Source organism: Brachyhypopomus gauderio, chromosome 12 (genome assembly GCF_052324685.1).
Source record: "Brachyhypopomus gauderio isolate BG-103 chromosome 12, BGAUD_0.2, whole genome shotgun sequence".
NCBI lineage: Eukaryota > Metazoa > Chordata > Actinopteri > Gymnotiformes > Hypopomidae > Brachyhypopomus > Brachyhypopomus gauderio.
The window spans coordinates 20954003-21025720 of record NC_135222.1 but is presented as its reverse complement, the minus strand read 5'-3'; the positions used below and the strand labels follow the sequence as shown (position 1 = coordinate 21025720).

Genomic DNA, 71718 nt, shown 5'->3' with positions numbered 1-71718 from the left:
CCAGCATGGAGCCTTGTATACCTCGTAATTGAATGTTCTTAAGGCCCAGCATGGAGCCGTGTAGACCTCGTAGTTGAACGTCCTCAAGGCCCAGAATGGAGCCGTGTAGATCTCGTAGTTGAACGTCCTCAATGCCCAGCATGGAGCCGTGTAGATCTCGTAGTTGAACGTCCTCAAGGCCCAGCATGGAGCTGTGTAGACCTCATAGTTGAATGTTCTCAAGGCCCAGCATGGAGCCTTGTAGACCTCGTAGTTGAATGTTCTCAAGGCCCAGCATGGAGCCATGTAGACCTCGTAGTTGAACGTCCTCAATGCCCAGCATGGAGCCATGTAGATCTTGTAGTTGAACGTCCTCAAGGCCCAGCATGGAGCCGTGTAGACCTCGTAGTCTAAGCCACTCTGGTGTGTGTTTCTTCAGATACAACTGCCCAGCCAACTGTGTCCACAACAGAGCGAAGGTGTGGGGCACTCTCTTCTATGATGTGGTACGTATCCCACTTTCTGCTTGTCCGTGGTCTGTCACAATACGATTTATTTTTTTTCCCAAAAAAAAAAAATTTTAATCAAATTTTTATTTCTGTCCTTACAGCAATCGAGTATCTGTCGTGCAGCAATCCACTATGGGGTCATTGACAATAATGGTGGCCTGGTGGACATTACAAGAAAAGACAACTTCCCCTTCTTTGTTAAGGCGGTGAAGAATGGTGTGGAGTCTCTCAGGTGTGCTGTGTGTTCAGGCTTTGACTTTGCCTTTGACATAATTGACACGATGTACACCAGGACTGTCTTTGACTCCTCTCTGTCTCTGTGTCTCTGTCTAAACTCTGTAATTTCTCTTCACAGCAAATATAAACCCGCTAATGCATTTACAATGGCAAAAGTTCAGAGTGAGTAAATGTTCTCATGCAGTAGACGCGTTGTGTGGACATGTCTGTGTCGTAAAGGTGTGAGGATAACCTCAGAATGTTCTTCTCTTTCCCAGTAACATCAGTAGACTGTTATACTACCGTTGCCGAGATCTGTCCTTTCAGCAACCCCCCTTCTCACTGCCCCAGGTACTGCCTAATGTTCACACACACACACACACACACACACACACACACACACACACACACACACACACACACACACACACACACACACACACACACACACATTCTCAATGCCATGTTCATTACAAAAGCATTTTCTCAGTAAATGTTTTTTTAAGTTCCTGTGTTCCTTTCTTCTCTCTGCTCAGGGTCATCTGTCCAGCCAACTGCAAGAACGAACCCCCATATTGGGCTCCTGTGATTGGCAGCAACATCTATGCCGATGTGAGTGGTGATTTCTGTCCACCGTCTGCTCCTATTGGCTGGTAGGGGTTTGTGAGCTTGCCGCAGTGGTTGGTGAGGTCAATCCCACCACAGAGCGGTGGCTGGTGAGGTCATGCTGACCAAGTAATGTTCATGAGCAATGTGCAGATGGCTGAGACTCAGGCATACACTATATACTGAAGCTCCACCCACACCCAGGATTGGGGCCCACTCTGTACTGAAGCTCCACCCACACCCAGGATTGGGGCCCACGCTATACTGAAGCTCCACCCACACCCAGGATTGGGGCCCACTCTACACTGAAGCTCCACCCACACCCAGGATTGGGGCCCACTCTATACTGAAGCTCCACCCACACTCAGGATTGGGGCCCACTCTATACTGAAGCTCCACCCACACCCAGGATTGGGGCCCACTCTATACAAGCTCCACCCACACCCAGGATTGGGGCCCACGCTACACTGAAACTCCACCCACACCCAGGATTGGGGCCCACTCTATACTGAAGCTCCACCCACACTCAGGATTGGGGCCCACTTTATACTGAAGCTCCACCCACACCCAGGATTGGGGCCCACTCTACACTGATGCTCCACCCACACCCAGGATTGGGGCCCACTCTATACTGAAGCTCCACCCACACCCAGGATTGGGGCCCACTCTGTACTGAAGCTCCACCCACACCCAGGATTGGGGCCCATTCTGTACTGAAGCTCCACCCACACAAAGGCTTTGCCCTGCTCTCAATTGAAGCTCCACTCTCTTTTGCATGAACATATTGCACGGAAGATCCACACCGATTGCTTCTGTTTTCTTGCTGTTTCTGTCATCAGTGAGTCACTTAAAGATGTATAAACAATGGCCATTGAACGAATTCAGTTTCTGAAATTAATTAAGTCTGAAATCACCATGGCTACTTTGTCTTTTCCGTGGTCTTCCAGCACCTCACTGGCTGACTGTCACGTTTCACATCGCGTGGGTGTGGAGGCTCTCGACGGCCCTCTCTCGGCCACTGCCCACCCGTGAGCAGACTCGGATGAACTCCGTGCCTTTTGGCCTGGCCTTCACATTCCACTGTAAAAGCCCTGCGTCTTCCAGCTGGCCCCAGATCAGAGCTCTCTCCAGGAGCTCCTGCAAAAACTCATTAACTCCCATTGCTGTGCGGGCTGAGCCCAGCACTTGATGAAGGTGACCATTATGAAAGAGCCCTGGCTTTAATGCCTCAGCACTAAGACGATCATATTGATACGGCATCCGTGCTCAGATCTGGGGGGATGTGACACCCTGTAAGTACTTCCATGGGAGGAGTTTGCCCAGCAACCCAGCAACCCTACTCTGTGAGTGGGGAATTCAAGAGGGTTCTTGTCCTGGTGGGAGCAGAGAGAAATGACGCGTCAGACTGGTGAAGAAAGGCTGGTGGGTGCGTGAGGCTCTGGTGCAGAAGCTCCAGGGTCTGGTGAATGACTCTGAGCTGGTTCTCTACGTCATGGCACTGTATGAACCAGGGCAGTGATGTAAACTGTCTGAGTTCTACTGGGCTGGGATCAAGTGCCTCTGGGATCATTGAGTTGGTACTGAGAGTCAGACACACAGTCAATCTTTAGGGTGGTTTTGTTTGCCTGTTTAATTCATGGGTTTTCCCTTTTGCAGATATGTGTTTATAAGTTCCTAACTTTATGGTCTTGCCATAAATTTGTGTCACCCGTAGCATGAGATGCGTAGGCAAGCAGAATGAAATTCCTGGCCAGGACGTTGGTGTTCTGAGCCTTCGCTGCACTCTTTTGAGTGTGTATATAAAACCCCTGGCACATCAGCTGGTGTATTGTAACTGCTGATGACAGGGACTCGGTGGAGCTGCAGGAGAAAACACGGTGACCGGAGCCCCCTTTTGTGTGTCTGTGTACAGAGCTCCAGTGTCTGCCGGGCAGCAATCCATGCTGGGGTGATCAAAGCTACTGGAGGCTCTGTGGACATTTTGGCTCTGGATAAGAGGAAGAGCTACACAGGCAGTTTGAAGAATGGCATTCAGTCTGAGAGGTATGTACCACTCCTCTTCTGTCCTCTCTTCTCTCCTCTCTTCTCCTCTCCTCCCCTCCTGTAATACAGTCCTGTTCGTCAGATGTCTGGGTTAGGCTGCTCCCGAGAGCCAAGGGAAAAGCACGTTAGTGGTCTCTGAGTAACAGCGTGGCGTTCTTGGGGTGAATGGACCACACATAGACTCTTTGCTTACTCTAGTCCAGCACTTCAATGGAGTGTGCAAAGTGCTGTGTGGGCAGGTTCGGCTCCTGCCCAGTGAAACCCAATGCTGGACCCCAACATCCTCTCAGTCCAGAGCCAGATCTGTCTGCCACTCAACAACGGACCATCAGCTCCACACGGGGGCTGAGCTCTGTTCCACCCGCGTCAGGCTGTCAGCAAGACGCAGTGATCGGGGAATGGGGGGCGTCTGCTCATGTGAACCAAACCTTATTAACAAAAAATACCCATAAGCCTTCCTGTAAGCGGCCAGTAGAAACTCTCTGGAAGCCGAGTCGGTCCTTCACTGCTGCTGATGGTGATGTTTATCTGAAGCCTGGGGCCTCTGTTCTCACCCACAGTTCTTCGCCACGGCCTGCAGGCCCCTCCACTAATGAATAATGAGCAAAGCCACCAGGCCAAACATAACAGTCAGTAGTAGCTGTTGGAAGTAGGTCCATTATTCTGAATGAGCCCACCACACCAACAACAATAAACCAGTGTCTCAGTTTCCACAGCGCCCTTTGAGTTCCCTGTGATCAGTTCATGAAAGGGAGCAAATGATCTTGATTACATGGCTCTGACTTTACCCAGTTAGCATATACTTTACAGAGTTAGCATATACTTTACAGAGTTAGCATATACTTTTCCCAGTTAGCCTTGTCTTTATCCAGTTAGGATATTCTTTACCCAGTTAGCATATACTTTTCCTAGTTAGGATATTCTTTACCCAGTTAGCATATACTTTTCCTAGTTAGGATATTCTTTACCCAGTTAGCATATACTTTTCCCAGTTAGCATATGAGGTCAACAGAAGTGATGTGAAGACCATACCTGTCAAGTTTTTGATTAAAAAATAAGGGAAAATTTCCGCTGGTTGCTGCGAGCATTCCCACCAGCCCAACCAACCTTATATTTTACAAAAAAAAAGTCTTCACTTTTTTGGTAGGAACGCCTTCTCTTGTTACATTCGTCCATCTCTGATTTGTTTTACGGGTTTGTTGTTCCCGCTGTCAGCACTAACCTCGCGAGAACTGACACTTGGGCTAATGCAGGTTGCCATTCTCGCGAGGCTAGCGACATAATTCATTTTGGAGAGGCACTTCAATGCTTTTTACAGTAAAAATTATTACATTATAATACGGGAAATTTACAGGAAAATATTAATATGGGAGGATGACCGGAAAGAGGGGTAAAATACGGTAGTTTCCCGGCGAAAACGGGAGAATTGACAGGTATGGTGAAGACACAGGAAGATCAGCATCTTGTGGTGTGTCTGTTCATTATAAATGTGAAACTAATGTCAGGTTGTTTGTGACTCTTTGTCTTTGCCCTCTACAGTAAAACCCATTCAGAAGGAAGCTCCTTCCGTGTCTTCACTGTTCGAGAGTGAAATGTCTGCATGCACAGGGCCTCCTGCTCACTGCTCCAGGGGCTGTAAGGTCCCCATGCACTCTGGATGGACAGAACACATCAGCCCATTCAAAGCCTTGGCAACCTCATCTGTTTATTTCAGGCTGAGAGGGAAAGTAACTCTCTGCCACTGAAGACTTTTCATCACCAGCTGGTTAAACCAGAGAGGTGCCCGAATTCTAATTCTGTGTCGATTCCTTATTTTTTCTTTCTAAACACCAAACGCAGCATATAGAGAAAATGAGAATGGCAAGAGGACAGTTTTCCAAGAGTGCTGCTTTTACACATAGTCGTTTCTAATCCAATTAAACTATTTTCTTGATATCTTTTTCAAGTTTTTTAAGTATTTGATCTCATACACAGGAATGTATATTGATCACACTGTATGTAATCATGTTGTACAGATCTTCTGGAGGTGATTTTTCCCCCCTTGCCCATTCCAGATTCTGGTGTATTCCAGCTTGTGCTGGTGTATTCCAGCTCACCTCTGCTTTGCATCTGTGTGTATGAACGTACTACGTTTATAATGGAGGCGAGCAGTACTGCACAGTGACCATCACTACACACACTTTGCCTTCCAATGTCAGTAACATGCAGATGTTTCGGTGAAGGTCCACAAACAGCAAAGCAATGCTGAGTGCCAAGAACTGCTTGAGGCATAGGGCAGTGCTAATAGTGCTAGCAGTGCTAATAGAGCTAGCAGTGCTAATAGTGCTAGCAGTGCTAATAGTGCTAGCAGTGCTAATAGAGCTAGCAGTGCTAATAGTGCTAGCAGTGCTAATAGTGCTAGCAGTGCTAATAGAGCTAGCAGTGCTAATAGTGCTAGCAGTGCTAATAGTGCTAGCAGTGCTAATAGAGCTAGCAGTGCTAATAGTGCTAGCAGTGCTAACAATGAGCTCGAAAAAATCATCACCTTGCTGCTTCCTTATTTATTAGAAGTCTTTGTTTAACCAGCCCACATTATTTGGAACAGGACCGACTATTTATGAATGCGATATGTGAGGTGTCCATCTAAGACGTTCAAATGTCCACTGCATTCTAACCTGATCCCATTCATGTCCTAGAGGACAACCTTAGCTGTTAGGCACAGATTCGGAATGATGTGGAAAGTGCAGGTCTAATGCCAAACATGGAGGTGTATAAACCACTCTTCCACAGCACTGTAATGAAAACACCCTTAACTCAGAGCAGAGAAAGAGACGCTGGCTGTCTCAAGACTTCAAATCTGACATGATGTGTTTTTTTTTAGATGGACTATGTCACAATCCAAACCCAACATGTGGGGATCTGGTGGGTGTGTAAACGCAGCCCACGAGTTTCTCGTTAGGACCACACAACAGTGTAGTTTAACTACCCCTTATAAAGCTCTCTATCTCGCTACTGCATATATTTCTCTCTCTCTCATTCTCTCTCATTCTTTCACTCAAACTTTCGCAGTCTCTCCTTTTTTCTGACACACACACACTCTCTTTTCAAAGGCTACCTCAGTCTTGCTGTAATATTAAGTTTACCTATAAGGGGGGTTTAGAGAAATAGAGTTTTTTGTACAGCTTTTGAAATTGTTTTGTGTAAATATATTTGATTTATATATGTTTTTGTTTTGAAATAGCTGTGGATGTAAAAGTATGTTTTTATGTGTTGTGTCTTTTTTATTCTACATTTCTTTCATTAAAATGTAATTTTATCACATCGGAAAAGCTGCAATTTAAATTTCTTTGCAAATAAAAACCTTAAGAAGATCCAGCAGTACTTTTGACCTCAATCATTTATCCGCTGGAAAAATTTTGCACACAAAACTATAAATAAATAAATAAATAATGGAGCTGCCATTACCTTGGCTGCTTATCTGACACTTTATCTTACGATTCATGGAGAGTTTTTTTAACAACAGGATTACTGAGTAAAACCTGAAGTGGCTGTAAAATTAAATGAACTGAAGTCTGTGGTTTAGATTTGGGAGCGATTATAGGTTTATGCAGCCTGCTTGTGTGGTTAATTCACAAATCTTGCTTTGTGAAATATCCCATGATCATTGTAAAATCACAACAACTCACAAACAACACTCCAATGAAGTTTGAGCGTGACATGTTATGAGCCTTAGAAGCCATTTTTAAATCCAGAAAAAAATTCCAGACCTTCAACGCAAAGTTGCCAGAGTCCAAGTTAATGAGACATCAAGAGAGCTTCCTCTAGATTTGGATGTAGGGTAGAATGGAATATTGCTTATAATTTATTGTAGAATACATTATTGACATTGGCCTGGGTTCACTGGTCTCTCAATCTTGCTGTCTTGCCATGGCGCAAATGAACTCATTTTATTTAAAGGGTCAAATGTAAGGATTTTGGTGTAAATATGGTCTTGGAATTTTATATAAACAAAGATTTAAAAGAGGTAAAGTATTCCAATGACATCAGCTTTGGTGAGATAATGGTGAGATAACAACGAGACAACTGTGAGATAACGGTGAGACAACTCCATTTTATTCAGTCTTGAAAGTGAGGTTTTTAAATGTGAACAGATGAGAAAGAAATAATTTCTTTTGGATGCCCAGAGGGCCGAGTGATCTCAGTAAAGCAGCAGCACATGTCAGCAGGTGCTGGTGAAGTGTGTAAAGCAAAGCACTGTGTAAATCAGGTTTAAAACCTCGAGAACGTTACTGGTGGATTTATGTGTACAGTTTGGCCTCAGAGGACTTTTATTCTTCAGCATACTGAAGGGGAGCACGTGCAGAGTGACAGTCTGGTTATCTAACGGACAAAACCACGGGGAGCCTTAAGGCCTTGGAGACTCAGCCTTGGTTCATGTCTGTGTTTATGAAACCATCACTGACCAGAGAGCCCATAGACGTTTCTAAAGATCTCAATGGAGATGAGACCCTTGCCAGACACCAGGACTATGAGCAGTTATAGGAGGATTCCTGGTGTAAAGACAAATTTGTCTCTGATTGAACCTGTGGAAAGGCAGGGCATCCTGATGGCCACTGGTGGGACATGCTTTCAGTCAGGTCCTCTGACACATAGCTGAATGCTCTATCTATTTAACCTGGATACCTTCAAAGGTTTCCTGTCATCACCACCCTAATAACAGAAGCAGAAACAATAACTGGCATTCAACCCAAGCTCCTTTATCTTACACTAATAGCTAATGAAAATGCATTTGGTTATATTAATGGTAGCCAACAGTATCACAGGTTTTGGATAGAGTTTGTAAAATGCTAAGCTGTCTGATGTGAGCCTCTCTGTCGCCTGAATGGCAGTAATGCTAGACTTTGTAGTCTAGCATTACTTACCTCTGGGGCCCATATGTGTAGTGATACATACCACTCAGTTTGACTTGAAGGGTCTTCCGGCTGTAGAAGGGTACCATGTGATTCTCAGATTACACAAGCCATGCTGCCAAGTTTTTTTTTTGTTTTTTTGAATGATCTGCTAGATTTTTCTAGAGTGCCCCACCTACTGGTTCAGCCCAAATTTCAGGAGGGTGTGTTTACATAGTGGAAGATTGAGGAAGACCAGATGCTCGTTAAGACCTGGGCAAAATGATTGTTCTTCTTGGACCATGTCCATAACATCTGAATCTTTTGGATGCAGCTCTGAGGTGACTCACATGCTTCTCTTATTAACACCGTCGCTCTCTTTCTTGGTTTGACGATCCCCTGCATTATGCACTGAAAACTATTTTTCTTTCTCTTGTAATTTTTTTTTGTCTTTGTTTCAGAACCCAGAGCTCCCAAAGATGAAGAACAGGACTGACTGGGGCACGAGGCTACTCATGGACTCAGTGATGAATAACCATCAGGACATACACCTTACATAAGGGAAACGTATATCCCGAACCCCTGGGGGAGACGGGAGACAAGTGTAGCGTGAGGAGAGGGAGTACGCAGAGTTATTGCTGGATCTGCGTCTGTTTTCAGGCCATGTAGGAGAGAGCAACGTGAAGTTAGCAATGCAAACGCCTCCCCTTCGTGTGCTGGAACAAGGGGCCACGGCCCTGATACTAAAACAAAGTCCAGACTGCTGATTTCAAATAAAGTGATAAATTAACACATCAGGTTATGTAAGTTTTGAATTTGTATGTTTTTCCAGTTTCGGCAATGACTGCATGACTCGTGCATGACTCGTCAGGGCAGTCCAAGTGTTGCAGAGGGGCGCTGCGATATTTCTGATGATGGTGGAAGATGACAGTGCTGGATGAGGTTGGAGAAGAGGCCCAACAGGACCACGGAGGCCCAGACGAGGACGCGGATGGAGGACTGTGAGGGTTAATGGAAGTCCAGGGCCTTTTCTTGTACTCTGAGTCACCGTCTCTGGCAAGTCTGCATCACAGGCAGAGCACAACACCGTCACAATGCAGAAAACACACAGGCTCTCATTATGAGCGGTGTGTTATACAACAAGCAGCTATTATGATGTGTATATGCTACAAAAGGTGTGAAAGTGTCAGCATTATGTGTTTGTGTGTGAAACAGTGTCCGTGTGATCTGTAGGGTTCTTGTGAGAGAACCCAGTGATCTATGTCTGGTTATGTGGCCACGGTGTCTGTCATCAATCAGAGTTCCAAGGGAAACGATTTACCTCCAGAGCAGTTAATCCAGAGAGTTAATCCAGTTAATTTAGGGTAGTCCAGGCCGTTGGTCCAAGCAGAAGATTTCATAGGTACAGCATATGAACTAATACAAATAATGTAAAAATACAATAGCTTGCATTAAGATTTAGTAACGTGCAATAAGTATAAAAGTATACCTCTGAAATTATAGTAGTGTATAAATACATCAAATATCATAATTAAAGAACATTAATCTTTGTGTCTGTCGAGCTTCTCTGTTGCCAGACTGCAGTAAAGGATTGGTGCCACAGGGCCTGCGGGGTGTCCAATAACAAAAGAAGCGGAAACGGTAGTAATAAATCCGCTGTGGTCTGGGAGTGCTATCAGGCCAGCAGTGTGCACCACACACGCTCAGACATGCAGGTCAGCTCACCAAGTCTCCACGCTGCTGTCTAAAGCAGTTAACATGTAGCAATATGATAAGTCGTCTTCTGAACAATATACGATGCTGCTTTTTTTGGGGAAGATGGATTGTGTAATTCATTTCAGTTGCCTGATATAAGCCAAATGCCAAAATGCTCAAAACATGTTTACTCTCACACAGATCGGGACACAGCTAATGTTTGTCTGAGGGTTCCTCAAAGGACTCCTCATCTAGATTTATGACTGCTGGAGATAACTCGACATGCAAACACTCTGCACATGGTTACACACTGTTCTGTGGCAAGTGGCCGAATCATTAGCACAGCCACAGAATAATATCCTAAAACATAAAAGGTGTTCATCTATTGTGTGTTCTTTGTCATCTCATGAGAGAAAACTTGTTTCTTAAATGCCGGTTCTCCGAGGAACTTGCCATGGTGTGAAGACAGCGATGATAAATGCAGAAATAGCTAAATACTGCAGAGAAAATGAAAGCGACCTCAGTCGAGTCTAAGCTGGCGTTGAGCTGGTGTAGCTCACTGTGGTTTTGGTTACAGTTGTAGATAAAGTTTATTTCATCTTGGATGAGACAGGAGGAGACGACACTGAAGAGACACTGTTAAGCTCTCAGACACATCAGTGTTCTGGAGACTCGTAATTGTTTGCTTTGAATGAACTGATCTCAACAGCCCACCGAACTGCACTGTAAAGAGTGATGGCTCTGTTGGTAGCCAAGAAGCACAGACCAGCGAATATGTAGACAGACCAGCGAATATGTAGACAGACCAGCTAATGTGTAGACAGCTTCTCCATCGGACAGGTAACACCTGGAGTCTGGTACGGCATCTCCAGCATACATGTGAATAGGCGTTAAGGTCGATGCTAGTTCAGAGTACAGTAAACATCATCAGTCATCATCATCATTATCATCATCATCATCGTTGACTTCACATTTTCTATTCATTAGAATATTTTATAAAGTACATTTTAAAATGACTCTTTTTTTATTGCACAACTTTCCTAAACAGATAAAGAGGCTTAGTGAGATCTCGGATTCAGAGTAGCTCGGTAGATAAACAGAATGGGAAACTCCGTCATGGTAAACTTTACAGATGTATACGGACACGTGACAATTTGACATTTTGTTTGGAGGTTGTATGTGATGGATGGTGAGTCTTTTATTGCTGCCATATGTTCTAAAGCTCTGCGGTCAAGCCCTGCGATGAGAGGACTCCGCACACTCGGCTACTGTGAAGGATTTCTTTAGGGACCTGACGTGTGCTGCTATCTGGACCCATATATTTGTAAAGCTGCTTTTGTGACGTGTATTATAAAAAGCACTATATAAATAAATTTGACTTTTGTATGTTTAGAAAAGGGGTTGCTCGCTAAGGTAACTGCACGCTATCTAACATGTGATGTGTTTAAACAAGGCATCAGCATAATGACCGTCCTTACTGAGGTTCGGATGACCCATAAACACGGGGAGAATCTTTGCCCACCTTTATGAGAATGTGTACGTCATGGATTCTCTCGCCGGTGCTGTTTTTCCGGCTCCCTGGAGCAGGACGCCGGGGAGCTTGAGAGTGTGTAGGCAGCGCTAGGCAACAGCGCTAGGCAACAGGGTCGCCTGTTTGGATAGGATTTTCCAGAGAGCGCTAGGGCTGGACTCATGCCAGCGTTTGTAAGCAGATGTCTGGGATGGAACTGTGGTCCTGGTCTTGAGTTGATCCGCCTTTTCCTGGGTGAGGAGGTGTAACACCTCTTCTGGCACAGCGTCCTGCACTGGTGGGACAGTTACACACAAAGGTGAGATATCTGGATTCTGGACCTGACCTGGGTTCTGGGTTTTGGGGTCCAGGGTTCGGGGTCTGTGGTCTGGGGTCTTGGGTCCAGAGTCCAGGGTCTGGGGTCAAGGGTCCGGGGTCCAGGGTCCAGAGTCCGGGGTCTGGGGTCTTGGGTCTGGGGTCTGGGATCTGGTGTCCGGGGTCTGTGAGCCAGTGGGATTCAGCAGAGTTGGTGAGTTTCAGGCAGCATGTGAGCTTAGGGTGGACAGATTGATGACTTTCCTGATTGAAATGGTCTGTACTGGATGAAAACGCTGACCTTTTGACCTCTCCACATAGCTGCACAGATCCAGGTGCTGTTATTATCTCTGCAAGATTTGGTCTGGCAATGATTACCCTTTAATCGCGGAATATTGCCAATGAAAATGTTTGAATTGAAAAAAATCGAACTACCTATTTTTTTTTACATCTCTAGTCAAGCAAGACGATTCCATCCACTCACACAATGCACTCTCATGCCATCGCACTTTACTGGCCCCAGGTCCTGTATGAAACCTTGTGACCATGCTCAGGAGTCAAGATGGTGGACCATGTGACCATGTTCAGGAGTCAAGATGGTGTGAGTATCCTGGTCTGGGAGAATACTACATCAGCGTCCACTGCCAATATTTAACAGCTGATCAAATGAATAATATTGTTATCTATAATGTACAGGTGCTTTGCTTAGGTTTCTCAGTAGAGGCAGGATCGTCAGCCAGTACAAGCAAATACTCAGCCAATCTGCATCCTCCCTCATCCTCCCTGTCAGCCAATACTAACACAGACCATGGGTCACATGGTTCACAGGGCTGGAAGGCCCCTCACATGCTTACAGGGGCCAGCAACACAGTTTTGCTTGTGGCCAGGAGGATAGGAGTGGCTCTGATTGTGAACATGGGAGATTTGGTTTTCATGGTTTCATCTTTTAATTCATGTTATATAAAAACTATAGTAATATGTATTTTGCTTTTTTTAGAGTCACAACAGCAAATGGCAAATGAATATGAAAAATGTTTTGTCTGGTTAAAGCATTTGTATATCAGGGCGTGCCATTTCACATTTGAAGTGTAGCCTACTAAAACTTGAAACAGCTTTGGCAATCTTGTGTAAGCTTTGACTGGCAATGATTTGCTACAACTGGCAACTTTCACATCCAGTCCCTAGCTGTTCCAGTGTAGCAGGGCAAGACATTGTGTTCCCCCACAATATAGAACAATTAAAGTTGTGGAAAAGACACAAAATTCCTTTAAAGTTATTCAAAGAAAAACTAATCATTTTTCACACCACAAGAAGGCATCTTCCACGCTATAAAAATTCATTAAAAGTAATTTCCACCATAAGTGAATGAGTTCATCTCAGTATTGCTGCTGTTTTTACTGAAGGGATTATAGAGTTAGGATGTAATCATGCAGGAGAACACACCCCCTCTCTGTATGAGAACACACCCCCTCTCTGCAGGAGACCACACCCCCTCTCACACTCTCTAGTCCTGCTGTAAATCCCGTTTGCGTTTGAGTGACAGGGAAGCAGAGTCCCCCTCATAATTCACAGCTTCACTGTTATGTTCCTCAGAGATTCCAGACAGAAATATTCTCCCCATCTGAAATGCTGGTTGTGTTCCCATCATGCTTTCAGGAAGTGATGTCACAGGGACGTGACGGGGACGCGACGGGGACGTGACGGGGACGCGATGGGGACATGGCCTGGGACGATGTGCTACTTCATACTCACTGCTTTATCGGCGTGATGACTCATGAGAAAACCTCAGATTTTATCTCCCCAGTTTCGGGCCAATTACAATCATCGTCAGAAGGACATCGCTCCTCGTCACTTTCCCAGACTTTTGTATCGTTGCCTTTGTGATGTCGTCACTGGCATATTTGCCAATACAAATGTCACTCAGCCAGCGTGGTATTTTTGACCAGGCGTGTACGGGTGGGTCATGCACCGCCCTCAAACTCATGGCTCTCCAGGCTCCGCGTCTCAGAGCTCTGGGAAAGGATTCTGGGAAATCTCTGCTCTGGGAAAAAGTGGCTCGAGACTGGGCCCTGGATGACCCACAGAGAGGTCAGGTTCTGGAGACCTTCTGTAGTCCAGGGAAGCTGCTTGGCCGTGGTGCCTGTGCTAGTCACACTACAGTAATTATGGTTTTAGAGTCAGGTATGAAACTTCTTTTGTCTTAGTTTCACTTGCTGCCATGTTGTTTTCTCACAATGTTTTAAACAGTACGCACTAGTTGTATCCCTACTGTAGTTCCTAGAACGTTTAGCACACAACTAGGAAGTGTATTATTATATAATCGTTAGACCAAAGTGAATAAAGATAAAATGGTGACTGCGCTGGTGTGCTCTTTTTGCCCTTTTCGTCAAGACAGAAACACAGATCTGACACGAGTGCAGTGCTGATGTATGTTGGCGGAACAGAGACCGGGTGCTCTGGGCCTTGCCAAGCAGTGTGACTTCCAAGGTCCTCCAATAAGCAATCGGAGCTCACCTGTAGTTAGCTCCCCTGGGTGGGACTGGTGTGGCTTCACATTGCTGTGCAAACATGGGGCTGGTAAACGTATCTGCACCAGACGTCCGTGGCTATGCCCTGCTGGGGCTTCCTGCTCAAACTGTTGAGACTAGGACACACCAGCAGAAACGTCCGTATCTGCACCATTAAATGAGAAAATGAGGACCATGTCCAAGTATCCGTCGGCGTCCTCGTTCCTGGAATTCTACTGTAATCCGCCGTCTACCTTATGTTCCCCTAGATGGTCTCTAGTAGTTATCTGCTGTCTGAGAAGAGCTTTCAGTTTATGCATCTGAATCAGATCAGCGGACCTCCGAGCCCTGTCTTCTGAAAAACACGATATATAGTCTTGTCTTTCCAAGAACAGCAGCGCATGTGTGGTCATGTTCAGCAAAAAAAAACAGACACACACACACAACGAAATGTCTTTTTTTGCATGCAAAGTTGCTGGTTGGTAAACATGGCTGGTGTAATGCTTGTTTTTGAGTGGGAAGGAGGAGGACTCGTCCTCTCCCCCAAATGCAGACACTTACAGTAGGGTGTGTGTGTGTGTGTGTGTGTGTGTGTGTGTGTGTGTGTGTGTCCACTTCTGAGAGCTGAAGAATTTTGTTCTCAGGAGAACAGCTCAGCCTCCAGCGGGTTCAGGAACTTGCTTTGACATACTTACAAACAGATGGAAAATATTCTCCAACAGAAGTTGTTTGCCAAGGTTCAGGCACTAGCGGTGCTGACACTCTCCTCTCCTGCACTGGACTGTCCTGACGCTGTCCTGTAGGTATCAGGTGATCAGAGACAACATTTAACATAGGAGTGAATATGTACTACCATTTGAACTAAATATGTCATCACAGCAACTTGAAGCAAATCGTGTGCAAACTGGATATTCAGACCTAAATGCCTGATGGGTAACAGTGATCGGAAAAACAATTAGAACATTTTATGAAGCAACAGATGATTTGAACTTGCTGGACGTGCCTTAGGGACTCTGGTGTCTTCCTGGTATTTTCCTGCTGTTTTTGTCACTCTGACTTTCCCCTCCACCGTTCCCACTTCACGTTTGCTCATCAAGGCCCTGTGTGCAAGGCTAGGCAGACACCAGGCTGACAGAGCTTAAAAGACTGCCTGTGTCTGGGCTGTGGGTATTCTCACCAGAACACCGTCCAAAGCTGACGTCTGCGGTCGTGTCGGGCAAAACCTACACTGCGGTGTTTGGAAGTCACACCTGATGTGAGTCTTCAAAACGTAAAGTCTATCAAAATCACCATGCTAACTTAATATTGCCCATTTTCTTCTTCTGACTTTTACAACTTTTATTGCATCCTTTGGGAGAAAGACAGAGTCACGCCCTCTTAGTGCAGCCAGCAGGAAACCTGTGTCCCAGTGTATCCTGAAGCCCTTCGAAGGTGAGCTCCCCACCCGCTGGACCTGGCTTTGATATTACAGCAGGATTTTTCCATGTCAAATTACCCAGACAAGGAATGTTCAGTACCACCATTTTTCATGTTTGCAGACATTTTTGAAGATTTCATTAAACTTAGTTCAGTTAATTATTAAAAATGCTGGAAAGTGCAATCTTTCTTTTTTTTTTTTATTCTGGACACCCAGTTTATACCAAATGGCTAAGCTAAAATGTTTAAGCCTAGATTAGTGACAGCTATGGTCACCATAGTACTTTAAACTCCTTCTTTTACCTGCAGCTCACCTGGTAAAACATGATGCCACAAAGGTCATGGATTCACTTCTCAAGAGGTCATGCTGATGGACGTGCTGTCCGCCGAACTGGACAGTCTGCCAATCACCATGAACGAGAGAACTCAACCCGTGTAATGTTACAAGAACAGATCAGTTCAGGTGTTAGTTTAGTTTAGGTCTTAGTGTGAAATAAATGCAAAAATTAATTGAAAATTTAGTCTATAATGAAAATTAGGAAAAATATACTAGGTTATACTACACAATATAATATATCATTGATACATTTTTAATAGCTAATTGTATAATTCTTAATCATCAAACTGGTGTTGTGATTTTTGTATAATCTGTGCTTTTAAAAGATGCCCGCAGTGGTCTGTCCTGTGCTGTCTGTGGCCTCAGGTTTGTGTGGTTTTGGCCTCTCGGGGGTGTGTATGTGATCAGGTGTGCTGCTGCGTACCTCCCCCCACAGGGCCCGGTACAGCAGGGCCCGGTACAGCAGGGCCCGGTACCACAGGGCCCGGTGCCGCCGCGACCCCGTTCCCCCCCACAGAGATGTCCCCCTCCCCCAGGTCCGTCCCTCCGCTCCTGCGAGCCAGCCCACAGACGGCGGAGACAGAGCGAGCGTGTGTGTTTGCGTTTGGATCCGCCGAGCCATACAACGTTGGATTGAAAACGGCTGGAAAACGCGTGCGGGGCCTTTAGCTGGTCTATGGAAACTCATACATCTGCTTCCCGGGCCTGGACCGCACGTGCACCCAAATCAGCTCTAGGTATGATCATGCATGCACACACAGCTATGACACCGACTCAGAAATCTGTGGCACATAGTGTGTGGGGCCCCTGTGGACCCCACTACAGTGGACAGTTCATGGACGGGAATCTCATTAACAACACAGCCCTCTGTGGGCCGCCCTGATGTTCCAGTGCAGCACTGCCCTGCTAGTAATGTGCACGTGTAAGTTGGACAAACGCAGGGTGACTCGTTAACACTCCTCGTTTACACCTCGTTGAGGTCCTGGTGTGACTGCTCTGATTGGGCGAGATGGCGTGCAGATATACTGCCTATTGGGCACACGATCAATGCTCAGGCCAATCACAGCAGGCCAGAGTCTCTTCCTGCTGTGTTGTGCGATTGTATGTACAATAATAAACAGTGACAGTCACCCAGAACTCTTCCCTTTCGTGGAGCTGGTCAGTCTTTGATCTGCAGTCATCCACAACCACACAGTTTGGAGACCGTCTCGTGAAAAAGCACATGGCATTACTGAGGCTTGTCTGTGTACAACATTGCTAATTGCATTAAAGGCCTAATTCTAGGTCAGTGTTAATTTAAAATGAAAAACAAACAGCTATAACATGCTACATCTAATAAAAACACATTATATCATGTTCTATTTCCCTCCCATATGTGGTCCAGTCTGATGCTAATACACACTGGTACTTCATGTTTAAGGTATTGTTTGTCTTGCACATAATCTCTATATTGCTTATATATTGTGTACTGTATGTGTATTGGTTCAATCTTGTGTACTGTATGTGTGTTGGTTGTATATTGTGTATGGTATGTAACTCCAAGTCAACCACACTTCTGTGAAACCAACCTGTTCAGTTAGGAAGCAACACTGATTGCGAATCTATTTCACCTGCTGTTGTGCAAATGGAACAGACAACAGGTAGAAATGAGAGGCAATTAGCAAGACACCCCCTAAGCAGGTGGTTACCACAGACCTTTTCTCTGTTCTCATTCTTTCTGGCTGATGTTTTGGTATTTTGTCAGTTCTCTCACCGTAGAGGTAGCATGAGGCGGTGTCTACAAACCCACAGAAGGTGCTCAGGTAGTGTAGCTCATCCAGGATGGCACATGTGTGTCAGCACAGTGTCCAGAGCATGGAGCAGATACCAGGAGACCGGCCAGTACACCAGGAGACATGGAGGAGGTCATAGGAGGGCAACAACCCAGCAGCAGGACCACTAACTCCTCCTTTTTGCAAGGAGGAACAGGAGGAGCAGTACCAGAGCCCTGCAAAATGACCTCCAGCAGGCCACTAATATTCATGTTTCTGCTCAAACTGTCAGAAACAGGGTGGTATGAGGGCCCGACGTCCACAAGAGGGGTTTGTGCTTACAGCCCAACACAGTGCAGGTTGATTGGCATTTGCCAGAGAACACAGATTCGACATTGGCACACTGTACTCTTCACGAATGAGAGCAGGTTCACACTGAGCACATGTGATAGATCTGATAGAGTCTGGAGATACCGTGGAGAATTTTCTGCTGCCTGCAAAATCCTCCAGCATGACCGGTTTGGCAGTGGGTCAGTAATGGTGTGGGGAGGCATTTCTTTGGAGGGCCGCACACAGACCTCCATGTGCTAGCCAGAGGTACCCTGACTGCCATTAGGTGCCGGGATGAGATCCTCAGACCCATTGTGAGACCATATGCTGGTGCAGTGGGCCCTGGGTTCCTTCTGATGCATGACAATGCTAGCCCTCATGTGGCTGAAGTGTGTCAGCAGTTCTTGCATGATGAAGGCATCGATGTTATGGTCTGGCCTGTCCGTCTTCCAGAGCTGGATCCAATCGAGTACATCTGGGACATCATGTCTCGTTCCATCCACTAACGCCACGTTGCACCACAGTCTGTCCAGGAGTTGACTGATGCTTTAATCTAGGTCTGGGAGGAGATTTCTCAGGAGAACATCCACTGCTTCATCAGGTGCATGCCCAGGCGTTGTAAGGAGGTCATACAGGCATGTGGAGGCCACACACACTACTGAGCCTCATTTTAACTTGTCTTGAGGAATTTCCAATGAAGTTGGATCAGCCTGTCATTTGATTTTCCACTTTGATTTTGAGTATGATTCCAAATCCAGACCTCCATGGGATAATAATTTTGATTTACATTGATAATTTTTGTTATTTTGTTCTCAATGCATTCCACTATGTTATAAAAAAAGATTTTCAACTGGAATAATTTATTCATTGAGATCTAGGATGTGTTATTTTAGTGTTCCCTTTATTTTTTGGGCAGTGTATATTGCTTGTATATTGTGTGCTGTATGTGTATTGCTTGTGTTGTATGTGCATTTCTTGTATTGTCTGAACATTACCAACCAAATCCTTTGTGTGTGTCAGCATACTTGGCCAATAAATGTGAATCTGATTCTGAAATGATTCACTACCATCATCATGACCATTAGTATGTTTGTACTCATCATCCAAAGCCATTAGCTGACCACAGGTGTTCTTACCAGAATGGAGACACCAACATATTCCTCATCTGACTGAAGTAAACACAGAATTTGTGATTTGAACATTCATTATATGTCTGCTGTAAATGGAATAGAGAGAAGGACTTAAGATGCTCCCACCACCACAACCAAACTAACACACATTTAATAGTGCTAGTCTTACAGTAGAAATGTATGTCACAAAGGAAGATGCTCTGTATCTGGTTATATTTAAGCATCCTGGATTCCTGTCATAAATCTATTACACACTAGAGTCTGGTGCTGTTGGTTATGTCTACCTGACTAAGCAGTGGAGACATCTGGGACCTCGCTGTCTTCTCCTCACAGTGGTCTTGTCCTCTTCGTGCTGACTGATAAAACAAAACCGTGATTATTAATTTCCCCAAAACCCAGGGACGTTACGTTCCAAGCTCGACCTGCCACTTTCAGACTTGTAGTTCTTTTAGATCGCAAGGGGTCTGCCATACAATGATGACGTGTGAGGGATGCGACTAGGGAACCGGGAAGTGAGCTGTTTATGGCCTGGATTTGTGTCGTTTAACGAGAACCAGGCCTGGGCACAGCAGAAGTATCTCTTAACTCTCTGCTTCATGTGTGTTGGTTCTGGACTCGCTCTGGTGCTGGAGAATCCGAGGGTTTCTGGGTCTCCTGATGCTCAATTTATATTAAAAAACATCTCTTTTCTTCTTTTATTCTACTCCGGTTGGTAAGCCATAGCCTCATCCTAGCTTAGGTTACACTCTCCTCATCACTATGACGACAGCAGAGGTCTGTGAGCTCGCCTGCTCTGTTATTGTGGGATATAAAGAACTAAACCATCCACTTTTCTTTGATTAAAGAATTAGAAAGGAGACATGTCAAAACATCGCTGTCTGCTCAACCTCTCTGTTATTCCCTGTGGGTTATTTTTGAATATGTGTCTTGTGCTTAGGGTGACAATAATGGCAGCTTTTGAACGCAAAAGACTTTGGAAATAAAAGCCAGGCTCTGTTTACGTTCTACGTTGACTTTGCATTATGTATTCAACTTGACAATGGCCTGTTAACACCGTGTCCTGGCACAGAATGCACTCTGCTTTGTCAGTGGGTGTCGACAAGCTTGTCTATTAAATTGTTTTGCTGTGGTGTCCTTCTGATCTTTGGATACTCACCACAAATGTGAGGACACAATCCCAGACTCATTCTATCATAATTTGCTTCATTCCTTACTCACTTTTCAACTCTTAGTAAATTAAGAAGACTTATAATCCAGTGTAAACACTTATGACAACTGGTCATATTTTACCTCATGAAAAGCTCCTGCTTTTCTACAGATTCATTACTTTTAGTGTGGTGTTCACAAAATGACCCCCTCCCCTTAGGATATGATGATTTGTTTTTTTATAGAAATCAAACAGACACACCCATAATGTAACACTAAAACCTGAGCCAACGTCTGAATCCAGTCAGGCTGCACTGGGCAGCTGTTGTGTGGTGACCCAGCTGGTGGGACGGATCTTTTCCATGGGCTTCGGTTCAGTCCCCGTCATCGCTGACCAAAATTACATAGGCGGCTGTCTGCAGATGGGACCAGGATAGTGAGAGATGATTGACCATGTGTCAGTTTGGTTTTCATCTTTACTTTGGCGAACTGTTGTAGCCTCGCGTGTAGGCCAAACCGAGTTGTAGATGTGTTGCTAACCACACATTCAGTGGCTCTGAAGGCCCATGAACATCAGCTCAGTTACAGTCTGAGGAGAACTCAGCTCAGGTGTGGATTTGACCCTCCCTACTCCACAGACAAACATGTAATTTTGGTTATCTGCTCATCCCAACAGTTTTTGTGAACCATGATGCAATAAGTCCAATCTAAAGCGACTTCAGAAAAAGTCTGAATAGTACTGTTGGTTATCATCGAGTCCTCAGACAAAGGTCTCAATGTCAAAGATGTAAGACATGAGCTAAGAGTCTGTACACATACCTTGCCCTTAATAACATGAGTCTGTAATAAGAACTTAGTAAGACGGTTGTCTTGAAGGACATGCTTCTCTCTGCTGTCCATCTCACGTCCCACATTAATATCAGGCGAGGCAAATAAAGTCGTTGGTACATGAATGCAGCACTAGATTTGGACAGGTCACATCTGAAAATTCGCATAGCAGCATACAAGTGTGTAGAGCTTCTGGGCTGTCTGAGGGCAGGATGTAACTGATGATGAATACCACGTAGTGTCTACGAGATTGCCTCAGACAGCACAACGATGATATGAAACACAGAAGTAAATCAATATCAGAGTGGCCCAAACAGACAACAAAATCTGAAGTTTATGCCATTATAATCTGAAGCAGGCCATTTCAGCAGAATACCCCACAATTCTCTATGAACTGGAACATTTTTGTAGAGAAGGACATGCCAAAATACCTCCTAACTTCTGAAAACCAAAATATACCTAAACACCAAACCTCCCAAGTACTGTGCGGGACTACAGAAAGTTACACAAAGAGATGTTAGTTATTACTGACAATAGAAAGGGCAGAACACTACTTTATCTCTCAAGAACGTTCACTAAAGTGCTCAACAAGGTGGCCCAGTAAAATGGCCATCTTTTGAGCAGAAATGCAGCTGATTCCAGATGGTTCACAAAAAAAAGTTTCCAAACCTTGAGGTTGGCTATGCTTCCAGTGGTGGGAGCAGTACACACACAATGGCTTATAACCTTATTTATAATATAATTGGTATAATGTATATTACTTAATAGTAATGTAGTAATGTTTTGTTTCATTACACGAATGCAAAGAAGTTCTGGGTCTACTTCAATACATTGCACAATGCAAGTACGAGAGATACCAGAAATGTGAACACACAGGTGCCGTCTGGAATAACAGGAGCCATAAAAGCTGTGTTTGAATCAGCATATCACCACGAAATACCCTGCAATGAGGCACAAAACGCATCTACGAGTTACACATCTACATACATCTACACACTTCTACACACTTCTACACATGTCTATAATAGGGGTGGGACTCGATAAAAAAAAATTATCTAATTAATTAATAACCAATAGATGAGTGCAGAAAACAGAGCAAACAGTTTTCAGAACACTGGAAATTCTGACCAAAAATGTTGTTTAATTTTGGGAGTTTTGCTCAGAACATTGGAAGAATAAGAGGAACTGAAGTAAATCAGAAAATGTTTTTTAATACCATTTTAGATGGTAGACTTTTTCTTAAATTTCCCAGGCCTCTGCCACAGCCATAAAGTCCTCTACACAGACATCTCCATAGTGGCTAGAAGTGGTCTTCTGCATGCTCAAAGCAAATGACTGGATCTTCCATTCATCATCTATAATGAGCTGTCACACCAAGATCATTCTTGTTGCCAGTCAACACTCGACCACACGTCGGGGTTCAAATTAAGAAACAAAATGTCAAAGTCCACGTCAGACAAACTGACCAATTCACAGGCGAGATGGATTGCTGTGGACTGTAGACCGCTCTCTGTGGTCGAAGATAAAGGCTTACAAGAAGCACTGCAAATTGCGTCAACTGATGCAAGTTATGAACTGCCGTCCAGAAAGACAATGTCGAAGAAAATCCAGCAGCTGTATGATGAGAAAAGGGAAGTAAAACAGGTTATTGTTAGCAAACAGAGGTCCAGTTATCCCCAGTCAGAGCCACATTTGTGGCGCTTTTCACAATAACCTGTTTTACTTCCCATTAATCATCGGTGCTAAATGATAAACACAGACAAGTGAGTAACTGAATAAGAACTTAGTGAGATGAGCTCAGCTCTACCCACTCTTACGTACTGGGGTGGTTTCTAACGCTGAAACTTTAAGTGTTACTGTAAGTAATGGTCACTAATGTACTTTTTTGTGCAATATTCAAATGAATATGATGATATCAGGAAACTGAGGTTTGAACCCTTCTTGAGTACTAATGTGTACACGGTGAACTAATTACATAGCTGTTACAACTGGAAAGAAACACTCATTTTCTCAGTAGAACTAGGAATGAACAGCAGGCATGTCAAACCAACAGAAGAGTTGTGTGTGTGTGTGAGTGTGTGTGTGTGTGTGTGTGTGTGTGTGTGTGTGTGTGTGTGTGTGTGTGTGTGTGTGTGAGTGTGTGTGAGAGAGAGAGAGAGAAAGAGAGAGAGAGAGAGAGAATATGACACTGCATATCAGTGCTTGCCTGTAAACGTAATACCTGATCCACATTCATTCAGGTAGGCTTAAATTCACCTTTCATCTCTTCTTCAGATCTGAGCTGATGTTGGATCGAGTCATTTCGCCCGGAGCTCAGACAGCGGCCAGTGTCTGAGCTGCTGCGGGGAGAGGGGAGGCTCCACGGTCTCTGGCCAGGCCCGGCTACGGGTCAGCAGGGGCGAGGGCAGCTGAAAGGGCCGGTCTGTGCTGCGCCAGGCGTGTGGTTTTCACCGTTTATTCCCTCTCTCTCCGCCCCTACGGAGGGGGCGAGTGTGAGGGTGGGGCTGGATCAGCATGGAAAAGCCCAGATGTAGCGCAGCGTGTGGAGGAGAGCCAGGCGGGTGGAGGAGGGGGAGTTGGCGAGAGAGACAGGTCGCTGGAACAGGTCCCTTCCCAGAATGCTGAAAAACGGCTTTTCAGCTGGAGCCCACAGACTTGTTCAGCCATGAAGGAAGGGGAGACATTCTGGGGCAGATTCTTGGTAAAACACTGAATAAATCTCCTCAGTGAAAGGGGAGGAAGAAACCAACAGCATCTTCTGTTATTTCTGCTCAGAAAGTATTGGTGTGGGATGCTTGTCAAAAACACCATTGGTTTTTATATGGGGTTTGTTTGGTGGCGTGAGTTAACAGCTCAGTCTCTGCTGGATTTTCTCAGTATAATTTCACTTGCTCATCCCTTTCCTTTGTCTCAAGCTCTTGAGGTAAACAAAACTGGGACCTGGGTTTGCTAACAGAATCTTCTCAGAGACACGAGTTTGCTAATGGAGGATGCGTGTTTGTAGCAGCGCTGTTGTCCAATGGCATCACCATAACCAACGGCCTACTGGAATATTCTGTCCGAGTGGTTCACCTGTGGACGCTTTGGTTGAGTCTGTTTTTGTTTCCTTTGGGTTTTGCTTTGATTCTTTGCTCCTCCCCCAACTCAACCTCCTTGTCACAAGTCCCACTAATTGTCCCACAGGTGTCCCCACAGGTGTCCCTGTTCATCTTCCCCTGTGTGTGCTACCCTGGTTTGTGTCTTGTGCTCTGGTGGGCGTCTCACGTGCCGTAAGTGCCGTTCGTCCTGCCGCTCTTCCTCTTGTCCTTGCTTCACGTCAGCTTCACGTCAGCTTCTTGGTTTGGTAGTTTCTGTGGATCATTACATTCACTTTTGGTCCTGCCGACCTTCCCTGTTTAACTCTTCAGTTTATTCACCCTGGGGTGTAATAGAAAACACTCCTGCACCTCACTCCCACTCAGTCTGATGTACAAAAGAATCAACATTATGCATAAGCACAACCTAATTGAGACATGATGAACCATTTTATAATATACAAACATATAATCACATATCATAAGGTAATCATCAAAGAATGTTATTGAAATCTATGATTAAAGGGCTCAAATTATGATGTCTTCCTAAACCATTCAGGAGTTTTACCCTAAATACAAACCTGCTTTATTTACCTGTGTAGTGAGAGGACCTCACTCTGCTAAGTTATTCTTCCAATAAACCATACAGCAGTAAAGTGGTGTGAGTGTAGACACACCACACAGAATACATGTCCTGTTACAGAAATGAGTTGTGTTTCCACAATGTACATAAACCTGAAGCTCCGGTTTTGTTCTAGAAATGTTTCTCCCTCTTCTCTTTCTTGAATGGGTTCTTTTTATAAATGCCCTGGTTTAATCTTCTCAGGTGATTGTAACCTGGTTGTTAGTTGGGGATGTCACTTACTTCAGCTGCTGAAAGAATCTGTAATGAATTGAGCATTGTCAGCATTTAGACTGGGAAGGAATTACTCACCAGTGGTTTAAACACAGTTTAAGATGCCTGTGTGTGTATGTGGTTGGTGGAGGGGGGTTGAAGGAAATAAACCCACCAGAGGTATTAACAGCTAGTAAAAGATTTTCAGTATGTGTGTGTGTGTGTGTATGTATGTGGGGGGTATTAACAGCCAGTAAAAGATCCTTAGTGTGTGTGTGTGTGTGTGCATGTATGGGGTATTACCAGTCGGTGTGTGCTACTGTTGTGGTCGCTGTTGCCAATAGTTCAATATTTCTTATTCTTCCTCCTCTTGTCTATTGATTTAGCATTTTATGTTTGAAAATAAACACAGACGGAGGTCATGGTATAGGAAAATAAAACCCACCCCACTGGAACAGAGTCCTAATGAGTCCTGCTGAAGCCCCCCCCCCCCCCCCCCCCCCCACACACACACACCCCCACCAGCATTCAGACACGTAGACACAAACCTGCATCTCCTGACCCTGCAGGACAGAGAACCCAAGTGATGGAAGTTCTTCAATCTCCAGGGAAAAGCCAAGAAGAGTGTCGGCTGCTGTTCTAAATTACAGATCAGTGGTGCTAAACTAGGGTTCAAATATAGATGGTCTATATACAAAACTCTGCTTGCATCCTATTCAACCTTCTAGTGTCAGTCTGCTAACAATAATCTATTAATCTCGTCTGTTGACCTCAACATTTCATAGGATCCTCGTTTACTGATGAGTATATGGCGCCCTCTGCCGGGAGATGGTGAAAATGTGTCCGGTTTCTGCTGAAATTTTGCATCCTGGTTACTGCCACTGACCTCAAAGAAGTGTCCAGTAAAGGGTCAAGTCCCGCAGAAAAACCTGCAGTTCTATCCTGGACCACTGTGTGTTTGCATTTAGATAGAAAGTGAATTTTTATGCAAGACATTAAGAAAAATGGTATACAACTTGTTTAATTAACATAAGAACCACATCCATGTTAAAGAGTTTCTTTCACATGATTACCTCGGTGTAAGTGTACAAGTTAATATCCAAAAAATGCTACAATTTAATAATCTCATTTAAAAAATAAAAACAGGACAAGATGTTCGTGCTTAAGTTATTTTCTTTCCGTATATGGTCAGTACCAGTAAACCGATGCTCAGTTATCACTGCTAATGTAAATGTGGTATGTGAGATAAATCAGTCTGACTGAACCATGAACTCATTTTTTCACTTTTCCGTGTCACATCACCGATGTCATAAATGGTGCAGTTACCTGTGATTTCACAGAACAACTTTACTATCTTTATCTTTATACAATCATCTGTTAATATGTCACCAACAATTATATTTTATTGATATTTGTCATTCATTTTCGTCCCCCCCACACCCTTTCACACCCATGAAAAAAAACGTTCAATGTCTCGTTGTCAACAAGGTTAAAAGTGCAGTTCCATAGCTGCAATTCATGTATCACTCAGTCTTCATGACTTAATTATGTGTGCACCTCTTACTGAGAGAAGATTGAGAATGCAGCCAAGCCTTTTGTGTGTGTGTGTGTGTGTGTGTGTATAAAAGACCAGGCGTGTGTGTGTGTGTGTGTGTGTGTGTGTAAGAGCAGGCACGCTCCCACTCTGCTCAGAGGCTCGTGTGCAGGGTGGGCACGGAAAGGCAGCCGCTCATCTCTCCTGGCACGCCCCCTGCTGGGCTGGGCGGGTACAGCTGGAGTCCAGCATGGGAGCGCAGAAGACGAGGAACTGTGGCTGGTGACAGAGAGGGAGAGGGAGAGGGAGAGGGAGAGGGAGAGAGGGAGAGAGAGAGAGAGAGATAGAGAGAGATAGAGAGAGAGAGAGAGAGAGAGAGAGAGATGGGAGGGGTGTTGGCACTGGGTAAATTAGACTGACACCAACTCCACACATATGGGCATCACTCAAAACTTCGAGTTGACACTCAGCAAAATAAGGAGACAGAAAAAAATATTGCTGATAATATTTATGATGGGAGACAGACAACAACATCCTGCCCTGTCCAGAGTTTGGGTGGGTGAATGTGTGTGTTATATATATATATATATATATATATATATATATATATATATATATATATATATATATATATATATATATAACCCTACTAGGTGTGTGTGTGTGTGTGTGTAATATTAGCGACAAATCAGAGACAATGAAAGTGGTGTAAGCATCCTGTAAACATCCATATATCTTCATGGGTCTCATTTCCATGTGATGTTTATGGTGTGGACTCACAGGCCGGGACAGGGAGTATCACAGACGTGAAGCTAGGGATGGAGGCGTGGTCAGGATGAGGGCGTGGCATGGAGGTGTGGTCAGGATGAGAGTGGGACATGGAGGTGTGGTCAGGATGAGGGCGTGGCATGGAGGCGTGGTCAGGATGAGAGTGGGACATGGAGGCGTGGTCAGGATGAGGGCGGGGCATGGGCCCGTGAGGCAGACCATAGGCCATCACATCCATGCTGGAGCCTGCAGGGGGCGGAGGAAGCACAGGTCATAGGTCACGGTCATCACTACTCCCTTTCAGCTTCATATTATGCAGTTTTGTTTTCCCAAATAACACGGCCTCATTTGTTTTTTTTTTCTAAAGCACCAAACGCCAGACAGTTTTCCACACAGAGCCGTAAGATCATCAAGTGCTGTCTGCATATTCCAAGCCTGAGATCACAGGAATGTGATGAAGCTGCCAGATTTATTTGCATTTATTAGATTTATTCGCATTTGCATTTATTAGATTTATAGCATTTTTAATTAACTTATAACTTTTACATTGGTCATTATTCAAATTTAATACAACTGCACTAAAAAAAAGCAAAAGATTTTAATTTATTGCGGTTGCTTGCGTTCAGTGCTCCAGCTATTTTGGAATGCAAAATTTTCCCAAACATCTCTTTTAGTGTTTTGTGTGTGTGTAATCTGTCTGGGCAGCCATCTCGTAGCTCTGAAACGGTCATTGTAGCTGCAACTTCAGACCCGAGGGCCGTCCACCTCTGTTTTACTCCGGCCACAAAGTTCCAAACTGACTGTGGATCAGCGGCCGGCGCTCGGCACGTGCTCTGCCGGTACCTGCGGCTGACTGGGGATCAGCTCTCCCCGTCACTCCCTCCCCCAGCAGCATCTCCTGCAGCAGGCTGTCCACGCTGGCCTCCCCCAGCAGGCGCGCCAGCTGCAGCTGCTCCAGCATGTGGTAGGCCACGCTCTGCAGGGGGGGCAGGAGGAGCAGGAGCTCCCCGAAACGGCCCCTCTTCTCACAGGCCGCCTCGTCCAGCAGCACCTGGGCCTGGAAGCGCAGTCTGCGCACCATCGGAGAGCACGCCAGTCCCGGACAGTCTGCGCGAAAGCACGGGATTAGAATAATAATAAATAGACAAATAGAGTGGCACAGGTCTGCGGGGCAGGTCTGTAGGGCAGGTCTGCGGGGCAGGTCGAGCCCCAGGATGCGCGGTAGTGGACGGTGGCTGGCCCATGCGTGTGTGTTTGTGTAAGCAGTTCTCTCAGACAGAACCTGACGGTCCCCGGCCAATCTGGCCGTGCCTCCTGTATACCTCTTATAATCAGACCCAACGTCCAACAGGCCATAAAACCAGGAACTCGGTCGTTCTCGCCAGTGGCTTCCCAGACATTAATATCTTTCCATAGAACACCATGAAGCTGGAGGTGTCCAGACTGAGGAGACTGCCAAGAGCAAGGACCGAGGCTTCAGACGAAACCACTGCTGGAAAATGTGAGTGAAGTAACGGACCAGGGGCTGACCCGACCCGCCCTGACCCGACCCGCCCTGACCTGACCCGCCCTGACCCGACCCGCCCTGACCTGACCCGCCCTGACCCGACCCGCCCTGACCCGACCCGCCCTGACCTGACCCGCCCTGACCCGACCCGCCCTGACCCGACCCGCCCTGACCTTACCACCCCTGACCTGACCCGCCCTGACCTGACCCGCCCTGACCCGACCCGCCCTGACCTGACCCGCCCTGACCCGACCCGCCCTGACCCGACCCGCCCTGACCTTACCACCCCTGACTGACCTGGGGCAAAGAACACGATGGCCTTGAGACAGGTGAACTCTGCATCCGTGATGTCCAGTTCTCTCAGGGGCCGGACCAGCTCGCCCAACACGCGTGCAGCCACCTTGGACATCTCCTGCTCGGGGCCGATCACAGGGATGATGAAGTCATTTCCTGTGTGGTACAAAGTGCAGCTCTAATCCCTGGTCTCGCACAGCGGCAAGTTCAGACTCTGGGAGAATCCACGCTCACCGAGCAAGATGATGTCCTCGAAAGGCAGGGAGCGACGGGTCACCCCTAGGATCAGGTGCTCGGCTGAATGAGCTCGCAGCAGGGCCACCTGCACGCACGCACACACACACACACACACACACACACACGCCGCCCACCAGCCACAGACATACACATTCACATACGTACACAGACGTTCCACGCGCTTGTCATCTGGAGGCTAGAGTGTAGCCAACACAAACCAGACCGATTACGGCGACGCCAAATGCTTAAAGCGTCGAGCCACCCGCGCTAACCGGCGTGTGGAGACGAGGCGCCAGGCCACACAAACACACGTTGCCGTGTCCTACCCGGTCGTCCACGGGCAACTCGCAGAACTCCGGGATGTGCTTTGCCCATTCCACCAGCAGGAGGAGCTGTTGCTTCATGGATTCGCACACGTCGCCTGGTCGAGCGATCTTCTTGGCGCTAATGTCACACACCGGGGGAGTCACGGCGGAGTACTGCAGACACAACCCAGAGAGTGAGCTGGATCTCTGCGGCCGAGTCGCACTGGTTCAGACGGGCTGCTTATAAGCTGGCAATGCATTTTGAAACAAGCTATGTGAAGCTGGACTAGGAACGTACGCATAAATCACGGGGATGGGTGAAGATATGGGTGGTAGATATGGGCGGTTTTGTTTGGGCCTCTGAGGGATCAGATCTCTGTTGGGATTGGGTCAGACAGCCATTGTGCCCGTTTGAAAGGCACAAACGTGGACTAAAGCTCAATAGAAAACAGCCCAGGTTCGTTTCTTGCCTCATTAGTCAATCATCCAATTAGTTCTGTGTGTGCTCTGTTGGCTTGTCGTGTGGATGCCTGGTTGTTATTACACTATGGGGGGGGGGGGGGGGGGGGAACCTCAATTCTGGTTCTAGTTCCAATCTCGTGCACTTCAATTAAATAGGCTGTGATCAAACTGGGACCTGAGGTGATTTCAGCACTCACAGAGGTAACCAAAGGCAGAGGACTGATCTTGTCTCTAAGGACTGTCCTAACGGCTGCCTCTTCAATCTCTTAAAGCATATTCAAGCCTCTCCTAAATCACTTCAACAGCAACCTTTTCTTGCATTTTATTAAAAAGAGAGAGCGCTAAAGGCTAGTTGGTGGTTCTGGTTTCTTCATTATGAAAGCCCACCTGATGTACGCTGGCCTCCGCCTTCAGTAAGACGTCGATGGTGAGGGTGCCAACTCCCTGGCCTTCTTTGCGACAGCTGATTCTGTCACGTTCGTTCTGTACAGCTTAGGCAAACAAAGACACGACAACCGTGAGGACATAGTATCCGGAATATTCCACATCGACCGGCGTAGACGGCTCAGATGAACTAATGCCAACAACCAGCACGTTTACATTCCTTGTTTACATTCCTCTTATAAAACAACTATGTGAGCAAATACTGATGACATTCCTCTTGTGATACACAAATGAACACGTCTGATCTACTTTCCTGTCCTTAAACGCTTTAATGACGACGCCCCGTACGAACAGGAGGAACTATAGTCTTTGACAGGGGGCAGAGATGTTTTAGGAGAAGAAAAACATTTTGGTCTAATGAATGACAGAGTGGTCAGAGTGATCTGAATCAATTCAGCCTCTTTTTCCTTAGCTTCCACAAAGTCAGACAGAAAACACCTTTCTAAAGGGTATTTAGAAGAACAGTCCTCTCACCATCCAATCAAGTTTCTATTAATCCAGAGAGAGAAACAAAGAGATAGAGAGAAACAAGGGGCGGGTCATCTTCAAAGAGGTTGCTATGGCCATTTGGGGTGTCATGACTACCGTTTCCCCACTCTACTGACTTATTGCAGTAATACACTGTATTGCAGTAATACACTATACATAGAACTGGAAAGACTTTGGAAAGAGCTTCACATTTGCCAGGCTGCACCCCAACACAGGAGCAAGGGTGACTAATGATGTAAGCACTACTGATGATTTCTGAGCTTCCTATCTATTTCCATCCATGGGAATCTGCTGCAAGTTTCTTGAAAACAACGATTTCCTATTTGGAACCTGCCATTGGCCTGACTGTGTGTGTGTGTGTGTGTGTGTGTGTGTGTGTGTGTGTGTGTGTGTGTGAGAGAGAGTGTTTGTTTTTTAAGAATTGCAGTCACATGAGAATAAACACTCTAAGCATGAGAGAGGTCAGAGAGTCATCATCAGAATGCATCACGTCCTTAGAATGCATGCCCAGACTCTCTCTCTCTCTCTCTCTCTCTCACACACACACACACACACACACACACACACACACACACACACACACTATAGGGAAGTGAGGTGCAAACCAGCGTTCTGCAGGACAACCTGTGACTGCAGCTGTAGTATAAGTCCTAAAACTGTCTTATTCACATCCATGGAAAAGCAATGTGTGGCTGTATAGGCCATGCGACCCATCGATCAAGCTCAGAGCTCTACAACCTATAGAAACCAGCCCAGGTTGCACAAGCGTCTCCCAGATTGAGAGGCAGGATGCCTGTGCTCCCCTTAAGCAAACCTCAGTAAATATTTGACCATACTTGGGTATGTTAATTATTGATATGAAAAAGGCCATTCAGAGAACTCCTCCTTGTCCTGTTTTTTTTTTCTTTGCTACACTTGGTTCTAAGTAATAGCCGTGGGGTGATAAGACCTCGCGCACACACAGCCACTCACTCTGAGGCTGGTGCAGGAGAGATATGGTAAAGGTGGGCAGTCTCTCACTGTTGCCCACCCCCACACCCCCCCTCTCAACACACCCCCAACTCTTTTGCTCTTCATTTGCAACCAGCTACATTATAGAACTTGGGCAAATATTATGATGAGACCTCCCGAGTGACAGGTTGAATTCATTTGGCATTTTGGGAAGAGGACAGAAAGCAAAATGGGCATCATAGAGTGGAATTGGCCATATTTTCAGATACATGTGTGATAATAATTTTCAATCTCCTACGTAATTCCATGTCAATACTTTCTCAACTTATTTTTAAATTGGGGATAAACAGCTACAACACTTCTAAAAAAGAAAATCCCAAAATATTTTTACAGCAGCCATTTTAGAACGCCACATTTAGACTCACCTACATATTTGAAAAGATGTCAAGTCGTGTCTTTTTAGAGGAAGGTATGGAGATTTTTTTTTGTAATGAACATATTCTAAATACTGTAAATGTAATGAAATCTGATATTCTCATGAATGCCGAGTAGCTATGTATGAACCAGGTATTTCAGGTCCTCTGCCTTACCAAACACTACAGATAATGATTTCAAGAACAGAAAACATGCATACGGAGACAAATGTATAATGTGTTCATCTGAAAAATCCTAACATTTTGTAATATTTTTGTTGAACAATTGGACCAGAGCCAATTTAGAACAATTTTACGCATGTTCCTTAATTACGGCAGACCCAGCAATGCCGCTTTACTGCACGTGCCCTAAGAACTCCCAGTGGCGCGCGTGCACTCCCACCTTCTTTGCGCATGCCCGCTCTGAAACACTTGCGCAGCCTGCAGTATCGACACTGGTTCCTCTTGTCTTTGTCCACCACGCACTGCCTGCTAAATCTACGAACAGGAGACACGACAACTTTCACATGTGTGGAGACAAAAGTTGAATCAACCCAAAGAAACACGAGGTCTCGGGCCGAGAGCTCTTTGTGTGGATAGACCTGTAAGATGACATATTCGCTTAGGCCTACACTTGAACTGTGAAATCAATTTCTCGCTCGCGCTCTCGTCCACGTGCCTGGACAAATCCTGATGGATTTTTTTCTGATTGCTTATTTGACATCATCTTCGCCTTGGATGGTATTGGGCGGTGGGCTGTAGCAATATTGCAACCACTATGTGTTGTTTTAACTTCACTCATATGGACACCACCCACGTCCACTTCTCAACACCACCTTGGTGAATGCAGCACAGCGCGCGCTCACCTGCAAGTGTAGGCGTGGTTCTTGCGCACGCTCCTCCGGAAGAAACCTTTGCAGCCGTCGCAACTGGACGCGCCGTAGTGTTTACCGGTGGCCTTGTCGGCACAGATGGCGCACAGGGTCCCACCGAGCTGCTGTAGTCCCGGCGTGTCCACGGGCGGAGGCGCGCTCACCAGTGGTTCTGCGATGGATGTGTCACAGCAGGGACGATATTGAAAACATGTTCAGTGATCAAAAGCAGAACTTTATACGTTGACTACCGGTAAGCTCTTCGCAAACACGCACGAGAGGCCTCGTGAACGGAGCGGCGGCGGTAATCAGCGCGTGAGCGCGCGCGAGCTGCGTGGCGGCAGATAAGCGCGAGCGCAGAGCGAATAATTAATCGCAGCGATAATCAGCAAGCGACCGCCTCCTCTCCTGAGTAAAATAACCTTGTGCCAACTCCCACGACTTTGTTCAACAATGTTAACTGCAAGAGTGGCGCGCGCTAATCGTGGCGGTGACGGTAACGTGCGTTACTGGTGGAGACGTGGACGCGCTTTTGGCGCTGCTGTTACTCCCCATTTAATTAAACCAGTTACAGGTCAGTGGAAAACCCAAGTCCACATTCATTTTCAGGCTAATTTTGCACTGCTAGCTCTGTTTTAATTCAGTCTCCTTGTAAGTTGTATTAAATTGCACTGCGCCACTATTCGATCGCTTCAGTATTGCTTTGCATCGCTAAACCAGTGACCGTCAAATGCACTCTTGATACAGGCCAGGCACTGTGGACACGACGACCCTCCTCGTAATGTATGTAGATTACTCTTACAGTTTGCAATTTAGCAGCACGGATTACACGATTGTGCGTTTTGGGTTCAGGGGGCAGTTGTGTTGAATTAAGAGATGGCGATGTATCTGTCACTCATCTCGCTCTGCGTCAAAGACGGACAGGAGATTCAGCAGTGCAGACACGCCGAGACTACAGACAGCAGGATTATTGGGGAAGGCAGGAAGGACGTCGTTATTGGCCTTTAAAAGGCTTCCAGAAACTGATAAATAGGCTTGAACGTGCAGTGACATTGGGAGTTTGCGTCATTGTGAAACTGGACCTTTTAACGCCAAGTAAGAGCTTGAATTTGAAACCAGTTAAACATATGCCTTACTTGGCCAGAATCTCAAAGCCTCAAAAGTCCCCATTGGTGGGCCATTAGACATAGTGCAGACAGGATTCCTTAAAAAATACAAACTTGCACCACATGTCTGGACGTGGCCATGCGGGATTTAACTCGTGTGCAATATCACTGGCGCTCGGTGAGCCCCTGTGAGATTAACAGATCCACATCTAGCAGCATATCTGTTGAAATGCATCACCAAAGAACTTGGAGAGGGTCGTTATGATGTCTGGTTCAGGGTGCTGGACACGCATGTCTGTAATCTCTATGAACTTTAACCCCCACCGAGATCCAAAGTGACCTGCTTGTGGTCGGGGCCTCAAGCACATACCTGTGTCCGCGGGCAGGACCCTGTCAAACTCCAGCATGGTGTAGCTGGGATCCAGGCTTACTGTATAATCGGCCATGATCCCATCCAGCACGCCCTCAGAGATCTTCATGGTACCGCGATTGCAGTGGCCCGTGTGGTCCAGCACTCTTTGTCCAGCTCAGATGCTGGACCCGGTGGAACCGTGCTGCCTTAAGGAGCTCGTGGGTGTTCCTACTTATCTGCCATTTCTCTCACATCAGCGTTCTTTGACTTCAGGCTTCTCCGGGTGACAGCCACACCATCGGGGACGGGGCTCCCACACGGATCTCTTCCTCGCTTCCGTCTTCTCACCAGCGTCTGTTGTGAATTGTGTATTGTTTCGCCTCTCGGGACCAGACCGGGGCAGCCGGGCCTTGTTCAGTGTCCCGCGTGCAGTACAAGCCCGTGAGGAAGCTGTGATTCTTCCCCTCGTCAGACTGTTTGCTGTGCTCTTATCAGTGTGGAGGGGGTCATAAAGGGGAGGGCACTGGCAAATAACACCTCTTGCTTAGCAATAAAAAACACCAGATTTTTGTCACTTTTTCGCTGTGCTCTACTCCATAACAGACAGGACTCAATAACTTTAACATTCAAATGTTCCCTCTTGCAGTACAGGATCTGATTATTTCATTGCAGTTGTCACCAACATTGCAGGCCACGTTTTTTTTTTTTTTTTTTTTTTTACATTAGCAATGGTGCAGTTTTAATAGCAGCCACTGGAGGCAGTATTAGCCAAGCTCGTGTACCATTGGTGGTTTATTTATTTATTTTAGCTGTCTGTCTTTATACGCCACAACAGGGGCTTTGTGTTCACCTTTGCCCTACCGTGTGTTTATCATGCAGTATTGATTAGAGGCAAAATGATAACGCACCTTGGCATGATCTGTCTCTTGCGTTTACTAGCGTGTACCTAACACGAACGTTTATCGTTTGTTTCAGCACTATAGCCTGATTAGTATCAGTTATTTATTCAAATAAAGTTTTGCAAAATAATACAAGAGATGTATTTAGGTCGTACTTAATAGTGTCTGACAGAGACACACACTGTGCATTTTAGAGCACAGCTCATAGCTTTGCTCAACTCTGAAGTTACCAGGCTAATGTTTGATCAGCTCAATGGTCAGTGGACTCCAACAATAGAAAGAGGTCTCGTATTAATGCCCCTCGTTTTTTAGGGCTGTTAATTCACTGACATATACATTTGTCTGGGTCAAAGAACCAAAAAAAATTATTGTCAACCAATCACGGATCCTCCTTACATGTGTGAACCAAACACACTAGTAGTACTTGACTAATGTATCATTAGTATATGCATTTAACATGGTAACAATGTGCTTTTTAATGTCATACTGTGTACGTCAATTACACTAGAAAATATTATATAATATATAATAATAAACAAAGACCGCAGAAAAAGGGTGGTGAAAGTGACCATATGATCTTTACAAATTATAACAAATTATATGTCAGGCCACATATGAGCGTTTTTTGGGGTCAGTATCCATCATGCTTTGCTGTAATGGGCTTGCCCGGGTGACCGTCATGGCCTCCCCCGAGTGTCACCGCAGGCCGTGGGTCAGACCTCCCCCGCCACCGGCCCGAAAACCTGCTCTGGTCCTGCTGATTGATGGCTCATAAAACCCTGTCCGTCAGCGCGGCCCGAGTGCTCTGGTCTCCTTTCTCTAACCATATTACACCTGGCCCTGGCCATTACGTTCAAAATCGAATCTATATGTAATATAAATATATACACTCATATATATATATATATATTTATTGTGTGTGTGTGTGTGTGTGAGAGAGAGAGAAACATGCATACCGTTAAATCATTATTAATGAAAAATTCAAATATATACATACAGAACGAACATTTAAAGCACAAAGACAATGTTTCAGGTGTTATTTACATGTGAATCATGAATAACTGTGTAATTCTGTTATGCTGTATGGTGCTGCCTGTGTCCAATTAGTTCAAGTGTGAGACCACTAGGGGGAGACAGAGTACAGTATATACGTTATTGCTCCTCTACTTTGATAGCTCTTCTTCAGTACAAGAAATCAAAAGACATCTGTGTTCCTTTCCTTCTGAGTACACTATAAAACACGTGAAACCGATAGACACAAAAGTTTGTGAAGTCAGCACCCCGAGTCGGTCCTGTGGTGTGCTGATCCTGGAGTGACTGAGCTCAGATGACGGAAACACCTGGATCAAAGCTGAGTAGGTGAGAATAGCCCTCAGTGAGGTGAACGTCTTTCTGTCAGTAAGGCTGAATTTACTCTCTGCAGGTGTACTGGGGGGCAGCTGTGCGTGGGCTGTGGGCTGATTGATGGTCAGTAGATGGGTGATTTTCAAAGCCATGGCTCCTGCAGTTTGGAAAGATCAGCACACGAGGTCCAGCAGAACTGAATTTGGGCACCGGTCAGCGCCGTTGGGGTTTTGTGTGCTGCTGCTTGTGCTCTTAACCTGGTGTAAATAATGTCACCAGCACTCCTTTCTAAGTGGTGCATTTTTGATTTCCTGGTCTTTAATGTTGAGATGATATTTACTGAACCTTTTGCTTGGATGGCTCAGTGACTCTAATGTTCAACGGTAACGATATGCACATGGTTTTACAGTGGAGAGGGCTCTTCTTGCCCAGGGGAGACGTAAAAAAAAGTGAGGCGTGGCCTAAATATATGCCCCCCCCCCCCCCCCCCCTTTGTCTCCGATATCTAAAAGCCTGCATTATCCTTCTGTTGCTGGAAGTGTCTTTCATCTCTATATTTGATGTTCACCTTTCTGTTGCTTAATATTCCTGAAATGCCACTGTGATCTCATTCCCTTATTTTGATGTCTGCCCCCAAACCAAGCGCAGCTGCGGTGGGCAGCTGACCCGTCCTGCGGCGGGCGGTTCGGGGGTGAGGGTCTGAGGGAGCGTCTGCGTTAAACCCGAACGCCAGGAGACAGTACGCGCACTGCTCATTTCACCTGCAGCAAACCTGGCTACAGTTACAGGTAATAAGGCACTAGATGGTATCATTACACTGAAGGGATATGAGAGGTGAAGGCTCGGTGCCGTCCACCGTATTACATCCACACTTTGCGTAGTCCTCCCAAAATGCATTTTCATGAAAAGCAATAACTGAAATAATGTTCCGTATCATTACTGGCACTGTGGCTTGAACGGCTGAAACTGAACGTATCAGTGCAGGGTTGTGTGCTCTGCCTCAGGTGTGCTTTGTGGCGTTCAGGGGCAAGGATTCTGTGACATACTGTCTCTTCTTACAACGCAACCTAGTGAATTTACAAACTGTGGAAGAGTTCATAAGCTGCAGCATTAAATGTTATTTCCAGAAGAAGAGCTAATGTTCAACTGCTCATGTGTCCACGCACGCTGCCTGGTGCGTTCATACACGCCCGTCTCGTGTTTTCACGCTCACCTCCTCTTGTGTTTGTCTGCGTCTCTCCGACCGTTGAGTTGACCGCAGAGCGCTTTTGAAGTGTTGCCTTCAAACAGCAGCACACAGAGCTCATGCTTGTGTGTTTGTGCTTGAGCTGTTGAGATGTTGGTGCTGGGCTATCTGCCTGTACTGATGAACATTCCCATGCTTGATTACAGTACTGAGCACACACACACACACACACACACACACACACACACACACACACACACACACACACACACACACACACACACAAACCCACAGAGACCTGTATGTTCTCTATTAGAGAAAGGGGAGAAAAAACGGTAAAGTACAGTCTTTGTAGTTTTATTCCAAAAAAAGGGGGGGGGGTTTGAGAAAAAAAAGCAGCAAAGATTGGTTATGGAAGTATGGCAAGGCTATGATTTAGTAGGGCAATAAAGAATGGAAAGGTGGCCATTCATCATGGAAGCAAGCTCACCAGGAGAGCAGCCTGTCACAGACACCGCCAAGTCCACGAGACGCTTCGAAAAACCGCTCTCCAAAACTGGCTCGGACCAATGGCTTTACCATGCGTCCCCAGGTGGGCGGGGCACGGCGGGAGCTCACCCCACCGCCTTCCTGAGGGACCTGGGCAGCGCTGACAGAGTCATCAGTACTGGAAGCCTGGTTGTAAAGAGGAGTGATGAATATCCTGATACTGCCCTGTCCTCTTAATCAGCGCCAGGTCACCAGTAAAAATACAACATATTTACAAACAAATAAGCACCACACAGACACCTGCACGGTGGCCAGGTGTGCAATCTTTCTCACAAATCGACGTTTATTTGCTCATTAGCTTGCTTATTTCTCAGCACGCGAGAAACCACGGCGGGCAACTGTTGTGGCTGTTAGGGCTCCATCAGCGTCTAATCCAAAGCAAAATAAGTGACGTATTGGACTAACCCTGTGCAGCGCGTGATCGGCGGCATTTCAGTGGAGATTCAAAACACCTCACTGCTCCGTTTGTCTCCATCCAGAGGAGACCACCGCCTGACAGGCTCACGTGAGGATGGAAGCCCTAAAAGTGGGATAGAAGAATGGATATTTCACAGAAATGTTCTCAGTGCAAAATCTGCTTGCTATTTTAATGAATAAATTACTATCATAAATCTTAGTTGCCTGTACGTGCGGTGTTTTCCAGGCCAGGTCCTGTAGGTCTACAGGGTTAGTGCGTTCCCTGCCTTGACACAACAATGAAGGGCCTGATAATGAGTTGATTCAGGCATGTTAATGAATTTATTCAGGCATGTTGATGAATTTATTCAGATATGTTAATGAATTTATTCAGGTATGTTAATGAATTTATTCAGGTGTGTTCTGAGTAGGCAAACCATAAACTGTATTACCAGGATGTTGAGAAACATAGTGTGAAAATATATCATCTAATAATAGTGTATCACGTACGACTCGCCTAAATATCCTGTCAGCCAACGCAATTGTTGCTTTGCTCTGAACATAGCTAATAAATATTTTTGAGAAAATGAACACATTAACCAGTCAGCACTGCAAATATGGAATTATGTATATTCTCGTTCTATATATTAAAGTTTTGATAGACTCAGAATTAATGCTGGAGATTTTTATTACAAAAGGCAGTAAAGATGAATATATTTTAATGATTTCTGGAGTTTAAATAGCAAATGTCATATCTATTTTTTAAAGTAAATATCAAGAATATCAATGCAAGAGCATTAATTCAGTATTCGTGAGATATGTAAATGTACAGCCATTCTATATAGGGCTTAGGAAAAGGCACATGGAAACTTTAACCAACCGTAATTGTAAAGACAAAATATTTTCTGCACATACATCTAGTAGTGTTGTCATCCCTTTGATTAGGAACAGACAGACGCGTTTGTTGCTTAAGACACCTGTGTTTCATTAAACCGACCGTAACACATGTGCAACAAGATTAATAGTAATGGTGGACCATATTAAACTGTATATCATCCTAAAAATTGTGTCTACATTTAGTCTACATCTGCTCAGTGAGTCAGCTCTCAACGCAACAGGCGTTTGTTGTCTAACTGCATCGCTAGGGACCGAGAAGGAAAGAAACCCTGGAACTGGATGGAGAGATGTAGCAGCACGGAGAGCAGTGTGATCTTGCAGAGCAACGCAGACGGGGCATAATCAGAGCGGACTGTTTGATTACACCCACATGTAATATGTGACCTTTCCTTTAAAGTTGAAGGGTCACGGTGTCAAAGACTCACGCTAGGAATCGGTATGCCAGTACTGTTCATTAACTCTTATAAACTTCAGTTCACTACATGAGGGAGGACCAGAGCGCTGTCAGCGTGAGGTCACCAACGCTTCCCATGAAAGCCCCAGAGTTCCCTCCACTATTTCCTCTGTCGGAAGTGGTAAAATATGCATTTTTTTATATGCCAGTCGGTCTGCTTAAGCGTTCACGTTTGCCCACAGGAAGTCCTTCGTACTGGATGTGGGCATTTGAACTCCAACGGTCCATCTTAATTCCTCCTGCACTATTGTTCTTTCTTCCTCCCACTGTTTACTCACTTGTGAACACTTAAAAGCTGAACACTGGAATCTGAACCACATTTCTCTCCAACGGCTCCTTTTAAGTTTCTGGGGAAAATGTGTAACACCTTTGGTGAGGGTTGAGTATGTCCATAACTGCTAATAAAAGGAAAAACACATGCAGCCTCGTCTGAAGAAATGATAAACTCCTTCGATTCAAGGCCCTCTGCAGAGTAGGATTTAATTAGAACCACTTGTTCCAAACTTGTTCTTAATGTTTTCCCATTAGTCATGTTTGAGGGATTACAGACAGCTCCAATGAAAGTCAAGGATTAAATGGAAAACGCAGATGTGCGAACAATGCGGATAGTTTTATTGCGATCACGGTCGATTAGTAATTATGAAAAATTTACCTGATCTGACAAGATTTCTTGATTTCTTCCGCAATTAAAGCTGACTTCTCCTTTAAAGAAAAGAAGACAGGTTTAGGTCTGAAAGAGAAAGAGGTATGAAAGAGAAGAAGGATAAGTTCATAGTTTAATATTACATATTTTCTGCCCCCTCTTTTCTCATTATTTGTCTAATTCCTTAAATCACAGTTTTAACTCATGCTTTTCCCCCCCTCAGATTGTTTCAGTGTCTTAATTGAAAGTGAGATGTGTGTGTTTTACACACACACACACACACACACACACACACACACACACACACACACACACACACACACTTGTAAGATGGTAAAAACAGACATACAGCTGAGAGCAGCAGGATCTCTGTGTCTAAGAACGGAGCTGGTGACCACAGTCGTGTGGCTGCTACGTTCACTCAGGGGAAGGTTTTCCGCCTGTTTACAGTGTTACTCTAATTCAGTCTGTAGCCATAAAAGGAGAGCTACTTTGCTTTAAAAAGCTTTTTTCGATTTACAAACACTTATGAATTGCTTCTCGTGGGTTCAGCATTCTTGGACTATTCGGAGTGGTTGGTTGACCTTTGGCCAGTGGGTTTCCCCAGTTGTGCTGGGCCCCAGTGCCCCCCTCATCGCTGTCCAAACCTCTTAAGGCAGAGTGAGGGTTGCAGGCTTGTCTCCTCCTCTCCTTCATTACCCAGAGCCCTCAGCTGGGGTTCCGAGTCCACACATGGTGAACCTGCCAGGAGATCGGTGGATCGGTGGAGCGTGGCTCTGCGTTAATTGAGCCACTCTCGAACGCACTGCTGTGTGGTGAGGTGCGTGTCTTTAATTATGTAACCTGGGTTTGACCTCTCGCTCATGGCATGAGGTCCTTTCTGGTAAAATCCCTCAGAGGTTCATAAAATGCACATAAAGCAGTGCATCAACAGTGCGCTATTTAAAAGAGAGGTATAGTTCAGCGTGAGGATGAAACGGGCATTGGGGGCGTTGGGGGTGTTGGGGGTAGGGGGTTGCTCTCAGGTACTGTACTCCAGGGTATGAATGGTGGAATGGGTTGGAGATGAGCTGTGCTTCTTTTCCAGGCCTTTTCATGGTTGGGGAGAGTCAGTGCGGTGGGCAGTTCATAGGTCTGGAGTGATGACCCTGCAGCCAGCACTCGTGAGCCGTTCATAGGTCTGGAGTGATGACCCTGCAGCCTGAACTCGTGAGCCGTTCATAGGTCTGGAGTGATGACCCTGCAGCCTGAACTCGTGAGCCGTTCATAGGTCTGGAGTGATGACCCTGCAGCCTGCACTCGTGAGCCGTTCATAGGTCTGGAGTGATGACCCTGCAGCCTGCACTCGTGAGCCGTAACTGTGAGCCCCATCGTTGCACCGACAGTTCTAATGAATGTTCCGCTTATGCTTCTGTAGGATCCCAGCAGCACGTGTGTGCGGAGAAAGATGATTTTTACGATGGAAGGAAAGGGTAGGAAAAAAAAAACGAAAGTAGAAGAACAAGAGGACACCAGGTGGATTTTGGGGGTGGGGTTTCACTGGAGGGGGTGGGGTTGGATGTTGTGTGCAGTGAGTTTGGAGAAGGTATGAAAGTAATTACTATTGGTCTTCGAGCTCTAGGTATATTTATGGGGCATTACTGTATGAGCGGACTGTTTAATGTGATTTGCAGAAAGCACACATTGTTCACATAAAGCGCAGGAGAAGCCGAGGGGGCGTGGCTGGGAAAGAGGCGTGGCCTCCCTGCCTGAGCACTCAGCCACTCCCACCCCACCATGGCCTGCCTCGCTCATACGAGCTACTCACAATTAATGATGGAGCCCAGCCTGCAAACTGACAACTCGTCGTCACCCTCCACTCCTCTTCCTCTTTGTGTGTGTGTGTGTGTGTGTGTGTGTGTGTGTTTTGTTTGTGGCAGAGGGCCTGGGGCATCAGTACACACTGTAGTCTGAGAGAGCAGGTGCTGTATAATACGGGGAGCTCTTTGGTTTGGCTTCAGAGGGAAGGTGTTGTGGAGAGACAGTGGCCACTACACCCCACAGTTGTGTTGCATCAGAAAACAAGGGGGTGTTTTCTTGGAATTAAACTTGATGGTAACTTCTGTGTTTGTGCACTGTCTAAACAGAGACGAAGCAGTTGGCATGCTTGTACGTTAACTTTGCGTGTGGTTCTTATTGTGGTTGTATATATGTATATTTTATAGAGCTGTTCTGGCTGTTCTCATCCCCCCAGATCAGACTTTGGGCCTACAATTGTGCTCTGCCCAGGTGGAGAGGTTAGTTGTGGAGGATGGATTTTCATTCTTTCTTTAAATCATATCATGTTATATTGGACTATACGCTGGACGGGGTGGAAAAGTAAAGGTCTTTTTCCAGCTCGACTCCGGCACAGAGTGGAAGTTCTGACTCGGGGGACCCACTTACAACTAAGACATGCTACGCTTTCATCCTGTCTGCCTGAATGGTGAAATAAATAAAAAGAATGGAAAATGTCTTCTCCCCGGGCCGCACCCCCTCACCACAGTTCTTTGTTAAAACCCTATCTGCTGCTCCGTCGCCCCTAGCTACGTTAAATCCCATTAAATTCACCTTCATTAAAGCAGCCCGGCGCTCCTCCTCGCTGTGTCCGCTAATGCAGGGCCTCTCAAGGACAGAGGCGTAATGAGGCTGGACTGGGGTTTAACCTTGAAGAGTACAGGTTTTCATTTCCAAATCAATAACTTATGCTTCAAAACCACCGCCAGATCCAGGCTATAATTTTCGGGCATTAATTGTGTGGATTATGTTTCTGCTGCAAAACCGGGATGCCAGAAAGGGCACTTAAGCTGTGAGCTGCACTGTACATATTGTATCTCGCTTTGGAGGGTGTTTTTTTTTTTTTTGTGCAATGCTCTTTCGCTCTTTCTCTCTTTCTCTGTCTCGCTCTCCTGCTCTCTCTTTCTGTGTGTGTGTGTGTCTTGCATGGTGAGAAGTGACAGCTTGCAGATCTTCAGTGTCAGTGGGACTTTGTGCACAGGTTTTCTTATCTTGGCAGGAGAACGGACGTGAGACGCGATTTCAAAGAGTCATTATTCTGTGTGTAAACAATTAGGTGACTTGGTCGTTTTCCTGCAGGTGAAGGTCCCGCTGTGGCCTCAGCGTGTTCCCGTCAGTCCCGCACACCTCTGTGTGAAATTGCAGGCCGGTGTCGTCATGTGCACTAAATAGGTGGTGGGAAGATGCGACTTCCATTGGGTTTGTTTGATTTGCGCCCAGTCACTCACTGGTAGAAGCGGAACTGGAAAATGGTGAATTATGAAAAGAATTTTGAGTGAGCAGGGCATGATGGGAAGGCAGAGGTGGGTTGGGAAAAAGAAAACAAGTGGAGAAACCCTGAGATGAAAGAAAGATGATTCTTCACCTCCCCTCTTCCCCAACACACTCTTCACCTCCCCTCTTCCCCAACACACTCTTCACCTCCCCTCTTCTCCAACACACTCTTCACCTCCCCTCTTCCCAACACACTCTTCACCTCCCCTCTTCCCCAACACACTCTTCACCTCCCCTCTTCTCCAACACACTCTTCACCTCCCCTCTTCCCCAACACACTCTTCACCTCCCCTCTTCCCCAACACACTCTTCACCTCCCCTCTTCTCCAACACACTCTTCACCTCCCCTCTTCCCAACACACTCTTCACCTCCCCTCTTCCCCAACACACTCTTCACCTCCCCTCTTCCCCAACACACTCTTCACCTCCCCTCTTCTCCAACACACTCTTCACCTCCCCTCTTCCCAACACACTCTTCACCTCCCCTCTTCCCCAACACACTCTTCACCTCCCCTCTTCTCCAACACACTCTTCACCTCCCCTCTTCCCCAACACACTCTTCACCTCCCCTCTTCTCCAACACACTCTTCACCTCCCCTCTTCCCCAACACACTCTTCACCTCCCCTCTTCCCCAACACGCTCTTCACCTCCCCTCTTCCCCAACACACTCTTCACCTCCCCTCTTCCCCAACACACTCTTCACCTCCCCTCTTCCCAACACACTCTTCACCTCCCCTCTTCCCCAACACACTCTTCACCTCCCCTCTTCCCCAACATCAGTCTTCACCTCCCCTCTTCCCCAACACACTCTTCACCTCCCCTCTACCCCATCACACTCTTCACCTCCCCTCTTCCCCAACATCACTCTTCACCTCCCCTCTTCCCAACACACTCTTCACCTCCCCTCTTCCCCAACACACTCTTCACCTCCCCTCTTCCCCAACACGCTCTTCACCTCCCCTCTTCCCCAACATCACTCTTCACCTCCCCTCTTCCCGAACACACTCTCTACACCTTCCGTCTTCCCCAACACACTCTTTACCTCCCCTCTTCCCCAACACACTCTCTACACCTCCCCTCTTCCCGAACACACTCTCTACACCTTCCCTCTTCCCCAACACACTCTTCACCTCCCCTCTTCCCCAACACACTCTTTACCTCCCCTCTTCCCAACACACTCTTTACCTCCCCTCTTCCCCAACACACTCTTTACCTCCCCTCTTCCCGAACACACTCTCTTCACCTCCCCTCTTCCCCAACACACTCTTTACCTCCCCTCTTCCCAACACACTCTTTACCTCCCCTCTTCCCGAACACACTCTCTACACCTTCCCTCTTCCTCAACACACTCTTTACCTCCCCTCTACCCCAACACACTCTTCACCTTCCCTCTTCCCCAACACTCTCTTCACCTCCCCTCTTCCTCAACACACTCTTCACCTCCCCTCTTCCCCAACACGCTCTTTACCTTCCCCAACACACTCTTCACCTCCCCTCTTCCCCATCACACTCTTCACCTCCCCTCTTCCCCAACACACTCTTCACCTTCCCTCTTCCCCAACACTCTCTTCACCTCCCCTCTTCCTCAACACACTCTTCACCTCCCCTCTTCCCCAACACGCTCTTTACCTTCCCCAACACACTCTTCACCTCCCCTCTTCCCCATCACACTCTTCACCTCCCTTCTTCCCCAACACACTCTTCATCTCCCCTCTTCTCAACACACTCTTCACCTCCCCTCTTCCCAACACACTCTTCACCTCCCCTCTTCTCATCACACTCTTCACCTCCCCTCTTCCCCAACACACTCTTCACCTCCTCTCTTCCCCATCACACTCTTCACCTCCCCTCTTCCCAACACACTCTTCACCTCCCCTCTTCTCATCACACTCTTCACCTCCCCTCTTCCCCAACACACTCTTCACCTCCTCTCTTCCCCAACACACTCTTCACCTCCTCTCTTCCCCATCACACTCTTCACCTCCCCTCTTCCCAACACACTCTTCACCTCCCCTCTTCCCCAACACAATTTTCACCTCCCCTCTTCCCCAACACACTCTTCACCTCCCCTCTTCCCAACACACTCTTCACCTCCCCTCTTCCCCAACACACTCTTCACCTCCCCTCTACCCCATCACACTCTTCACCTCCCCTCTACCCCAACACACTCTCTTCACCTCCCCTCTTCCCCATCACACTCTTCACCTCCCCTCTTCCCCAACACACTCTCTTCACCTCCCCTCTTCCCCAACACAATCTTCACCTCCCCTCTTCCCCAACACAATTTTCACCTCCCCTCTTCCCCAACACACACTCTTCACCTCCCCTCTTCCCCAACACACTCTTCACCTCCCCTCTTCCCCATCACACTCTTCACCTCCCCTCTTCCCCAACACACTCTTCACCTCCCCTCTACCCCATCACACTCTTCACCTCCCCTCTTCCCCATCACACTCTTCACCTCCCCTCTTCCCCAACACACTCTTCACCTCCCCTCTACCCCATCACACTCTTCACCTCCCCTCTTCCCCAACATCAGTCTTCACCTCCCCTCTTCCCCAACACACTCTTCACCTCCCCTCTTCCCCAACACAATTTTCACCTCCCCTCTTCCCCAACACACTCTTCACCTCCCCTCTTCCCCAACACACTCTTCACCTCCCCTCTTCCCCAACACAATTTTCACCTCCCCTCTTCCCCAACACACTCTTCACCTCCCCTCTTCCCCAACACACTCTTCACCTCCCCTCTTCCCCAACACACTCTTCACCTCCCCTCTTCCCCAACACACTCTTCACCTCCCCTCTTCCCCAACACACTCTCTTCACCTCCCCTCTTCCCCATCACACTCTTCACCTCCCCTCTTCCCCAACACACTCTTCACCTCCCCTCTTCCCCAACACACTCTTCACCTCCCCTCTTCCCCAACACGCTCTTCACCTCCCCTCTTCCCCAACACACTCTTCACCTCCCCTCTTCCCCAACACACTCTTCACCTCTCCTCTTCCCCAACACACTCTTCACCTCCCCTCTTCCCCAACATCACTCTTCACCTCCCCTCTTCCCCAACACACTCTTCACCTCCCCTCTTCCCCAACACACTCTTCACCTCCCCTCTTCCCCAACATCACTCTTCACCTCCCCTCTTTCCCAACATCATGCCCCCCCTCCAGAGCTCCACACTCTGGATATCACAGGATTTCTGTAGGAAGTAATCATTTGTCCTGCGGTGATAATTTCTGCTCGACATGTTCATAATGTGAAATATTGGATCTCATCCTGAGGGGGGTGGAGTGGAGGGGGGGGGGGGAGTGATCATGGCAGCTTAATTTTTTAATCAAATTCCCTCTTAAATGGGGTTTTATTAAATTACACAGCTCACACTGTGGGAGGGAGGAACCAGCCGCCACAGTGCCGCGCAAAAAGAGCTTCTTGGGATAATTAAATAAAATTAATAAAAACGAGAAGCCGAGAGAAAGGAATGGGTGGGAGGGGTGCCCGGCGGTCATGTCTCTGCCAGGATTGTTCCTGCCTGGTTTCTCGGGAATGCTCCGAGGAGGGAGGGGGTGGACAGTTAAATGAGGAGAAGGAGTTTTTGCGGCTCATGAAAAAAAGTTTTTTTTCCCCCTCTGTGCAGCAGGACGGGTGTTTGTGATGAAGTGCTGATGAAGCTTCTGTCTGAGAAGCCGCCACAACTTCGGCACGCAAGAGGTGATGCAATGTCTGAAATTTACCAGCGCTTATCATCATCTTGATATTCTTCTACATGCTTTTTTATAGAGTGTCCCACTGTGTCCTTCCAAAAACATCTCGCGGCTAAACCGAGACGTGTACGGTCTCAGGTGGCCCAAAGATGCGTTGAGGACACTGCGTAACTATACGCGCAGTCTGAGAATGTTTAATAAACAACAATAAAAACAGCAACAGTAATGACAACAACAGTTAAACCCTTTAAAAGCTCAGCTCCCCATGTACAGTGCACGAACAGTTCCAGTGCTGTGTGCTATCGGCTCCTTTGGTTTGCTGATTAAGTGCTTGTGTGCAGGGGTGTGGCGTAGCGGCAATGTTTGCTACTTGCAGCATATGTTACAGGCTTAATTGAGCATATAATATGCATAATTGGAGAGGTGATACACGGGTGTTGGTAAAGAAACGTTTGTTCAGCCCACTTGGCATGAAATTGAATGGACATTTTTGGGGGTTTTTGTTTTGAAAGGATCCACCCTCTTTGTTGGTTTTTTTCCATCTACGGTGGACGTTTTTCTTCTTGTGTTGATGATGAATGTGATGTGTTCACCACTCGGACTCACACGACCGTTTTCCGTGCAGTGGTGCTTTTCTGTGGCCTGATGTTTAGATTTCGGTTCCAGTGCCCCAAACATTCACATACCACAATTGTCCCTGGTTTCTCGAGACACTTTCTGTTATTCTTAGAGCTTGGGGAGCTCTCGTGGGGTTCACTGGAGTACCGGGCCTTTCCTTTCAATCGGTTCCAGCCTCGTATGGAGCTGGACCCCAGCCATGCGTCTTTAGTGCCGTGCCCATAGATGAAACTGATATGTGAGCAAAGGCACTGCAAGCGGCCTGGGAGGCCCTGTGGTTTTGGGGTGGGCATGTGGAATTCATGCCCTGACCACAAACCTTCTCTCTGGAGGAGAACGCCGCTCATGACCTGCTTTGTGTGAGAGGCAGTCTGCATGATGGAATCAGCATGTTACACACACACACGCACACACGCACACACGCACGTGCACACACACACTGCAAATCCAGCCAAGGTCCAGGCTTGTATATGCCTGTGATATTTACTCCATGAATCAAAGACCTTTATTCCAGCACTCTGCTGGGTGTGCATACAGTGCTGCTAGTTACAGGGAGACTGACTCTTTGAACCAGAGCTCTTAATGGTGAAGATATCACAGAGCACCGTAGAGCAGATTCTCCATGGGCCTGCAGGCCAAAGACGAGCCTAACCCCCCCCCCCCCCCCCCCCCCTCTCTCATGTGCATTCTCTCTCTCTCTCTCTCTCTCTCTCTCTCTCTCTCTCTGCCTGTCTCTCAGGAGCTCTCTGGCCCACGCCCGCTGTGGTGAGGTCTTGTTTGAATTAGTTTACGGGCGGCAAAATGAAAAGTGCCCCACTGTGATGTGGAGGGCCTAGCCCCAAGGCCTGTTCAGAGCATCTCTGTCTGAAAGGCACATTTATGTCTTCCAGACCGGTAATTAATCACCCCCGGCTGCCGGCGCTGATGGTACCAGAGGGGTTCTGAAGAGGGGCCGTGTGTGTGCATCATGGATCCCGCCTGAATTCCACCTTTGTTATGCTACTTACAACCACATAACCGCAATTAAAACATTGGTTTTGTTTACGGCACAGGAGATGAGATTTTAGATTCAGAGGCGGCAGCTTTGACCTCAAAGTTTTTTCCCGCTGCTGCCTTGACGCAGCATGTCAGACCAGAAACGTAATCTAGTTGAACTTGCAGTCTTGCGTATAATTCTGGCCACTGTGTGATTGAGACGAGGAAGGATATCCAGCTATTAACGGAACCACGACGGAGCGAACTCCGCTGAATATACTCATGTTCATATCACAGAGCACTTCTGACACGCTGTCACAACCAGAATATTTAAACCTCATCTAAGGTCATCTGTATTATTTAGTTTGACAGGACTGATTGCACTTGTTTCTTCTTTTGTGGGGGGATGGCTTCATAAACATGACATTGAGTTAAGAGAGAGAGAGAGAGAGGGAGAGAGAGAGAGAGGGGGGGGGAGACTTTGAGAGACAGAGCTGTATGTAACATTCCAAATGTGCATCTGTATTACCAGTATCACCAGTATAACCAGTACTACCAGTACTAGGGTATAATGGTCACATTCCAGAATACACTTCCAGCAGGCCCCGGTTTCCCTGACGACCCAAGCTGGGATGGCCGTTGACCGAGAGGCCGTCTGTTGCTCTCTCAGATGCTTGTGCGGTAAACATCCACTGTGGGGGGGAATGGAGCGTTTTACATGTCTCGGCATTAAGCCTTAACCCAGCCGACTACCCACGCACACTCCCGGGAAGCCATTCGGGCTCATATTTCAGATCTGCGAGGATAAGGTCAGGGATTACAGTAAAGGGAAGTTATCCTCCTTGAGCCTGAAGTCTTCCGTCTTCACCGTGCCGCTGCGTTCCCAGGGCTCACACCAAGGACGTGTAACGCCACCTTCTCATTTCAGATGTAAATATTTGGCCACTTCCTGCTTTGGCGGATGAGTGTCTGCGTTCTGTTCCGGAAGGTTGCCGTGGCGAAGGTTCTGCGGCACGGACCTGCTCGCTGACCGTCACACGGCGGGTCCGTGGCCTGTTGTCGGCCTGTTGGTCTGTTTCTCCGCGTTTCTCCACTTGTCGGTGCCGGGCCGGCGTTTGTAATTCCCGGTGAGGCTGCTGTCATGGAGACACAGGGCGTGAACTCTGGGCTGGATTTGGAGAGGAGCGACGCATGCTTTCATGTCTTTTGAACTTTTTTTTTTTTTATGCACTGATTTCTACCTCTCTGCCTTTACCCTACTGGCAGTGTGAGTTAATTAGATTACATTTAAGGAATCACCCTGGTGCAGAATGCCGATTTATGTCCCAGTCTGCGTAAAATGTCCTGATCCACTTCCTGCCAAACAGAGTAGGTGTAAGCAGACAAAGTCCTCAGGCAGGCAGAAGTGACTGTTCTTTTTATACGTCTTCTCTCACTCTTTCCCTCTCTCTCTCTCCCTCTGTTTATCCATTTTGCGTTCTCACTTCATTCCTCATTCATTAGGCAGTTCCCTTCACGAGGGGATGAACATATTGTTAAAGAGTCTAAAGTATGAAGGTAATCAGACAAATTCAGAGGGAGGATGGACCTCCACACTGGTGTGTAGCCTGCAGCCGTTTACACTACAGCTGCTGAGGCCTTGAGCAGATGACAAGAGTGTGTGTGGCGTTGGACTGGTGTGTGTAGCCTGTGAGTTGGGTTAACCTCTGACCTTTTACCGCTCTGTTCTCAAGCTGCTTAAATACAGCATGGCAGTGCGGACAGTCCTGAGAGTTCACAAACCTGACACTTTCAAAGTGTTACACCATGACAGAAGCGGAAAAAAAGGTTGCCATCCAGTGCTGGGCTGGTGCTGGGAAAATATAATTGTTGTGAGGAATAAACTCTGAAATATCATTATTGCTGTGAGTCTTGTTGCTTCCAATAACAATCTGACTTTTTATTTAGTCTGTTACAAATCTATAATTTACATTGAAAATAGGGCCAGTGTGTTTGAAAAGACTGGCCAAAGAAAGCAGAGGAGAAGGGAGCAGCTGGAGGTGATTAGAGGGGCTTTGGAACGGCCAGGGACTCAAAGTAAACATGGAGCCTTTCCACGGTCAACAGCCTTCACAAATGTAGGAGAAGGAAGCTACTGAAATTGTGAAGAATGTGCAGTCTGGACTGGAAAGCGTAGAAGCATGAAGAGGCAGATGGAGAACTGTGCAGCGGTGCGGTAGAGTGTCGAACGGAACTGTGAGTTGATTCTTCTGCCCGTGGAGTTCGCTGGGGTCCTGGGAGGGAGGGTCAGAGGTCGCAGGTATGGGTCTGCCCTCTTCTGTGGCCCCGCTGTTCGTGCCACGTCCCTTCGGGGGCGAGAGCGCCTCTTCCTTTCGTGGCCGTCTCCTGTCGTGCACACTCGTTCTGTGACCGGCGGGAATCGTGAATGATGAAATTAATGTTGCAATGCGGTTTCGGTTTACAACGTGACCGGTATCCAGATCTGATCATTCATTGTGCAAATATGCACACAAGGGAGTAGTGATTTTTTTTTTTTTTTTGGAAATTTTACATTCATGCCAGAGTGTTCAGGAGAATAACTGCATGAAACCAAGCTATAATGTGTTTAAGAAGCCAGCCCCGCGACCCTCACTGACACTATAAACGGTAAAGATTTATTCAGGTGGGGTTGATTGGCTAGGAAATCATGATCTCATGTGGCCAATAAAGCCCTCTGCCTTGTGCCTGATAACTTTTTAATCCCACGGAACTTAAATATGCGAATGGCCCTTTTTCGAAGGTCTAATGGACCTGGTAGCAGTCTTTAAGAGGCCGGCTTGCAGAAATGTATCACGCGGCAGCAGCGTTTATTACTGAGCCGAGCTGCTCCTCTATAATTAATAGCACTGTAATATTTCACAGTAGAACCCATCCTTTTCCCAGCCCTGAAGATATGAGCTGGCTTCGTTAAAAAAATACAGAGGGCTCTGGGACCCGAGCCTTCTAACGCAATTAGCACTTTATCTTTTTAAGGTCTCAGTTGCTCCGGCTTCGTTTGTGCCCAGCGCTGGTGTGTGAGTCTGGTGCCCAGCGCTAGTGTGTGAGCCTGGTGCCCAGCGCTGGTGTGTGAGTCTGGTGCCCAGCGTTAGTGTGTGAGTCTGGTGCCCAGCGCTGGTGTGTGAGTCTGGTGCCCAGCGCTAGTGTGTGAGTCTGGTGCCCAGCGCTAGTGTGTGAGTCTGGTGCCCAGCGCTAGTGTGTGAGCCTGGTGCCCAGCGCTAGTGTGTGAGCCTGGTGCCCAGCGCTGGTGTGTGAGTCTGGTGCCCAGCGCTGGTGTGTGAGTCTAGTGCCCAGCGCTTGTGTGTGTGTCTGCACACACAGCTCCTCCTCAATGGGAGACAGAATGATGGTGTGGTGTTTCTCTGACTTGTCTTTCCTCGTGACATTGCTTAGTTGAGGTATTCTTTATCCTGGTCTGGACGGCACATCCGTGGCCTGGTTCTGTAACAGGTTCCCTAACTCTAACAACCCTTCTGAAGCAAGACAGCTGTGGTTTCTGATCCTCGGCCTGTGAGCCTCTTCCGGCCTCTTGGGCTTGTCTTTAACAATGATGCCTCACTGGGATTAAAAATGCACTTGTCGTGAAATCTGAAGTGCTGATACATGAAAGCGTTTCAGTTTGACTTGTGAATGGCTGCCCTGCACTGGGTGAGAGGACTCCGCCGTTCAGCTTTCAAAGCCCGGCACAAGTTCAGAGGAATCAGACTTAACATTCGCTTTGTGTTGAAGCTCACTGCTGGAAGAAACATTACAATGCCACAATGCCTTTAACCAGAGACTGAATCACCTCTCTAAATGGAGGTGGGGGGTGTACTGGTTCTGTTTGTTACACCACACTCTTCTAGTCATTTAATTCTTAATATGTTAATTCATAATATGCTTAATATATGTTTTGAGGAGGTGCTTCAACCCTTGGTCCCTTATGACAGTTTCAGGAGTTGCTGTACATATTAATCTTTATACATGCACGGGCTTCTTTGAGCCTGTATTTTGATATCTTCACTTCACTGTGAAGTCTGAAAATGTCAATCTTTTTTTTTTTTCAGATATATAAAGTTATAAAGACGAATGATTTTCTCTGTTATCTGTCATTGCAGACCTGGTCTGTAATACCTGAATCATGTGTTGAAAACGGGATGAATAACCTGTGCCATTTCTCTCCTCATGTAAAGAACCATACAAATGGTATTTATGAGGCTTTATGTCTGTCTTTCCACACCATGCCTCAAGGTCTGTGCTCTTCTCCCAGGAGGTGGGTACGGGAGAGTGGCCGGGGTTAAGCCTGTGTATCCCTCTCCTCCCTGACCACCTGGCCTGGCACACTCAACCTGCTCATCTGGAGTGTGGGAGTTTGTGCGGTTTTATGACTTAATGACTCCTGTCGGCTTCGATCAGGCAAGAGACCTGAACGTTGCCAGCTGTCTGTGTGGCTGGCTCGCCCTGCTCATGAGCCCTCGTGGTGGGGATGAAGCCTGACTTTTGTAGCCTCCGCCGTAGGGTTTCTGGAGCTCGGATCAGGTCCCTCGCATGGCGGGGCGGGATGTGGGAGTGGGGGCAGGATCAAGCGGGACACGCGGGACACGCCCTGGTCACTACCCCTGCTTCTCGACCGCACACTGTGGACATGGGGAGGTGATAATGTCGAGGTGGACAAGGTGAAAATGGCTTTGTGAATAGATGCGTCAGATTATAGTCCTCCCTCCACTCCAGCCTGTGCTAAAGAGCCTCTGGTTGGAAGTGTGCCACAGACTTCTCACGGCAACGTCCGCTGTCTGTTTCTCTCCCTGCAGTCTGTGCTAAAGACCATAGGGAATTCTGAAAATTTACATTTAAAGGACAGGAGTCTTGGCTGGCCAGTATGTGAGGACAGAGGCAGGGTGGTATCCCTCCTGACGCCCCCTGGGGGTGGGCTAGGGTCATTAGTTTTAGTTTTTTTGAAGTGTTCGGCCTTTTGATGTTGGCCGTTCTCTTTAGGTTGCCTGGCCTGAAGGATATTTAATATCGCTCCAGCAAATTTCCAGTTAGGAATAATTTGACCTGCGCATCTGTCAAGGGAGTAGCCGTTTAAATACATTGGTCCCACTTAAAAAGGCAGAAAATGAAGACAGATTAGACTGAGCACCTTTCTCGGGTTGTGCGAGAGGTCTGGCGGGGGCCGGTGTGAGAGCATGGGGACTGATGGGAAAAAAAAAAACACCTTCACTTCCATCTCATTAACGCCCATGCCCAACACCGCTGGGGTTCAAAAGGGAACAACCCCCCACCCCCCACCTCCCTCCATCAAGGTCTGTCGCACACGCTCTGGGCACCGTGTGGCACTTCACGAGAGGGACTGTCTCAGGGATCCTCAGTGCCTTGATACTTTATTTACAAACTTCAGGGGGATAGGAAGCCAGACAGACCTTCTGTTTGCCTTGTGAGACACCCATGGAACTGGAGAAAGCTTCATCACAATGTCCCCATATCAAAGTCCCTGCTGTGTTCCTATAGGATGTGTAGGGGTACACAATCTGAGGTTATCACTGGTGCTGTGTTAGAAGAACATGTATTAAACTCTTTGACAGGTTCTGTCAAGCTTTATTGCGCCCGACTTGGCCAGTGTGTTGGAAGGGCTCGTCTTTTCCTTCCAGCGATAATAATGGGTGGAAAAAAAGCTCAAATCACAACATCTGCCCATCAGCTGTTTACGTTCTGGGAGACAGGACGTGACACGCCTGGTTCTTTGGTGACTTCCGACGTCTTCAGCTCAGACTCTGCTGTCACCTGTTGTTTTGCATTTGAGTTCAGAGTAGAGACCCTTCACGGAGTTTATTACAGCTGCCTCTCACATGACAGACACTTCACATTTGCTTCAATTTCTAAGCAGCAGCCAAATGTTTTCTAGCCCTCACTTTATAGAGGCATATACATTGAATCTAGGTGCTAAAAAATCCAGATGTTCTGAAACCTGTATAGGTTTTAAATGATTATGCTTCACTTATTAAATTCTAAAACAAATGTCCACTTTTGTTCTTCTCATTCATGTCTCCTCCCCTCCATGTATTGCCCCGCCTCTCCATGTATTGCACAGCCCGCTCTATGCGTTCCCCCTATCTTTTCCTGCCTTGCTCCTCCCCTCCATGTGTTGCTCCTCCCCCTCCATCTGTCACTGCCTCTCCACCTGTGCGTGGATGAAGACAGATTGTGTGAGCCAAGAGGCCCAGGCACTATCTTCAGGGGGAAATAAACGTAGCATTAGTTCCAGGTCATCTTGGAAGTGTATGAAGAGGAAGAGAGTGGTGGAGAGGTTAGGGGAAGTCCACTCCAGGGGGGAGGCTGAGGATTATTAGAGAGCAGGGACTCATATTCTGCACCCCCCCACTCCACCCGACTCCAATCTCCATCCATTTCAACCTCTCTGGTTTTGCCATATGTTGTAAATTAACAACACCTCTTTTTGAAGCTCCATCCCAGGGCCTTGTCTCTTTATTTCGTTAAGGCAGAGTGAAGTATGAGAACCAGGTTCCAGAGTGTTTTCACCTTTGTCTTACTTTCCCTGTCTAAAGAGCGTTTGGGATAATGCAGGTCTCCGAGAGGTTGTGAAGGGAGATATCGTAAATCTCTTTTATCCTAACTTTCCCCTCTTGCAGGAGGTTCCATTACATGTAACATCATAGGAATCAAAGAATGCAAATCCACATCATTAACCTTAATTTAACATCCAAGAAATCTAGTGTGCAGCATTAATTACCTACAAATTGCTGCTTCATAAAAGATTTTAAAGGTCTGACTAACGGTTAAGTTACAATATATTGCCAACTGGTATAGCACTCTCCAATGTAATAATAAGTATATATGAGAGAGAGAGAGAGAGAGAGAGAGAGAGAGAGAGAGAGAGAGAGAGAGAGAGAGAGAGAGAGTGTGTGTGTGTGTGTGTGTGTGTGTGTGTGTGTGTGTGTGTGTATATAAGAGTGTGTGTATCCATTTGTTGACCGTCAACTTATATATATTTAGCTAGATAGATAAATTTAACATATGTATATTGCATTTCAATATAACCAAATTTATTTACAAAAGTACAATCTTTTACAGCCATTCACATACCAGCGAGAAGCTGCAGCCAATTACTGGTGAGAAGCGGCAGCCAATGTACTCTCCTCCAGAAGCCCCGCCCCCTTGGGGGACTGAACCAGCAGCAGGAAGAGGAGAGAGGTAACCCATACAGAGCTCCACCCACCACTGGACATACAGACGCAAGGAGGGGAGAGAGGACACCACCCAGTACAGAGCTCCACCCACCACTGGACATACAGACACATAGCTCTGGAAAAAATTAAGAGACAACTGCAAAATTTTCTAAAACCAGCATCTCTACATGTATGACAGCCAGTCTATTGCAGTGTCAGTTGAATTCCAACACAAGTTCACCTAATGTGGTTCTGATTATGTGATCACCTGAACCAAATCTTATTTAACGAGGAAAAGTATAAAAACACTGCTGTGGTCATCACTATTTCACTATCCTGTGGGAAGCTGGATGGCAAGAAAGTGCTAGAAATAGCTCAAAAGTAATTGTAATAATATATTTATATCTTGACAATGCTAAGAGAGTTGAAAAGAAAAGCTTTGAGTGAGGAAAAGAAGAGCTCACTTCTGACGTTACTGGCAGAGGGACACAATAAGCAACATGTCTTTTCCATCCTTAGCATTTCTAAAATGGCAGTTCATTACAACAAAGTCAAACAGCAGACATTGGGGAACCGTCAGGGCCTTCTACGCCCTCTTAGAGGGCCTAAAATATTCTTAAAACATCATTTATGGCATTTGGCAGACGCCCTTATCCAGAGCGACATTTTTATACAAGTGAGCAATTGAGGGTTAAGGGCCTTGCTCAGGGGCACCTCAGTCATGGCCTCAGGTCTGGGGATCGAACCTGCGACCCTCCGGTCACAAGACCAGTTCCCTAGCCGCTAGGCCATGACTGCCCCATCCAATTTTATTGTATCTACTTACAGTTTTACAATCGACATCTAAACAATTACAAAAATATAAGCAAATAAATTATTCACCCGTGTCTATTCAATCTGTGTTGGAAGGTGAGGGGTTAAGTGGAAGCCTGTGAGCCTGTGTCTCCCCCTATCAGGACTGTGATGCCCGCTGTTCGTTTACAGAGGGCCTGGCAGTTATAATTCAGCGCAATACCAGTTTCAAATGACAGTAAAATTGACCAATCATATCTTCCGTCTTAGTGGGCGGGCTTAACTATATGATAATTTTCGCCCGCTGTGGCGACGCTAGCTGTCGTTAGCATACCACCGCTAGCTAGTTTCGATTCTGTCCTTTGCCGTCCTCGTTTACATATTCTGCTTCCGAGAACCACGGAGCTGTGAAACCTTATTTTGTTTGGAAACTTATTTTGCTTAACAAGTTATCTAGTACAAATGGTATTGTTTATTGTGTTTCTAAAACGATACTGTCGTCTTGGGTTTTTCTTTATTCTTTAATGCAGTTTATTAGGAGAGGAAAAAATTTTTCGTAGCGGGCCCAGGTTTAATGGTCACGGTTTGCTACTGTTGGGGACAACAATGCTACAGACCAGCAGAGGCAAAATTGACTTTCCACTAACCAGGTTGACCATCAACTTACTCTAATGTCAGTCAGCAACTGCAGGATGTCATAAACTGATCTACAAATAGAATGGCAAATGGCAGCTGGGGTGAAGGGTAGTTGGAAACAGGTTCCTACAGGCTCCTAGAGACTCATACAGGTTCTTTAGAGGCTCCTATAGGCTCATAGATAAGTGTAGGTGGATGGTTATAGGGGTGAGGAAGACAGTCAGAACCAAGGGGAGAACACTACCAGAAGGTAATAAAGTTGATGTTCAGTGCAGCTACAAGAACATTGGAATTCAACAGGCAAATAGGGATCATGAAGATGCCACAAGGGAAACAGCTACTACCTACAGAGAGTGAGACAGGTCCTGAGAAGAGTGAGACAGGTCCTGAGAAGAGTAAGACAAGCCCTGAGAAGTCATCTGAATGGGAGTAACCAGGTCTGTGCCATCAATGCTAATGTTCTACTGGTAATCAGATACCCTTTATTATATCCGTTATAATACATTGGCCAAGGAGGAGATATAAGTCACTGACATCAAGACAAACTCTTCATGATGCACGGAGGGTTTCATCCCAAATCCAGCACTCTGAGAGTGTACATTACATGGAAGAAGGGGGCTGGGGATTACTGAGCATCTGAGACACTATCCTGGATGAAAGATGAAAGATCCAGGAGAACGCCAGGAAGATGACCCCAAGTGATGAGGTGCTTAGTGAGCAGAATCCCAAGATGGATGAGGAGGAACAGGAACCATGATGGGAGGATAAACCCCTGCATGGTATATACTACAGGTAAACAGTGCAAGTAGCTAATATGGAAAAGTCCTACCAATGGCTGGAAAAGTCTGGATTGAAAGACAGTATGGAGGCACTAATCATGGCCTCACAGGAACAAGCTGTGAACACAAGATCAATAGAAGCTGGGATCTATCACACCAGGCAGGAGCTGGAATGCAGGCTGTGCAAAGACGCCCCTGAGACAGTACAGCACAGTGGGATGCAAGATGCTAGCACAGAGCCCACGTGGAACGCCATGATCAAGAGACTGGCATTGTGTTCACAAACATTTGTGCAGAGTTTAGGCTGGACGTTCTGAGATCAATGTGGGACACAACCTTGAAGCTGGTGGACAGTGACTCACCTATGATCACATGGGACGTCCAGATACAGACCGACAAGATGGTAATGGATAACCAACTGGACATATAAGAGATGGACAAACAGCAGAAGAGGATTGTGTTGACAGATGTGTAATGATCCCAAATGATAGCAACATCAGGAACAAAGAACTCAAAAAGCTTGAGAAATACAGAGGGCTCAGAGAAGATCTGGGAAAGGTGTGGAAGGAGAAGATACGTGGAGATATTACACATTGTAGTGAAGTTCACAGTGTTTCCAAAGAAGCAGGATGTTTTCGATAGTGATCCTTTCTCAGCTATGCAAGCAAAGTGCTTCTCAATTTATAGGAGGACGAACCAGTTTGTATATGGAAAAGATGTTTCATATATATATATATATATATATATATATATATATATATATATATATATATATATATATATATATATAATATAGGTCCAGTGCATTTAATGCTGCATTTTCAGTACAGGGATGGAGCCTTGGGAATTGATGGCAAGAGTTAATTGTGCCAGCAGAGAGTACAAAAGACAGAGAGAGTGAGAGAGAGACAGAAAGTGAGCGAGAGACTGAGAGCGAGCGAGAGTGCGAGAGCGAGAGAGCGAGAGAGAGAGAGAGAGCGGGACAGAAGTCCTGTTTGATGTTGAGCGAGTCCTGTTGCCATTACGGGCTTTGAAGTGAGATTGGGTGTTAAATAAGCAGGAAATGGGTGGTAGTTACTCTCCCTAAAGTTTCCCCACATTCTCCTCAGCTCCATCATGGTGGAGGGGGCGGGGTCTGCAGCACAGACCCCGCCCACACTGCTGAAGAAGTGCAGCCACTCTACAATGGCCTGTCAGCCTTCATTAGCCAAACCTGTCCCCTCGTCTTTGGAGACGAACTTGGCCAGTGATTTAAAACCAGTCTCCATTACCTGGACTCTTGTATCTTAACTTGGGTACCACACACACTCATTGGTGATGGTATCTAGGGTTAGTCACACATTGAGGATAGAAAAGCCATAATGAGATCTCAATGCCAGTACATACAGGTCAAAGGGGTCCATTCATTTTTTACCATTCATGGATTTAAATATAGTAATGTATAATCTGAATGTTTGAATGATGAGTCTAAATTTTGTTGGCCTGTGATGTAAATCAAGCGTGAATATCTTTTAAAACATTTGCTGGGCCAAACAATAAAGTAGTAATTTATGGCCTGTGGAGCTTGGCTTGGGCATCTCAGATGCTCCCAGCAGTCAGCTGTGCCACGTAAGAAGGTCCCTTGTTCCTCTGCTCAGGGTAACGTGCAAGTATTATCGCTTCCCTTCAGAGGAACGTCTTCTGCGTCTCCTCAGGCTGCTGCTGATGGAGATCAGGGGAACTCTCTCAGTAACCTTAAGCTCCGCCGCTCTGCAGCAGGGAGTGATGGGATTGGGCTCGCTCTGTCTCAGAGTTTCAGTAGTTTGTGTGACAGTTGAGTGGGAGCGTCTGATGGCCTCCCACATGCACAAGAGAGACGGAGAAGGAGGGGGGGTGAAAGGGCAGATGTCTGCCACAGAATTTAATTAGGGAGACGGCATGCTTTGTCCTCAATATCGTTGCTGCGGGCGATCTTTAATTGCCCCCCCTTACCTCCCACCCCACCCCCCTGCATGTCTCTTAGGTTTATTAGCATTTATTCTAGAGGAGGGCCATGACATTCAGGAATGTCTTTAATTCACTTAAACATGTACAAATCCACTCTGCCACTCTGTAACTCCGCTCTTTCTCTCCTTTCACATGTTCGCCCGTACTCTGGGATAAACAGGACTGTTTTGCTGAGCCTTTTGTGGACGTTTTCACCCGTCGTGCTTTCTGACTGACCTGAGATCGCAGGACAGTACGCCACAACGTTTTTGATCCGTTTGGTCAGTTCATGCAAGTGCGTGCAAGTGTTGTCAGTACAGTGCTTGCTGAGGCAGGGATTAGGTACTCAATACATGCTGCTCTCTCCAGGAGGGGGCGCTAGACCCCGGGGACGAAGAAAGCATGAGTGTAATAAACAGGAAGTGGTCCGAGAGCCTCCTGCCATGTCTTAGGGGCTCAGCCATACCAATATGTATTCAAAAGAGCTGACGCGGGGGGATCAGAATGGTCTGTACTCAGCTCCTGCACAAAGAGGAGGACTTTAGTGAGGATTTGACCCGCCGGTCCGCCCAGGCCGAAAGGAGTGGTGGATGGGTTTTATCTCTGCTGCTAGCCTGAGATAATAGCACAGGGTCTCGGTTAAGGCACGTGTGAATGTTTCTGCATAAGTGAGGGGCCGGTGTCGACGTACGACTGTGTACACACCTGTTCTTGCTGTTTTTATAGTCAATGAAATGACGTCCACTTATCAGTTTGCTTGTCATTCCACTCATTTTGGTGTTAAACAGCAAAGAAAGTGACTTTGACGGCAGGAGCAAACTGCAGTGTCACAGCGGGACAGCGGGACAGCGTGGACGTCTCCTGATTACGGAAAAGCGCACGGCTCCGCCCCAGGGATCTGCACTTCAAACGGATCCCCAGCCGAGCCGGAGGTGCCGGGTGGAGACGTGGGACCTGCTGGTTCTCCTGAGCAGGACACACACAGCCTGAACAGTGGTTCATTCAGATTACAGCACTTCATTATCTGACTGCTTTGACACAGTGAATTATGAGAGGTTCTCAAATCAATCACAAATTGATTAAACATTTAATGAAATTCAAGAGGGAGTTTTGATTACTTTGATAAATCCCAGTCTATATAATGAGCAATTAACTTTTAAATTCTAGTTGGTTATGGGACAATGTTGCCAAACAAGTTAATAAAAGGAAAATTGCTTTTGACATTGAGGTAATATTTTTTTTCTTTTTTTGGAAAAAGCTTTTTTTCATCTTCAGGCTTTAGTTTTATCAGTTGTGTTTGGGTTAGCTGGGAGCTGCAGAGAGGAGACGCCACAGATTAGCCCCTCCAATAAAACTGCCCATCTCTCATTAAAGCTCTAATCGTGCGTAAAATGAGATTGATGGAAATTTATCTAAAAGGTCAGGGGAAGGGAATTTTCCAAGCGGACACAGGATTTAATGGACAGCATTTTAATTTCACTGCTTCTCCACAACACCCAGAAGCTGGAGAATCTCCCCAGGCACACAAAGCTCATATGGCAAGCACCTCACTCCCTTATACACCACAAACGCTCCTCTCCTCTCCTCCCTCTCCCTCCCCCTCTTCTCTCCTCGGTACGATTGTAATGAATATTGAGGCTTGTTGGACAATACAGAGCACATAATCATCTGGTGGGTGAGTTCTGTTTCTGTCATCAGAGCGAGGGGGCTGTAAACAGTGCCAGTGATCCACTATAGAGGAGAAGCTCAGAGTTCCTTCCTTCTCTTCATGGCCTTATTTGTATGTTGTCGGCTCTGGGAATAGGATTCAACGAGAATATCCTCTGCAACCAGGATTAGTTCAGCGTTTGTTCTAGTCCACCGTTTCCTCCACTTTCATCCTGTGTAGTTTTTTTTTCCTCTTGTGCAGAAAGGTTAGGGCCAGAGTTGTGAGGGCCCCTCCCTGCTCAGCGCTTTTACTGGATCTAATGTATTTATTCCTGATAACTCCACGCAGTGCAGTGCGGTCCAACTCTCAGTAACAGGATTAACCAGCACCACGGGTTAAATGAAGGGAGTCCTCACACCACACCTCCTCACTAAAGTTGTGTTCTTAAACCTCTCCCAGTTGGGTTTTTTTTTTGCTTTCGGTCGTTATGAACACTTTGCCGCACGGCCTCAGTGTGGAGGAGTGCTGGTGAACGCTCTCTTTCACCGCATGGGTTTTTTTCTCTACAGTATTTACAGTTCCCTTCTTTGCTTTTCATGTTTGCTGGGTTTTTTTTTCTCCAGTATGTGGTCTAAGCACGCGTATGCATTTGTGTGTGTGCTGTGGAGTGCGTGTGTGTGTGTGTGTGTGTGTGTGTGTGTGTGTGTGTATGTGTGTGCTTAACTTTAGCTGAATGTTTTTGCAACAGCATGGTAAGAGTGTTGAACATTGTTAGTCATCGAATCACCGCACAGTTTAGGATCTCCCTCCTGTGTGGTACACAGAGGTGTTGGCCAGCGTCCTGCTGTTTTAAAGGTTCATTTCAAATCTCCTCCCGAGTCCTGCGGCATAGGGGCCCCAGCCTTTGATTGATTGTTGAGACCATTGATCTAATTTTGAAGCCTTTTGAATTTTCCCTCCACTGTCCCTCCTCTTTGTGAGGAGGTGAATAAACCTAATTTCTTCTTGCCACATGCCGAGCCTAGCCAACCCGAGCGGGGAAAACACGGTGGATAAATAAAGCAGGGCTGGACCCAGGCCGTTCACACATCCGCTGGATTTTTATAGACTGGATCAATTAAATTTGTCTTATTTGACACGGCGGGGTTCCGTAACTCGATAAGAGGTGATGTGGTTGAAAATGCCCCTCGCTGGGCGTCCATTAGGTGGGAGAATGTTCTGGGTTGAGCATTAACATGCAAGGACTTCTCAGATCTGGTGTGGAGCGGGAGCAGAGGCCTCCACCAGAACGGCTGGAGGTCCTGACCCGCTTCGGCCCGCTCCGGATGGGCTCCGGGCCTGCTGAGGGGTTTGGAGGTTGAGATGGACAGATGGAGGGATGGTGAGATGGAGGCGTGGGGCTCCCAGTTGGATTGCCTGGGGCCTGGGGCCAGGGCAGGGGCTGCGTGCTCTTCCCTCCCGCCAGTGAGTGGAGAGGTCTGAAGGCGTCCTGCGTCCTGTGCCGGCCCTGCTGTGGCCCCCCTTTTCCTTATACACAAACAGAAAAAACCACCTTTCTCCACCCAGTCCTGATTAGCATTCTGAGAAGCTCGATAACAGAGAAAGTGCAGACAGAGGCCTAGTCTTAGCCTAGTCTTGGTCCAGTCTTGGTCCAGTCTTAGCATGACTGCTGTGTCTGCACCATAGATACATATTTAATAGAATCTACTATTTTGCAAACTTGCATACACTGAAATATAAAGTCACAACACCAGCCGGTGCTGAGTGCCTCCTGGTTTTAGCACTACATTAGATCAGCTCTCAGAATTAGTGTTGCTTCAACAGTTGGCTGGGGTTACTGGTTGCAGAAGGACTTTGAGTTAAATGTGCACGGCTGTAGAGGCAAGGTTCCTCCTCATTCATAAAGACTACAGACGACCCCCCCCCCCCCCCACTCCATGTCCTGAAGGCCTTATTTGATCATGGTCTTATTGTGTGCGCGTGTTTAACTGTCTGTCTGTGTGCATTAGTGAGTACAGGCGTGCTGTTTGATAAGTATTCAAATGAGCAGAGACACAGGGCTGCCTGAGGACATTAACAGGGTCCCTTGTGCCATCAGCCCCTCCTCAACACAATTACACGCTGCTGTCTAATTGGTGTTGCTGCTTTTCTCTGCATGATCGACCACGTTCGCGCTGGCATGAAGTGGCAGAGAAGCCCTCCTCTTAAAGCTCTGACTTTATCTGCTGCCACGCTTAGATGGCCAGACGCCCCTCCCCAAGGCAGCTTCCAGTCCATTACATAATCCACTAATGCAAATTTGCCCTGCCTAATTAGCATCACCAGCTGGTGGCATAATCTGATTGGACGAGCCAGGTTTTCTTCACTCTCTGTTGTCTGGTCCTATTCGCTGTCTCCGCCGGCAGAGAATGGGAGGGAAACGGAGAAACTTTGCGTTACCAGCACTAAGTTAAATAACGAGGTTTGTCTGCCACTGAATATTAGAGAGATGATGCTTTAGCAGCCCGGTGTGGTGGCTAACTTGCTTGACAGCCACGCGCACTCTGGAGTGAAGATCGCTGTAATAAGAGGACGGACCATCTCACGGATAAATGACCACAGTTCAAATCTGAGCCCCTTCCTCCATCTTCAGCCCACAACTCTTGAGGAAGCTGCTTCAGGCTTTCCTAGGTCTGACGCTGTCTCAGGTCTGGTGCTGTCCCAGGTCTGACGCTGTTCCACGTCTGATGCTGTCTTAGGTCTGACACTGTCTTAGCGTCAGTGTATACAACCTGATGCTGTCCCAGGTCTGACGCTGTCCAAGGTCTGACGCTGTCCCAGGTCTGACACTGTCCCAGGTCTGATGTTGTCCCAGGTCTGATGTTGTCCCAGGTCTGATGCTGTCCCAGGTCAGACGCTGTCCCAGGTCAGACGCTGTCCCAGGTCAGACGCTGTCCCAGGTCTGACGCTGTCCCAGGTCTGACACTGTCCCAGGTCTGATGCTGTCCCAGGTCTGACACTGTCCCAGGTCTGACACAGGCTCCAGACAAACACGTCCAGCCCAGCTTCTGTGTTAATGAACGGTAAAGAATTTGGAATATTGATCTGGTTAATGAACGTGTAGAGGGTCTTGCTCTGGAGAGTGTTGCTCTGGAGACTGTTGCTCTGGAAACTGTTTCTTTGCACCTTTTGTCCAGGAGATAGAGAGGAGGTCTGACCTATAGCTGTAGACCAGGGTGAACCTGTATAGCTGTAGACCAGGGTGAACCTGTATAGCTGTAGACCAGGGTGAACCTGTATAGCTGTAGACCAGGGTGAACCTGTATAGCTGTAGACCAGGGTGAACCTGTATAGCTGTAGACCAGGGTGAACCTGTATAGCTGTAGACCAGGGTGAACCTGTATAGCTGTAGACCAGGGTGAACCTGTATAGCTATAGACCAGGGTGAACCTGTATAGCTGTAGACCAGGGTGAACCTGTATAGCTGTAGACCAGGGTGAACCTGTATAGCTGTAGACCAGGGTGAACCTGTATAGCTGTAGACCAGGGTGAACCTGTATAGCTGTAGACCAGGGTGAACCTGTATAGCTGTAGACCAGGGTGAACCTGTATAGCTGTAGACCAGGGTGAACCTGTATAGCTGTAGACCAGGGTGAACCTGTATAGCTGTAGACCAGGGTGAACCTGTATAGCTGTAGACCAGGGTGAACCTGTATAGCTGTAGACCAGGGTGAACCTGTATAGCTGTAGACCAGGGTGAACCTGTATAGCTGTAGACCAGGGTGAACCTGTATAGCTGTAGACCAGGGTGAACCTGTATAGCTGTAGACCAGGGTGAACCTGTATAGCTGTAGACCAGGGTGAACCTGTATAGCTGTAGACCAGGGTGAACCTGTATAGCTGTAGACCAGGTTGAACCTGTATAGCTGTAGACCAGGGTGAACCTGTATAGCTGTAGACCAGGGTGAACCTGTATAGCTGTAGACCAGGGTGAACCTGTATAGCTGTAGACCAGGGTGAACCTGTATAGCTGTAGACCAGGGTGAACCTGTATAGCTGTAGACCAGGGTGAACCTGTATAGCTGTAGACCAGGGAGAACCTGTATAGCTGTAGACCAGGGTGAACCTGTATAGCTGTAGACCAGGGTGAACCTGTATAGCTGTAGACCAGGGAGAACCTGTATAGCTGTAGACCAGGGAGAACCTGTATAGCTGTAGACCAGGGTGAACTCTTCTGGCCTTGGCCTGAAGGACGGCCGGCTGCAGAGGACGTGGAGTGACAGTGTAACTGAGACTCCTCCCCTGCTCACACACACTGGAGAGTGATGAGATCAGACTTGGCTGTGTGTGTGTGTGTGTGTGTGTGTGTGTGTGTGTGCGTGCGTGTGCGTGCGTACTCCGCAGCGTTAGGGTCAGTGAACATGAACATGATGCATCCATTGTGTTCATGCCCCCCCCCTTCCTCTCCACATGAGCCTAATCAGACCAGTGACACTGTATGAAAAGGGACTGACAATTGGATTTACACACAAAGAGTGGCGTAAGAATATCTAATGCGGTGATTAGTGAGAACATGAATACATAAGCAAGAAAGTGAAGGAATTAAGTTTGAGTGCATCCAATTTAGCCTGATTGTGTGCATTCATTTGCATGCGATTATGTGGATAGTGACAGGCCCTTAAACGGGAGCTGAGGGCTCGTCCTGGGCTGCGTTCTGCATTACCTTGCTCACTCTTTCTACGTAGCATCCTCAGAAGCAGTTTTCTTCTTTTCTTTATCGTAGATTTATGTTAGAATGCCTGAAATACAAGTGCAAGTGTACATACATGTAAGTTGTGTTTGTGTGTGTGTTCATGCACAACGCGTGTGTGTATTCCTGTATGATGCTTAAATGGATTGCCCAGCAATCTATGCAGGGTGTGTATGTGTGTGTGTGTTTTTGTGTCCATACATACTGCGTTTTTTTACTCAGTAGCAACAGTTGAGGATTTCTGTTGGGACCGGGGCAGCAGTGTGGGAGAGTCAGAGTGGAATTAGAGAGGGAGAGCTGTGAAATATTGATGGAGCCCTCTCTGACTAGCTGGACCATTCATTATTCATCCCACCTTGAAGGTAGCATGTGGGATGACCCCCTTTTCATGCTGGCCGCTGTCCGGTCTCGTATTGGCTCTTCCCTCACAGGGAGAGACGCTCTACTGACATTTGGCTTTGCTGTGACTTTGGTAATTCACACACAGGCTATTTCTATTTCTATTTGATTTTTTTTTTTTAATCCTTGGGAAAAAAAGGTCAACATTCACACCAGACGTCTCTCTCTCCCTGTGTGTGTGTGTGTGTGTGTGTGTGTGTGTGTGTGTGTGTGTGTGTGTGTGTGTGTGCTGGAGAGATTGGCTGGGTGAGTAAGAGAGCGTGCACTCTATCTCTGTGCACCTGTGTATTTGACCCCATGAAAATGGAGTGAGACTCTTGGTTTCCTGACACTACGGAGCAGAAACATTATTAATAGATGCACACCAGATGTCTTCTGATGTCGTTTCATTATTTCTTCGCCATTGTTGTTTTCCTTTTTCCTCTGTATCCCACGGGACATTCGCAACAAGAAATGCACGAGATCCACGGTCATATCATTAATTATTTTTTGTTTATTGCCTGTAGTTGTGGAGCCCTATTTCTCTCTGTGTGACTTTTACACTGTTAACATATTGTAGAAGCTCCTTACACCCTCTCATAGTCTCACGTTGACTTGTGTTTATCTGCTAATTCAAGCTGTGGATGTGTGTGTGTAAGGCATAGGTGTGTGAGGGGCTCTGGCCCTGGTGTCTGCTACTCCCCACAACGGGAGTCCCACACAGGAACTCCCCCCACCTCCCCCGAGGGGGCAGGTTCATCCCACCACATTGCCGTCCCCCAACGGGACTCCGCTCTGGAAAACGGAAACACAGCCTGCATTTGGCTTGACGCAGGTGGGGTTTTCAGGGCTTCAAAGCCCTCCTGGTAATCCAGAGAGAGAAACAGAGAGGTTCTACGAAATGCGCAGAACATCTCTCTGGCTTGGGAGCACAAAGCCCCCAGCTCACGGGCAGCTCTGGCCCGGGCCCAGGCCCTTTGATGCCGGCCCGTCCGTTAACTTCTGTTAGTTTGTTTGGCCACATTCTTTATGTATGTGTATGTGGGCCTTTTGCCGCTGACTTTAAAGAATTTTAAAGGAAATCCTGCTTAAATAACCTTGAGTTAGAGCATTCTTGCACTGGCATCAGTCAATTCAAAGGGCTTTGCCGCCGGGCCTTCAGTAACACAGAAGCTAAAAGCACCAGGTCAATCTCAGGAATAAATCCCGTGAAAAAAAAAATTAAGCCAGCATAAGCAAAGGAGATCTTATCAATATTATATAAATATATATATATTTTTAGTAGCTGCATAGTAATATCTGGTGATAGAGATCAATAGATGAACTTTGAGATAGCTTGTTAGAAATGATTTAAATGCACGGGGTGGCTGTGTGGAAGATGAAAAGAGTCCTCTCAGAGTCTCTGAACTGCTTGAGTGTGAATCCATCAGCCCTGCTTTGGTGCGCATGCATCCTTATTTCTGTCTTTCAAAAATAAAAAATAAAAAAAACATCAACAGAATTGCATCTGTGTATAAGGTATCGGTGTATCTGGAAAACTTGCGGGGAAGGAAAATAACATCAGAAAATGAAGCTGAGAGTCTGGCCCGCACTAGCCCAGAAGAAAGGTTTCCTCGCCTGTCATGTTTCAAGGGTATTCTCTGCAGTGTGCAAAGTGTTGTTCTGCTAAACTGAAGTGAAGGCAACCGATCCCAGAGATGAAAGGACACACAGAGGTATCAAAGGGCCAACTTCACACCCAATCTAGTCAAGCTGATTTCTGGAATTTTCTGTAATGCTACACATAGGACAGGAGCAAACAACGAGAGGAATCTCTCACACCAGAGAGATCACATCCCCCCCCCCCCCCCCCCCCCCCCCCCCCCCCCCCCACACACACACACACACACACACACACACACACACACACACACACCCGATCTATCTTTGAGGGGTCAGTTAGTGACTTTGCAACAAGGAGCCTATTTTTTTGTGGTCACCAAAGGATGATTGTCTCTGTGTGTGTGTGTGTGTGTGTGTGTGTGTGTGTGTGTGTGTGTGTGTGTGTGTGTGTGTGTGTGTGTGCGTGTGCGTGTGTGGAGATTTCATGCATCCTGCTCTAACCTCTTCATAGATGAAATGCAGCAGTACTTTATGGCTAGGTGGATATGAGATTCGACTTGGGCTATCCATGCATGTTCTCCAGGGCCCTGGAGTGCCTGTCCTGTGGCCGTGGGGAGGAGGGCTGGTGCTGTTGGGGGGGGGGGGGGGGGTGGTTCTGGGGCGGGGGGTGCTCTCCTCTCTTCCCCTCCCTCCACTCTCCCTCCGCCCAGCTCTCTCTCTCTCTCAGTAGCATTAAGATGGATGTGTGCTGCGTCTCTCTCCAGCTTATTTGAATCTGAGCCGCGGTCCAATTTTTATCACCTACGAGGTGGAGATTCAGAGCAGACCTGCAAATATGAAAAGTACATTTGTGCTCCATTCCAGTTTATTCCCATCTGCCCGGAATGCGAGCAATATTAGAAAACGCAGCAATTTTGGGCCGTATTTTCTGACCGAGCGGTTTGAATCCAGCCCATCTGCGGCCCATTAAATTATATGAAATCACTGGTATTTTTCAAATACATACTGGGCCGAAAAACCGTTAATAAATCTTTGGATGGGCACCGTGGAGAGAGAAGAGCGATGGTTACATAAATAGGAGTGTTTCGTCAAGGTGATTTCACCCTGCCAGTGGAAATTGCTCTGGTCCCATAATGATGAGATAAAATTGGGAGAATTAGGTCTGAATTAGAGAAGCTGAGGACATTTGCTTTTGCCTTCTGATTTTTTATTTATTTTTTGCCTGGTTGGATCTTGGCTTGATGCGGTCCATGCAAACCCCTGGAGCTCCTGACTGTTACGAGCTGTGTTTCGGTAGTCAGACTCCACGAGACACCCAATCCTGTACCGCCTCATATAGCTCTCCTTTGACTTTGAATCTATTCTAATTTTTATGCTGCTTTTTATTTATTCATTCATTTTTATTTATTTATTCAGGTATAGTTTAAATGCTACCCAGTTCAAAAAGACTTCATTTGCATGTTTTTGGTGAACCAGTAAACAGAAGAGGGGTATATATAGAGGAGTGCGTGTAGTAGATACTGTAATTAGGTAGAGCAGCTTTGTGTAGTGTCTGATCTAGGTGACAGTTTGCATGATGTGTTCTTTCCGCTACCTGAAGAGGGCGCTGTTGTCTTTTCCATGTTCATGCTTGTCTCTGTGTCCTGCGCTCCCTCATTATGCGTGCCTCTGTTAAAGCATGATCATCCCGCCTCTCCTGGTTCTATTACGACCGCCCAAGTGCTGTGTGTTCAACTCCACCGTGTCCTCTTTTCTTTCTTCATTCCTGTAAAAACATGCTTAAGTTTGTCGTAGACAAAGTGATGTATTTTCAACACAGTTCATATCCCATTTTTGCATTTTATGGTTTTCATAGAAATATTTTCTTACTGTAAGAAAAAAAGTTCAATTATATGACATAAATGCAGCTGTTTGTGTGAGTGTAAAATGGCTTGGGTGAAGTTCTCCTAGACAACCACTTACTGTCAGTACATGTTATTGTAATATCTCAGCATACTTCAGTTATAAATGACTGGACAAATTTGCCAGTAAGACATCCCTTGTTATCTAATCATGACATTTTTCGGCAGCTGTGTAGTGCAGTGTGCAATTTAGGCTGTGTGTGTTTGTGTGTGTGTGTGTGTGTGTGTGTGTGTGTGTGTGTGTGTGTGTGTGTGTGTGTGTGTGTGTGTGTACATTTGTGT

General features: G+C 46.7%; 2 protein-coding genes and 1 long non-coding RNA gene across 5 annotated transcripts in view; 2 read left to right on the top strand and 1 right to left on the bottom strand.

Moving 5' to 3' along the window:
* Positions 1-6703, top strand: part of crispld2 (cysteine-rich secretory protein LCCL domain containing 2) — a 15200-nt gene extending 8497 nt beyond the window's left edge. The window contains exons 9-15 of the mRNA XM_077023298.1: positions 419-485; positions 590-720; positions 844-887; positions 983-1055; positions 1241-1316; positions 3223-3353; positions 4893-6703. Coding sequence (XP_076879413.1) covers positions 419-485; positions 590-720; positions 844-887; positions 983-1055; positions 1241-1316; positions 3223-3353; positions 4893-4944 — 574 coding nt within the window. The 3' untranslated portion in view covers positions 4945-6703. The remainder of the gene's footprint in view (positions 1-418; positions 486-589; positions 721-843; positions 888-982; positions 1056-1240; positions 1317-3222; positions 3354-4892) is intronic.
* A 19413-nt stretch (positions 6704-26116) lies between these two features.
* hnf4b (hepatic nuclear factor 4, beta) lies at positions 26117-35287 on the bottom strand. Its single transcript, XM_077023768.1, has 10 exons — positions 34848-35287; positions 33366-33543; positions 32903-32997; positions 30590-30693; positions 29762-29914; positions 29433-29520; positions 29202-29354; positions 28241-28504; positions 27410-27643; positions 26117-26908 (listed from the first exon to the last, which is right to left on the bottom strand). Exons 1-10 carry the CDS (start codon positions 34954-34956, stop codon positions 26784-26786), a joined length of 1503 nt encoding a protein of 500 aa, XP_076879883.1. The 5' UTR covers positions 34957-35287; the 3' UTR covers positions 26117-26783.
* Positions 32907-62405, top strand: LOC143528174 (uncharacterized). Of its 3 annotated transcripts, none has more exons than XR_013134385.1 (3): positions 32907-33624; positions 56912-57031; positions 61967-62405. It is a non-coding gene; the product is annotated as an uncharacterized LOC143528174 (long non-coding RNA). The 3 variants fall into 3 exon arrangements; XR_013134386.1 differs by lacking the exon at positions 32907-33624 and adding an exon at positions 33764-33945; XR_013134383.1 differs by lacking the exon at positions 32907-33624 and adding an exon at positions 51926-52039.
* The last annotated feature ends 9313 nt before the right edge of the window (positions 62406-71718 follow it).

Bases quoted from the DNA above. Each gene is read 5' to 3' on its own strand.
- hnf4b (XM_077023768.1), bottom strand. From the start codon at position 34,956: ATGAAGATCTCTGAGGGCGTGCTGGATGGGATCATGGCCGATTATACA. The intron at 32,998-33,365 runs GTGAGCGCGCGC...TCCTGTTCGTAG, and splicing joins AACCACGCCTACACTTGCAG to ATTTAGCAGGCAGTGCGTGG. The intron at 29,521-29,761 runs GTAGGACACGGC...GCGTGCGTGCAG, and splicing joins AGTTGCCCGTGGACGACCGG to GTGGCCCTGCTGCGAGCTCA.